Source organism: Rutilus rutilus (genome assembly GCF_951802725.1).
Source record: "Rutilus rutilus genome assembly, chromosome: 3".
In the NCBI taxonomy this organism is placed as follows: Eukaryota; Metazoa; Chordata; class Actinopteri; order Cypriniformes; family Leuciscidae; genus Rutilus; species Rutilus rutilus.
In genome coordinates this window covers 4,236,998-4,309,086 of record NC_140211.1, presented here as the reverse complement: position 1 = coordinate 4,309,086, position 72,089 = coordinate 4,236,998, and the positions used below count along the sequence as shown (strand labels likewise).

Sequence of the window (72,089 nt, the reverse complement as noted above, 5' to 3'; positions counted from 1 at the left end):
GCCCTTACGAGACCCTCCATCACTCCGCCTGCCCTTACGAGACTCTCCATCCCTCCATCTGTCCTTACGAGACCCTCCATCACTCCGCCTGCCCTTACGAGACCCTCCATCACTCCGCCTGCCCTTACGAGACCCTCCATCACTCCGCCTGCCCTTACGAGACCCTCCATCACTCCGCCTGCCCTTACGAGACCCTCCATCACTCCGCCTGCCCTTACGAGACCCTCCATCACTACACCAGCCCTTACGAGACCCTCCATCACTACACCAGCCCTTACGAGACCCTCCATCACTACACCAGCCCTTACGAGACCCTCCATCACTCCTCCTGCCCTTACGAGACCCTCCATCACTCCGCCTGCCCTTATTGCCTCAGATTGTGAAGCACAACACATCACGCAACAAGGTGAAAACCTTGTGAAAACCAGGTGAAAATAGTATATGACCGTTTCCTTTCTAAAGGTTACGATAATACGTATCTCGACTCAAGTTTGGATAGGGGACGTGGCATTGAACGAGAATCACTTTTTAAGAAAACAGCCATTACAGATAATCGAGATGTCTTACCTACGACATTTTCTCCTCTTTCAGGTAAGATTAAATCAATAGTGAATAAACATTGGCATATTTTATCTAGTGACACACAGATCGGCCAGTCTTTTTAAAACCCTCCGCTTTTTGCTTACAAGAGGTCACGTAATTTGAGAGATATGTTAGTTAGAGCTGATTCTTACACTCCACCTACCAATTGGCTTACAGCCCTTGTTCCGGGCAATTTCCCTTGTAGGAATTGCGTGAATTGTAATGCGATGACTATGGGGGTAATTCTTTTTCACATCCACGGACTGGCAAGCCATTCTCTGTGAGAGGGAGAATTACTTGGCGTACGTCCTTTGTTGTTTACTTACTCAAATGCCCATGTGGGCTTTGTTATGTTGGTAAAACAAAAAGAGAGTTAAGAATAAGATTACACGAACACAAAAGTAACATACGCAATCACGATATTAAGTCACCCGTGGCTAGACATTTTAATGAATTTGGGCATGATATTTGTACTTTGAAATTTCAGGGCATCGAGTTAGTTAAACCTCTTCAACGGGGTGGAGATAGGGAGCACTATCTTCTTCAACGAGAGGCTTTTTGGATTTATACACTTCAAATAGTATACCCCATGGTTTAAATGAAGAGTTGCCTTTAAATTGTTTTTTGTGAAACTATGTAATCTGAAATCAATTTAATCAATTTAATTTGTTGAAATTTATTTGATTTGTTATGTATATGTATGTGTATATATATATATATATATGTTAGGGGTGTAATGGTACGTGTATTCGTACCGGACCGTTTCGGTACAGGGCTTTCGGTTCGGTGCACGTGTGTACCGAATGACTGAATGCAATATTTTGTGTGCAGAACATAGGTACATTTTCGTGTTTCCACACGAACATATTAAGTGGCGTAAGTCTCCGCGTTCAGCACAAATCCCGCCCTGCAGCTGATTCTAAAGTTTTACCAGAGCCCGTAGTTATACCCGTCGTCACTGTAACCTAAACCAATGAAATCGACTGCAGGGCGAAAAAAAGGTTTTCCGCTCCGCCTCCGTGTGCGCCGCCGCACTCTCCGTTCCGTGTGTGTGTGTGTGTGTGTGTGTGTGTGTGTGTGTGTGTGTGTGTGTGTGTCTGCGCTCTGCGCTCTCTGCTCAATGTTCGAGTCCGTGTTTGCGCTGCGCATTCTGCTCTGTCGTTAACGGCCCAAACACTCCAATCATGTACCGATCACGCACTGGAAAAGCAAAGTCCCCTCAAATAAGGTGAAATTTCTCAGTAGTAGACTTCTGTTTGCTGAGCTGGTATAGTCATGCTGGCAACAACGGTAAAATGACCTGCTCTGATCACATGCTAATAATAGCTTTGTAGGAATATATTTTATTTTGATAATTAGTAAAAAAAAATGGGGAAATTTTTTTTAAATTGATTGTTGATTGATTATTGAAAAAGAATAATACATTGATATATATGTTTAATATTATTTTAATATAGGGCTATTTTCTGTTCCTTTTTTCCCCCGGTGTTTCATTTAATTAGGTGATTCTAAGTTTAATTATTGATGATTACAAGCTTGGAGGAATTGCAATTAATTACAGCAAATTGTGCAATTAAAGTTCATTTTTTTTCCCAGTCTTAATTTTTAAATATGAGCAAGCCTACAAGCTTGGATTGGTAATGCTGCACTGTAATCATAGTTATTTATTTATATTTTTCATTAAATTTATTATGTGATATTGGTTTGAGACTGAGAGTATTTTATTAAGTGGAGAACTTTGCAGCAGTATTTTATTTCTTATTCTTTTTTTTATTTTATATATATTTTATTATATTTTATTAAAAAGTGTTTAAAAAAAGTGTAAACAAATTGTTAAAAAAAGTTTATAGTAATAAACAACCTGCAGTTTAATGTTTGCATTTCTTTCCCTTACTGTACCGAAAATAAACCGAACCGTGACTTTAAAACCAAGGTACGTACCGAACCGTGATTTTTGTGTACCGTTACACCCCTAATATATATATATATATATATATATATATGTGTGTATGTATATATGTATGTATGTGTGTGTATATGTATATATATCATTTTTTCTTTCTTTCCTTTTTTTTTTGTTTGTAATTGTTCATAAGGGTCACATGTGAACATTATCTATGGCCTGTTGTGTTATTCCTTGTATTTCCACAATGTTGGTAACTTGATGCACCTGACGGTGCTGATGATTTGAGGAAGGAGGTTCACCTGTGATGTGTTTTTTTAAAAAACAGTCTTTTCGGTGTTTCACAGTACACACTGATGATGGCTTAGGCTGAAACGCGTCTGTGTGGACATGGTTACAATAAATCTATGAAATTATACTTTGAGAGTGCGGTTTTTCATCTTTATGTTTGATAAACTCTTTATTACTCGCACCCATAAATGATTTGGGAGTTGAGCGCGTGTTCTCAATAATATTTTCATCTCAGAAATGTTGGAGGCTGCAGGAATTGCAAAAATAAACATTTTCAAAACAGCTTACACATCTGTTTGAGTTCACAACGTTATATAACCTCAGTTCACTGAGGACTGAAGCGTGGTTCTATCATGCCAAGATCAAAAGATCTGTCTGAGCAAAATATGGCTCAAAAATTCATAATGTAATTTACTGACTGACATTTCATTACTGGAGGAAGATCCATGTTGTCATCACTGATGTCAGAGTCACTCTAAAGGCGATGCATTTTTACTGTCTATTAATACAGTCTCAATCAGAGATGTGCTGTCAGACTCTTCAAAACCTACAGAGAGAAGGGTGACACAGCTCAGGATGAGTGCAAATCTAAAATGGAGTAACTCAAATGGATTCACAATTCACAAACATGGTCTCTACCACTGAAATTTACAATGTTCTCAATGTTCAAATGATCATCAAAAAAGAATCACACACGTTTGATTTAACTGGCTGTGTGGCTTTATAGACATTGCTTGTTTCATTAAATATTAGATATTAATATTAGACAATAAATAAGGGGTGAGTGGGGACAGTTGCAACATGGCTGTAAGACTAAGTAGGGGAGAGTGGGGACAGTCTCACAGACATATTGCAACTGTCCCCACTCTCCCCTACTTAGTCTTACAGCCATGGTAAAATAGCAAGAGAGTTCAGATGTTAATTTCCTTAGTTTTCTCAGAGAGTTGACCTCTCTTCCAGTTTTTCCAGTCTTACAGCCATGTTGCAACTGTCCCCACTAACCCCTACTTATTGCCAACTCCACCATTTCTGAAGACAGCACCCAGGTTTTCACTCCCAGTTATTTACATTGTTTATGTAAGGAAAATCAAACTGAAAAGTACTATTCAGATGGGATAAATAATTTAATAGATTGTATGCAACTTTATGAATGAATAAATTAATGAGGCATTTAAATAGCACTTTCACATGTACTACTGTACACCCAAAGCGCTTTACAATCATATCAGGGGATCTCTCCTCAACTAACACCAGTGTGAGCATCCACTGGGATGATGCGACGGCATGCAGCCACAGAACAACGGCGCCAGTGCGCTCACCACACACACACACACACACACACACACCAGCTATAGTGGAGAGGAGAGAGAGTGATCGAGCCAATTCAGTGAATGGGGATTATTAGGAGGCCATGATTGGTAAGGGCCAATGGTGTGTGGCCATGACACCGGGGTTACACCCCTACTCTATACGAGAAATGCCATGGGATTTTTAATGACCACAGAGAGTCAGGACCTCGGTTTAATATCTCATCCAAAGGACGGTGCTCTTTAATGGTATAGTGTCCCCGTCACTACACTGGGGTGTTAGGACCCACACAGACAACAGGGTGAGCGCCCCCTGCTGGCCTCACCTCTTCCAGCAGCAACCTGGTTTCCAAGAGGTCTCCCATCCAGGTACTGACCTTAGCTTAGCTTCAGTGGGAGACCAGTCTTGGGCTACAGGGTGATATGGCTGCTGGCAATTTATGATACAAGAACGATTATGATCTCAAAATATAATTAATAAAATGGTTTCACCAAAGCTCTTTAAATGGTATTGCCTTTATTCCATTTATCACAATGCATCTGTCTAAGTATTTACCCTTGTATTTGTATGTTTTATATATTAAACATCACACTTTCAGATATGGGGAGCAATCAGTCAGCTCTAAAAGACAGTCGCTATACATTAGTGAGCGAACAGAAGCAGATGATCCTGGTGAAAAATGAAGGTGGTGATCAGTTTGTCATTAAAAGGATGAGAGCTAACCAGGTAAGTTTGATTATAATGATAATTGGGAGTTTAGGTTAAATGGAGAGGAAGAAATTCTGAGTCTGTCATGTCTGTTATGCTGTTTTTTCTTCATTCATCTGAAATCTTTGTATTTGCTGCTTTGCTGTTCATTGACCACCAGTTGACACTCGAGAGCAGGTAAGATGACCTCTGACCCCTGACATTTCTGCTCATTGGCTGTGTTCGAAACCGCATACTTACTTTAAAGCAGGCGAATAGTATGTCAGTAAGTGAGAAATCCCCGGATGATCTACTGCTTCCGCCCAGATTCTGAAGAGCTCATCCGATGGATACTTTTCTATCCCAGGAGGCCACGGGACAAGAGACGTCATCATCGAACATTGCAGTGATCAGCGACACGGCTGTTTTCAAATGTGAGTAAACACGATTCCTTTTGTTAAAATTGCATGTGTTGAACTACTGTAGAGTGTAGTTGGTAAAAATGTGGTGCTTCTAATCCTCCTAAGGATTTGGGTTTTTGTAAAGTGCTTAATTTTATCCGGGGTGGTTTATTTTTCCAGTAGAATCGGGTAATGATGGAGTCTAAAGATTTGAACCAATTGAGAGAAGGTTGGGTTGGGATCATTGAGAAAAAATAGTTTATTTTTGGAAGTACTGTCATTTTGATTATAGCTATTCTGCCCTGGATGGAGAGTGGTAAGTTATGCCAGCGGTGAAGGTCGTCTTCTAATGTTTTCAGTAGAGGAGTGAAGTTGAGTCCAGTCAGCTCTGACAGCCTGGAGGAAACCTTAACGCCTAAATAAGTTATGTGGCCTGTGCATAGAGGAATGGGTGATACCTGGGCTGCAACATCCCATTTAGTTTGATGTAGCGGAAGAATTGAAGATTTATTCCAATTTATTGCATAATCTGATATTGTAGAGTATAGATCAATGGTTTTAATTATTTCTTGCAGAGATGATTGAGGATTTTGCAAAAAGAGTAAAATGTCATCAGCATATAAACTAATCTTATGTTGTGTTTGGGGTGTGTGGATTCCTCTGATGAGTGGGTTCTGACGGATGGCTGCTGCTAAGGGTTCAATGAAGATGGTGAATAAAGAAGGAGAGAGTGGGCATCCTTGCCTAGTCCACCTGTGCAGTGTGAAGCTTTGTGATGTTAGTCCATTGGTTGTGACTGTGGCAGAAGGTGCTGTGTATAGAATTTTAATCCAATTAATAAACGACTCACCAAAGCCAAATTTTTGTAATGTGGTGAATAAAAAATTCCAATTGACTCTGTCAAAAGCTTTTTCTGCATCTAAAGTGACTATAATGGTATTTTCCTGTTGTAGTGATGAATAATGGATTAAATCGTATAATCTGCGTGTGTTGTTGGATGCCTGCCTACCTTTAATAAAACCAGTCTGATCCGGGTGGATTATGAGCGGGATAATTTTTTCAATTCTATGTGCAAGAACTTTACTGATTATTTTAATGTCTACGTTGATGAGAGATATAGGACGGTAGTTTGACGGAAGGGTTGGATCTTTATTGGGTTTAGGAATAAGTGAAATAGTGGCTGTGTTCATGTGCACTGGTAATCTTGAATTTTCTTTTATTTCCGTTATTGCTCTGATGAATAATGGAGATAAAATGGACCAGAAATGTTTATAGAACTCAGCAGGGAAGCCATCAGGTCCTGGTGCTTTATTGTTAGGCATTAGACTCAGGGCGATATGGAGTTCTTTTTCTATGATTGGATTATCCAGTGCGCTGATTTGTTCGGTGTTAAGTTTTGGGAGTTGAATATTATTGAAAAATGAGTTAATATCATCTTGTCTTGTGTTATTATCCGATGAATAAAGTTTGGCATAGAAGTTTCGAAATATTGTATTTATTTCTTGTGGAGAGTTGGTAGGCTTCCCTGCTGAGTCCTTAATAGTTGCAATTGTTACTTTTTCTCTGTTTCTTTTGATCTGATTGGCCAAATATTTACTGGATTTGTTGCTATGATGGTAGGTTTCTTGACGGAGTCTATGAATTAGAAATTGAGTTTTTTTATTTATGATTTCGTTTAGTAGGAATTTTTGTTTTCTTAATTCATTATATACTACTTCTGTTTGGTTATTTGCATGTAATATTTCAAGTTCTTTTATTTTATTTTCTAGTCTGATTTCTTCTTGTTTTTCTATTTTCTTTTTATGGACGGAAAATGAAATGACTTTACCTCGTAATACTGCTTTGCCTGTTTCCCAAAGTAATGAAGCTGATAACTTTGGTGAGTCGTTTATTTCTAGGAAGGATGTCCACTCTCTTTTAAGATAACTGTCGAACTCTGGGTCTTTAAGAAGTGATATGTTAAAGCGCCATCTACTGCTGTGTTTATGTAAATTAGTTGGATTCCATATGAATGATACTGGAGCATGGTCACTGATGCTGATGGAGTGGATTTTGTGCTCAGAGATATTTGGTATAATTGAATTGCTAGTTAAGAAAAAGTCTATGCGGGAGTAGCTATGATGGACTGACGAGTAAAATGTATATTCTTTGTCAGTTGGATGCTGTAGCCTCCAACCATCGCCAAGGCCAAAATCTCTCATGGACTGTATTATTGTGTCAGTGGATTGCCAGTGTCTTTAATTACTTGCGGATCTGTCAAGTGATGGGTCAATTACGGTGTTAAAATCGCCTCCTATAATTACCGGGCCGTTTGAAAAATTTGAAATGGAAGAAAAAAAAGTGTGGAAAAAGGCAGGGTTATCTAAATTTGGGCCGTAGATGCTGGCGATTGTTACCGGGTTATTGTTAATTGTTATGTTTATAATAATAAAGCGTCCTTCTGGGTCTGAAATAGTTGTATGATGAACAAATTGAATTTTTTTGCTTATCAGGATGCATACTCCTCTTTGTTTTGAATTATAAGTGGCTGAAAATGAGTGAGTGAATTGTGCTGATCTTAGGGTGTTTCGTTTTGAATCTGCAAGGTGTGTTTCTTGTAGTAAACATATATCTGCCTGTAGATTGTCCAAATAGTTGAGAACTGTATTTTTTTTTTTTTGAGAGCTAACGCCACGGATGTTCCAGGTTATGAATTTGATTTGCATATTGAACTAATATTCGTATACTGACATATATATGTAAATGAATTGTGCTAAAAAAAACAACAAAAAAAAAAAAAAAAAAAACAACAACAACAAAAAAACCGGTAGGACATGATAGCACTAGACAAACATAGGCATTTACAGCAAAGCACATAAAACAGAAAACACAAAGGTTGAAAAACAGAACATAGGTGATTGGGGTGCATACTTGTATAGTGCAGCGAGACATAGGTGCATTATTAGCCTGACGTCGTCATACTCAATTCTAGTCAGAATGTGAGTCTGATACTTCTCCATTGAGCTTTGATTATGGGGCGTGTTTCAACCGAACCAGGAAAAAAAATTCCTCTGCACTCAATTGGATAGACCTACAACCAATCAGAGCAACGGAGTAAGTGACGTATGTTTTTCATTCATGTTTCCGATCGCGGTTCTCTGTTCCTCTTTTAAAATTAATGCGCTGTCGATATCTTCTATAACAGACGCGATGGCGGAATCTACACATGATGTTTTATAAACAAATTTCAGGAGGAGCACATTCAAATAATCAATCCAATCAACCGTCTATCAGCATGAGAGGAAAGCATATATTTATTCACTCGGTCAACTCACCTAACATGACAGTTTTCAGCATCCCTGCACTCACTCTTGGCTTGTTCTTCCACAGCCAGGAATACGGGGGGAGTACTTTGAGTTCGGGCCGAATACCGAGCCCGAAGCCTCCCCTCAGACAGCACGCCAAATATGCATTTATTCTATCTGACTTATTTGTAAGCGTGAACTCGTGAAATCTCAATTCTTCAGCGGCAGTCATTTGAATTCAACCCAAGCGCTCGTTGATGACGTGGATGATGACGTTACCGTTGCTTATCTGTCCATCATCGTATAAAGCCCGCCCTGACAATTTGATTGGTCCGAACAATTTTTGTTCAGGCATAATAGCTCCTCAACGGAGCGAGTCCAGACCGAACTTCCCGACCAAAAAATATTGTGGGCGGGGTTCGGGCTGGCACCCAGGCTAGTGCATTATATTATAGATACAAGAAATGAGGAGGTAGGTGGGTGGGTATCATGGCTGGAATGATATTGTTGAGGGAAGGGTTCTAGTAGAGCCAGGGGGTGATGTCCTTGTCTTTGAATAACTGTCCATCAATGTATAATTTGTCCACTGTAAGTATTGCTCTTTTGCCTTCTTTCATCATTTGCTTGCGGATGGGGATTAACTGTTTACGTCTATGGATGATTTCTTGTGGAAACTGGTCGTTAAGTCCGAAGTGAGTGTCCTTTAACTGTTTGCCCTGCCTTTGAACCAATTCTTTTTGTTTAAAATGTTCGAATTTAACAATGATTGGGCGGGGTCGGGTGGCGTTACTGAGTTTTTTTCCTAAACGGTGAACACGGTGAAAAGTGATGTTGTTGACAGTTTCTGTTGAAAGTTTGAGCTGTTTAACCATAAAATTCTTGACTGCTTTCTCGGGTTCGTCAGTTGGTGATTCAGCGATGCCGGTGAAGATCAGGTTGTCCCTCATGCTGCGTGCTTGTAAGTCCAGAATAGTTTCTTTCATTGTTTTATTTTCGGAGGTGATGGAGGCAAGCTGAGTGGTAACAGTAGACAGTTGCGTTGTTGTGAGAGTTGTAACGGAATAGGGTATATGTCGAACGTCGCATTACGAAACCGGAAAACAGAACGCATCGCTTCCGATTCAGGTCTTTTGTATGTGCTTCTTGCATTTTTTTACTGTTTTACTCAAGATAACTTAAAAGGAGCGAGCAAAAATGATCATAACCAATGTCCCTCGCATGTGAAGATCGATATTTAAAAGTAAAAAAAAAAAAAATCTTCACACTAACGTTTAGATATTTAAATAGAATAAAACACCAATAACAAAGTGAGATAGGTAGGTTAGCTGATTACCTTAAAATTCCATAGATATCGGCGTCAGTTCATACGGCTGTTAACACTTTCTATGACAAGCGGATGCGATGAGACCAGGTTTCCGGTTTCGTCATGCGACGTTCGACATATACCCTATTCTGGAGCGAACTGTTTTCTTGCGTGAGCGTGTCGATTTGTTGTTGGCTGTATTCCAGACTGTGGCGGAGTTGTTGGAATTCTTTGTGCAGTACTTCTATTAATGCTACTCTGGCGTCCAGTCCGGATAGTTTATTGTCTATGGATGTAAGTATGTCGCTTACCTCGGGACAGCATGGGGGGTGCGGAAATGTGGGTGAGGAAGATGCATTGGGTGAAGCAGGTGAGCCCGATGTGCGTGGTTTTTTAGCTTTTTGAGAGCGTCCCATGATGCAGAGTCTATTGTAGTATTCGTCGATGTAGTCTTCTAGATGGTCCAGGTCCAAATTGTAATCCAGTTTATTGTATTTATGGGAAGTGTAGTGAACAAATAAATAAACAAACGGAGGGGAAAAAAAGAAGAAAACACGAAAAGTTTGCTGACTTCTAGCAGCAACGCGCTGCCATGTTCAATCACGCACCGTCTCGCGAGACCACTTGGCAAACCAACTTCAATGCATATATAAATGGACTCAACCCACTCAGTCAGACATGGCTACATGGCTAGACATAGAACAATCACTCTGCGAAAAACTGCACATATCAGACATCCCATTTCTTAGTCAGTCCATTAAACACCACCCATGTTTCAAATCATTGACAATAGCCTCTGCTCTGACAGCCTGGTGGAAATATCATCACATCACAAACTCCAATCAGGCCCCATCTGAACTCACCCCACTCTGGAATAACCCTGATTTCACAAGCAACAAAAAAACACTCAATTTCCAAAAATGGGCACAAAAGGGCATCTCACATTTAAAGCACATTTTTCAGTCTAACAACTTTGTTTCATTTTCTTACTTAGTCCAGGAGTACGGTATCGGGAGCAATCAATTCTTGAATTATCTGCAAATCAAATCAGCTGTATTATCCAAAATCAACAACAGAACTATCAACACTCACCTTCCTACCGCATTAGCAGATTTAATTAATATATCCTCCCCGAAAAAATTACTTTCCAAAATATACAAATTTATAGCTAATTCAAATAAAACCATAACTTTACCAACAATCAAATGGAAAGAAGACCTCTCGATTGCTCCTGATACCGACTTCTGGACTCAAATTTGTAAAAATATTTATTCCATGACTAAAAACGCCAACCTTCAGCTCATACAGTACAAGACTCTTCCCAGAACACACTACACTGGGGAAAGGCTGGCTAAAATGGGATTCACATCAGGAATTTGCTCACACTGCTCACAAAACTGTCCGGACACATATATCCATGCCACATGAAACTGCCCACCCATTAAACACTTTTGGAAAGACGTCACTGAATCCCTGTCACGCCTCCTGGGCTGCCGCATCCCATTATCCCCCTTACTCTGTCTACTAGGTGATCTATCAACTCTCAATCAGGAAATAACAAACAAAAGAATGCTCCTTGTAGCCTTAGCCATCGCCAAGAAAACTATCTTCTTGAACTGGAAATCCCGAAGCACTATTCACATAACACACTGGAAAAATTTGCTCATAGACTACATCTCCCTAGAATATTTTACACCTCATTACAACTGTATATCGGAACCTCAACACTCCAGATCAGACCTCATCCAACTATTACAAATCTGACACACTCATCCCGATTAATTATGTATTCATTTATTATTATACATTTATACAAGGTTTCAGTAATATTGTGAGTATTTTCATTATTATAATTATTATTGACATTATGGTTATTAATATTTTCAATATCATAGAAACATTTAACAGTGATGGAATGATGGCGATGTGATGATACTTTGCTTGATATAAGGACGGTAATGGTATAACGTATATATTAAATGATTAAAGTGAATGGATGAATAAATAAATGGATAAATTAAATGTTGATGATAATAATGATATAGATATATAAAATATAAAAATATAACCAAATCAAGTCAACATCTAACACATACCACACATGATTTTAATGCACCAAATGCTGATTTTAATGCACTTCACCTTCTTTTAATGCACCACCTTAGTTTAGGCATACATACAAATAGTAACTGTACAGTGAATGAGAAGAAAGGGAAAGAAAAGGAGAAAAAAAAAAAAAGGGGGGGGGGAGGAGAGGTGTGGTATGTGGTGGGTGTGTGTCACACGTGTGTGTATTGTTGTTATTGTTATTATTATTATTATTATTATCATTATTACTAGAATAATTATTATTGATATCACTGTCGCTGTCAACGCAAAGTGTTATCATAATTGCCATCTTTAGCATTACTATTTTATTTATTTATTTATTTATTTATTTATTTTTTTTTATTATTACTATTGTTGTTATTATTATTATTACTATTGTTGTTATTATATTATTATTGATATAACTATTGCAATTGTACTTTCAATACAAAATATCATCATCGCCATATTTAGTATTACTATTATTACTGTTATTACTGTTGCTATTATTATTGATATAAATGTTGTTGTTATTATTATTATTGTTATTATTGATTTCATCAATATCAATATCATCACTTTTTTTGTGTTAGTATGAGTACCAATACTGTTATTGTTATTATCACTATTATCAATGTTATATATTATTATTATTATTAATATTACTATTGCCGTCAAAACAACTTATCACCATCCGTAGTATCATTATTGTATTACTGTCATTGTTAAAACTGTTATACTGTCACCACAAAATATTATTATCATTATTAGTATATATGCTATTACTATTTATATACTATTTAATACTTCTACATATTACTATCATTATTTGTCGTTGCTGTTTTGTTGTTGTTGTTGTTGTTGTTGTTGTTGTTGTTGTTTTTTCATTGATGTTATTACTGCTGTTTTATTGTTGTTTTTTGTGTCCTGTTGTTGTGTTATGTGTTTACCTTATGTATAATAAAAAGAAAAAAAAAAAGAAAAAAAGTGTAGTTGTGATTGTATTATGTGTAGCTAACAGGGGAGCTCCATAAGCACACGTACGTCTTCAAAGTGGACAAACAAACCATATACATCTTAAAGACACTTACATTAAATGTCTATTTACATCTGACAGGGAAATCTTTGATAACTATTGCAGATGAGCACATCACAAGATGAAATAGACATCTGAGTGATGAATGTGTGTTATTATATAGAATCCACTGTTGTCAACACGGTTTACATTTGTCATATATATATAATTTATATCAATTTATAAGCAAATTCAATTAATATATATATTAAACATGCTGTTAGGAATGAATAAATAATTTAATTTAAAATAAGAAATTAGTTAAAACTCCACACAGTACATGTTGACTGGTAGAAAATAAACAAGCTATACTTGAAGGTAAAATTTTGAAATTTAAAAATTCTAAGTTGCAAAAGTGTATACATATTAAATACCCAAATCATTTCTAGAGATTGCATATTATTTACTACATGTGGAACCATTCGTCTTGGGGAGTTTAGAGTGATTCATAAACAGTAGTGTTTGTTTCTTTGATTCAAAACATGACTTGTGTCTTCAAATGACTTGAGATATATTGCTAAGCAAAATAATGTATTTAGAAATAACAATGCAGTATCATGTAAACATTGCAATGATTCATTAGTTAATCAGTTTGGGAAAATCTTAAGACATTAACCCCTGGTTTCACAGACAAGACTTAAGCTAGTCCCAGACTAAAATGCATGTTTGAGCTGTTTTAACTGAAAGCAACTTGCACTGATTTATCTTAAAATATCTCAGTGCCATTGATTTGTCTCAAGATGCACACCAGCAATGAGTTTTTCTAAGGCACGTTTAGAAATGCTACATAAATCCCCTAATTGAACTAAGGCCTAACCCTGGCTTAATCTAAGCCCCGTCTGTGAAACCGGGCACATGATCTTAAGAATTTGTTTCATATTAAAAAAAAAAAAAACTGGCAAAAATTGGCATGGTTTTATTTCAGTTAGCCTAAAAGCTAGTTTGATTTGCATTGAGAGATGATCTTATGGAAAGTACCCCATGCCAATCTCTAGGTATGGTGAAGGCTATGCGATGATGTGGGGCTATTTTAATTCCAAAGGCCAAGGGAACTTTATCAGGATGTATAGTATCCTAAAAAAAATAAAAATCTGCCTGCCTCTATGGGAATTTAACATAGGGGTGTCCAAACTCATGCACCATGTATTTTAAGGAAGAACATTTATTTATTTACGATACATTATTCATTCACAAAGAAAATTGGTGTCCTTAAAGGTTGGATTTTTCCTAATTTTTTTAATTAAGGCATTAAGTTCAATTTCCAAAATATGATTTTTTATTCCTCTTTTTAGTCAACTTTAGCATGGGTGTCTAAACTTATGCATTGCACTGTATATATATATATATACAATGAAAGAATGTTTCTCTATATATATTTTTATTTTTATTTTAGAGATATAGATTTTTTACAGAATTTTTTTTTTTTAGCTGGCTTGCTATCCAAGACTTTATTTTTTTGTAAGGAAACATTTATTTATTATGTGCTTTATTTATTTATCTGGTCGGATGGGAAATATGGCAATGCAATATGTACCAGATGTTTTCAGTGTGTTTTTTAGCACCACCTGGTGGATATTTCATCTGAAAATGAATTGGGACTTTCCCAAATGGTATGTTTTTATGTATATTCTAAACAGGTATATTCTATTATCATAGATCTATACATTGATTATTGTAGTAATAAAGTATCTCCATGTAGGTTATCAGTGAAGTTACGTTTGCTAGTAATACGTAGCAAACCAGCAAAGTAACTAGCTAGCTAGTGATAGCTTAGTGACAGCAATAAAACGTGCAATATTTGAAGATGCACAATAATAAGTAAATATCAAACGAAATAAATTGACTTAGTATTGTGCATTATATTATATTTTATATTTTTATAATAATAACAACATAAAATTGTCTGTTGTATTATAACATAAGATCATTGACGAATCTCATAAAACAGCACAAACAAAATAAGAACATTTGATGGATATGGATAAAATAAAGAGTACTAATTTGTTATTGCATTTTTGCTTGACATTGTGTACCCCTATTAAGGCATTAACATCAATTTTGCATGTACATTTGCCTTTAGGGGAAGGAACAACAAACACAACATGCTCTGCTACTACACTGCTAATTCTGCCCTTCATGACAACTGTGAGGGGGTGATTTTTTTTATAACTCATCCGTTTAAATTATATTAAGCCTTATAGGTGCTCTAAGCGATGCCACACGTTTTTTAGGCCAAAACATTTTTTGTCACATACAGCAAACATCTCCTCACCATCCGCTAGCTGCCTGTCCCCTGAACACACTGTAAAAAATGCGGTCTCTGTAGACAGCCCAGGCTCCACAAACGGCAAGAAAAACAAACTGGGCTCAGCCACACCACGAAACATAACAAACTGCTCCAGCCAATAACCAACACGAAGGATTTGGGGGGTTAGTGCGCGGATGAGGAGGAGGGAGGGTCGAGCTAGCCTCCGTTTTGTTTGACAATACTTTAAACGTCAACTAGAAGTGACGTCACCCAACATCACTTAGCACCTTTAAAGTTCTGCATAATTAAGGCTGTGTCCACTTTTGAGTGACAGGTGGATTCCCGCTTCTGTGGTCATCAGTCATCATTAGCCGTTTGTCTGCTGTCTGTTAGCTGTCACGTTACCTCAGCTCATTGTCTGACTGTAAAAATAAATCAATTCGGAAGTGACGTCACGGAAACTACGTCCATATTTTTTTATAGTCTATGATGTGGACACTGTCCTAAAGCAGAAGAGGCTGAGAAAAACCAAAAGACAGTTCTCTTATGAATACCCTGATGAGCCAGAGGGAGATACGCTAAAGAATTTTTTTTTTTTTTTATGTCATTGTTGATGTGTCAGTTACATCACTGCAAGAACGCTTCAAGCTCTTGGGTGATGTTGACTTTGGAGTGTTGGTGAACTTTCCTAATTTGCCAGAAGAACCTGCAAAGGAGTGCATAACCCTCAGCCACACTCTGAGCCACGGTGACCATAAAGATGTTGACGAGAGGGAACTGGCACTTAAGTTGAAAAATGTCCCAGTGTTGCCAAAAGCTAGCATGATGACAATGGAAATTCTGATTTACTTGAAGGAGAATAAACTTGAAAAAGTTTTTCCAAATATGTGGGTGGCCCTAAGAATTGCTGTCACACTACCTGTGACAGTAGCTTCTGCTGAAAGAAGCTTCTCTAAATTAAAATTACTTAAGACCTACCTGAGGTCAACGACGAGTCGGGAACACCTCAATGGGCTTGCACTGATGAGCATCAACCAAGAGGTCTCAAGTAAAATATCATTTGATGATACCATCAACAAATTTGCTACTAGGAAGTCCAGAAGAGTCAAATTTTAATGCTGTGTCAATTTTTAAGGTGAATAGAAATGCCAGAAACAACTGGTTATCTTTTATTATTTGAGATAGGGATAGAACTACAATTTTGTAGTGTTACGTAGGGGAGAGTGGGTAAGTGGTCTCATGGCACAACTTGCCCCTGGTGCGGGGGAAGTTGTGCCTTTGGGGGAATACATTGGGGGTAAATTGTGCCAGTGATTTCTGAAGTAAAACAGAACATTTTAATGTTATGAACCGTAATGCTATATGAAAGCAAGATAAATTCAATACAAAATTACTCATTTAAGGTTTATTTAGATATTGTCACCCTGGAATACCATAGCATGCGTTTTCCTACTATGGTCAATTGCATAGGGATATTGTGTTGAACATAACTCTGGATCACAGTGTCATAGAGACAAGGGGGGGGGGGGGGGCTCATTTTACTCAGACGACCAATCAGTCTCTCAGGATCATTGTGAAGCTATCAAGCTACGCCCTAGCAACCATTTAGGGCACCATAGCAACACAATATATGATATTTGTGAATCATTTCAGGCAAAAAGGCTTTGTCAATAGATGTTTGTTGACATAGCGCTGTCTGTCAATTATGTAACATATTTATATCTAATTTATAAACATCCTATTGTGACATAGGCCACTTAAAAACGGAATAAAACTTCTCTTTAATAACATAGTGCAAACTCAAAACTGAAATCAGTGTTAGCTAAATTAAACAAATAGCAGGCAGGCCTAAGTCAAACAATGATGAGGCATGCCCATCTCCTCACTTCTCAAGATTATCCCCTGTGAGTATGTAGGTCTAGGTGGTCTGGATCTGGCACAACTTAACCCAGGCCCTTTGGCACAAATCACCCCAGACCCACAAGTTTGAAAAACTAGCATGATCCAGCAGTTAAGAGCTAACATCATGCTAACTGTATAGACTCATTGTGTAGCCTACTAAAGCACTAAAACATGTGTGAAATGTTTTCAAACTTGTCTATAATTGTCCAGACACTACAATCAAAAAACCTTAATCATAGAAATTTTACTTTGAAAGGGAAAAAAACTGTTTTTTGCACTAAAATATGCTTAAAGTCCACATGAAATCAAAATTGACCATACTTACTTTGTTTGCCTAAATTGATCGTTTTGTGGTGAACAATTCATCCATGCAAGTCAATCCACACAAAAAAAATGTTTTGGCTTCGTAATCTTTAATCAAAATCTGAAAATGCCCCTCCCCTCTGCATTGGAGGACCTTCCCTGATGGCGTAGGTTTGAGGACTTGGGTTGGGAAATGCTTAACCACTCCCCTCAAACCGTTAGTCTGTTATGAGCATAGATGGAGAGGAGGAGCACTAGAGTAAAACCCTGCCCTCTGTTCAATATTCCGTTTCACTGGGAAACACGTCACAACACTGGAGAAAAGTCGTTTGCAACTTCCGGTTCACGCGGACTTTAACTCTCATGCCATGTGTCTCTCTTCTTTGGAGGACGAGTAAAAGTGATTGCTTTTTAAAATTATGTGGTCACATGACCAATTTCTTCTATGGTTTTCATGAAACAAGGGTGGAACAACTTCCCCCCCTGGCACAGATCACCCCACTCTCCCCTACAGTATCCATAATAGCACTTTTGTTTGTTGAGGGTATAGTTAATCCAGTTTATAGGTCATAATTTACTTAAGTATCCTTACAAGTGCCTAAGAGTGTTTTTGCACTCTATACAGAGTTAATCCAATTCGGTAAATATCCTAGAAAATTCTTTGTAGATACCAGAGGGTTTAGACCGCTTCATTTTTGCTAAACGCGTCAGCGGCTGAGCACTTCCCTAATGTAACATAACGTAACGCAGATAATTAGTTGGAAGCAATTTGTTAAATCAATATTTATTTGTCAGTTTCCAAATTTTTTCAAAATATGTCTCATAAAAAAAAAAAAAAAAAAAAAAAAAAAAACTCATAAAAAAAAAAAAAAAAAAAAAAACCTTTCCCTTAAAATCCCACTTATCATGCTTATGCTACTCTGAATAATGCCTGAACTTCGGATTCTGAACACTTCTTGCGTTGTTGTCTTTTGCCTCTTCATGATGACTCGCTTAATTTAGTCCTGATTTGTAAGTCGCTTTGGATAAAAGCGTCTGCTAAATGACTAAATGTAAATGTAAATGTAAATATGTATTTTTTACAATACACTGTAATCACATACATTTTGTTTGTACTACAAAAAATACGTCTTTGTATTTATGGAACATGCATTCTATAGTACATATAATACATATATTACAAATACAAAGTATAGTACATACTATAGTACATTTACAAAATAACTTTGATAAATTATGCATAGAAAAAGGAACGTGAACATAAACTCTCTGCATGTCAAATATATACATTTTCTTTAGTGAAAAAAAAAAAAACTCTAAATGACACGCCATCTAAATGTTAGTCACTAGCCAGGCTGTTGTCCTCTGTCGGCTGGATCGGGTAACGGCTTGTGTCTCAGCTGTTCATATTGTTTTGTCAGGTTGTAACTTGTATCCTAATAAATGACTATTTTGTCTTTTGTTTTCTCAAGTTTATCAAGGGTGTTCTGTAGCTGAGTCATTAATTTCCTCATTTCAACAATGAGTTTCCCAGCCATTGATGTCATCTCACTTTCATCTATTTGTTCATGTACAGCGGTTTCTGCAAGTTTGTTCATGTCATTGAGCACACTGCTATTTTTACAAACTGAGAACATGTCAAGCACAAGACTAAACCAGCCAACAACTGCTGTTACTGATGCAATCAAATGTATAGTTTCAGACATCTGCCTAGTCAATTCAGCAATGTCTTCTATCTGTATGGCATCTTGCTCTTTCAGTATTTTCTCAGTACGCTTCTGAATGTCTGTCATCTTTTCAGCCATTGGGGTGATTTTATCCTGAAATTCATCCAGTTCTGCTTTAACATCTTGTGTTAATTGTGTCATCTGCTGCTTTTTCTCAGAGCTGCAGGTTAAACTAAAATATCCAGCACTCGCTAGATTTGTTGCTCCTATGACAGTAACAATCCCAGCGATAGCGAGAGCAAGAAAATTACCTAGAGTAAACAGAGCCAGTAATCCTACAACCATGGCAGCACCAGCAGCTATTCCACACCATCCTGCATCTCTGGATCCTTCAGTAGCACGTCTGTAACCCTTCTCAAATGTCTCAGTAATACTCTGCAGTCTCTCTGTGCACTGCTGGAGTTGGGGATTATCTCTCTCATAGAGTTCGATAAAATCATCTTTGAGACGAATAACTCCAGCTCTAGAGAAAATAAATATCAAGAGTTTATAAGTATAGTACAATTTCGAATACAGATGTTTTTCTTAATGGTAACCACTTTATTTAATATGCAGAAAATGTTATTGATAATTTATGGCGCTTTATTCTACATATATGAAATAATTTCAGTAGGTATATTTTATTAATATTGCATCATCATATTTTTTTGGTTAAAACACCCAATTATGGCAATCTTCTGAATCATAACAATGTTTTCTCACATTATTTCAGGAGGTTCATCCAAGCTCTTGCGCCGGTGGTGATGAGTGGACGATGCCATTACTGCTGCAATCAAAAACACAAGTGAATACATTATCTCTTTGCATCAGATTGTTTCAAAACGTAACTATAGAAAGAGTTTCCCTTTCAGTTGGTCACATGCCCTTTCAGTTAGACGCCATCCTTCTTATGATGTAACAAATACATCAGGATTTATGGGAAGTGTTCCCGGTTCCGGCGGACCTTATCTATGCAGCTAAATGTAGAATTGAAAATAATCCAAGATATTTGAAACGAACAAAGATATTTGCTTGACTACATAAATAAATGGGACTTGACCTGTATAAATGATAATACTGTGTCAGTTTCGGTGTCTTTTTTTTTTTGTTGCATTTTTAAAATTCCTAATAGGGATTCCTTATTGTCAGTGCCGTACTATGGGGTTTCAGTAACAATCTCCACTACCCCCACCCCACACACCGATTCATACAAAATATAATCATGCACTGTATGCACTACTGTGTAACACCAATGACGAGAGAGTTGATCTTCAACCAACAGCGCACACGCACACCACTGTGCAGTATAACAGCTATAGGCATAATTTGCTGGTGGGACATGGCCACACCACTTTTTGAAACATCTTGTGGCACGGATGTACCTAATACAAATAAATAAAACATCTCCGGTTAACTAGCAGGGCATTAATTTAGTTTGTTAAATAAGAGGTGTTCTAGCGCTGAAACGTCATTAACATGGGAGGGGGGGAGTTGCTATACAATGCTAAATCATACCAAATTGATTATTTAAAAAGTTCAAATTAGAATTATCATATAATCAGTAATTTCATAACGGTAATTTTGTTATTGAATTATCATTTATGAAATTTTTACCAGTCACACAATTGTCTAATTGCATCCTTTTTTTTCCAGTGAAATCCACCACATGACGTAAAGCCCCCTTGTTTTTCTTCTCTTCTCCAGCTTTCTTCAGATCCTCCAGCTTCTTCATCCATTCATCTTTTCCCTCCTCCTTCAGTCTGGGAATCAAGAAATCCAGATGTTGAAGAGTGAAAGCGTTGTCTGCTTTTAATGTGATCTTAGACAAACACATGATGATGGTATAAGCTTCATGCAGCAGAAGGGACTTTTCATTTTTAATCTTTTCAAGATCTCTGTTCAATTTTTCTTCTATTTTTCTGTTATTCTCAGATTCGTTAATTTTTCTGTCATGGTCCTTTTTAATATGTTCAAATATTTTTTTGTCAAAGCTAGTTTTAGGCTTTTCACCAGTGCGTTGATATTCCTTGAGCTCATCAAATGTCACAATGACTGTCTTTGGCTTTGTTACATATTTTTTGTTCTCTCTGACATGTACGCTGTAATGACACTTCCCAGTACACACGGTGCAGTGATTGTTTTTCATGACTGAACACGATGAAGGTTTTTCATCCATCCAGCAGCTCTCATGACAGTTTTCCTCACAATCTGAGCAGCAGGTTGCGTTTCTCTTCCACCACCATTCATTTACAGTGGAGACTTTTTCTTTGACAGCTGTTTTGACTGTAAACTGAAAGTTTTCGCATTTTTGAATCTTGTCTCTGTTCTCTATGATAGCTTCTTGAATTTCAGTAAGTTCTTTCATTTTTGACTCTTCCTCAGAGATTTGTTGCCTCAGATTAGAGACACAGGCCTCAAGTCGTCTTCGCTCTTTCAGAACATCTAATGTCATCTGAACACTTTTTCTGTTCTGTTTCTGTTCCAGGAGTTTGAAGAAGTCATTCATGCTTTGCTCTCCCATTTCCCATGATAATCTGAGTATGTCCTCATATTTTTTGTCTCTTATTTCTTTTTGCTGGTTATTGAATAAGAAGTGAACAGTTAGTTTTTTCACATCTCTTCTGCATGGAATCTGTGCTTTTTTAATGAGTTTTAGAGCATCTGTTGGAGGTCGTCCATCTGAATGTGTGAGTAGAAACACTATGTTGTTCTCTATATCTCTACCAAACAGAGACAGAACTGAGTGAAATATGTAAAGCTCTTTGTCAGAGATTCGATTATTCAGTGCCTTCATCACAAAACACACTGCATCAATATAATGAATCCCATCCTTATCTGAAAATAATCTGGTCAGATACTCAGAAATCTCTTCATCTTTCTCATATCCTCCAGTGTGTCCGTATCCTGGAGTGTCAATGATGGTCAGAGATGTTGGGTTTTCTTCAACAAACGCCTCATAAACAGTGATCTCAGACGTCTGGGATTGTGTTTCATCTATATCTTCTTCATCTTCATCTGTGATTTCATACCACTCTTCATCCTCAAACTTCACTCCCAGTAAGTAGTTGATCATGGTGTTGATGATGGTGGTTTTCCCAGCGCCGGTTTCTCCCACCATCAGTATGACTTTGTTCTGCTTGTTTCTGTCTTTTTTTCCATATGTCCATCGTCTGACCTTTTTATTAGTCCCATGAATATATTGTCTTTCAGTTTTTAGTTGGTAAAGCGCTGGAGGACCTGGGTTCATCAGTGTGGCATCATGACGTGATCTGAAAATAGATAAAATTAACATGGCATCAACATGTGATAGTCTCAGTATGTTATTTATTTACATTGCTTGTGGAGGGACTGATGATCTGCAGTGACAGGATTGTGTATGACTGGCAGTGGTGTTTTAGTCCTGAACAAATACATTTGTATAAATGATTATTTTAAGCAAAGATAAAATTTGAGTTTATTTCTCTGTGACGAGGCGGTTGAGTTGCTCTTCAAAGAGGAACTTCGATGCTGCACTATGGCGTTGACTCCATGGGAACACTTCTGCATGAACCAGTGTCTGAAGCATGTGTCTAAACACACCAATTAAATTAGCCGAACACATGGACGTTGTGATGTAGTGTGGAACATTACAGAGACCATAAATAGATGCCTGAAATGCATGTCATCAGCTTCCTTGTCTTCAGACCCTGCATGTTTGTTGAGTGTGTGTGTTGTGTGTGTGAAATCATTAGAAAGGAATCAGTCTGTGAAAAATGTCAGGAAATAAGTAGGAAATGTGTGAATCTGTGCCCCCGCTTCATTACCGTGGACCATTAGCACAAATAAGTAATGTGTATGGAAGAGGAGCATGCAAGGATTGTCCTTGAGGGGCTGATTGTGCTCATTGCCCAGTCAGGCTAGTATCAAGCATCTGGGACTCAGGTTAAACCTCAAGAATAGAGTGTTTTCTCCCAAACAGACAACCACTTTTCTAGGTCGTAGTGTGGGACTTGACCAAGATGCAGGCACATATGTGTCCTGCACGTGCAGATTCGATGCTAACCACTGTGAGAGACATCGAGCTAGAACAGGAGCTGAATTAAAAATTCAGTCAAGTCAAGTCAAGTCATTTTCATTTATATAGCGCTTTTAACAATGTAGATTGTTCCAAAGCGACTTTACAGTGATTATAGGAAATTAAAGTAACAGAAATTGTTTTGGCTTTATAGCAGCTCTAGAATAAAGTTATTGTACAGCTAAAGTTAGTTTAGATTGATTCACTTCCGTCGCAACGATCATTAGTTATTAACTTAGGGGCCGCTAACACGACACCATTTTAACAGAAAACTCTTAAGTTCTTTCTGTGTAAACTTCAAAAACGTGAACCTGTGAGAACATTGATGGCGTGCACATGCGTATTATGTGTTCAGTCCATAGCGATGCGTAATTTGAATATATGTGCGCAGGCGTGTAGTCCTTCCCTACAAAAACCTCGGGATAAACAGAGAGACTAATATTAGCGTAGACGCCATTTTTCTTATGATGTAACGATTCCATCAGGATTTATGGGAAGTGTTCAGAGACTTTCAGGTCTCATGGCAGCAGTGGCCAACGTTATACCATTGACCCTACTGCACATGAGACTGTTTCAGCTCTGGCTCAAGAGCAGGGGTTTTCATCCTCTGAATCGTCCTTCCAGGGTCATAAGAGTCACTCATCGTGGGATACATGTACTTCAGCTCTGGAAGAGGCCAGGTTTCCTCAACAGGGGCTTGGCACAAGGAGCATGTTGCGGTCACAAGTCTCTCACAATGAACGCATCTCTAATGGGGTGGTGTGCAGATCTTGATGGCTGACTAGCTTGTGATTCCAAGGTGAGGATGAAGGCAGTGTTTCTAGCTCTCTCTGAAACACTTCCCCTCACAGCTGAGGTGCTATCATGTGCTGGTCCTTACAGACAACACTACGGTAGTCTCTTACATCAATCACCAGGGTGGACTATGTTCACGCCCCTTTTTCAGGCAGGTACAGCCAATCCATATTCTGGAGTTCTGCCGAGGGTTTGCCAGGAATGAGTCCTCATTCTGGTGGATTCATTCTGGCCGGCCCGAGATGTATTGTCTCACCTGGATGGCCTCCCCTGGGAGATCCCAGTCCAGAGAAATCTTCTGATTGGCAACTTTTTATATCGTTGTCTTAATGACATACATTTTTGTCATTCCTACCTCTTTAACCGACCTGTTATTCCAGTGCTGGAGTTCCTTCAAGAGTGTCTCTCAGCAGGGCTGGCTCCTGCTACCTTAAAGGTTCATTTGGCCGCTATTTCTACTACCAACATACCCTTAGACAGAGCTTCTGTTGGGGGGCACCCCCTGGTGTCTCGTTTCTTGCATGGTGGCAGACGGTTGAGGCCTATCTGCCAGTTGTGAGTTCCCTCCTGTGACCTATCATTGGTCCTAGAAGCTTGAACAGAAGCCCTATGTGAGCCCTCGGTCTCAGAAAAAAATGCTGACTCTCAAAGTGACTTTAGCATTGGTTTCACTCAGGTCCTGTGAGTAGCCTCATCTTGTTTAGACTTTGCTCCAGGTGATGTCAGAGTTATTTTGCACCGAAACATGATGTATGTGTTTACAGTGGAAGGTTGTTCTTCTCTGCACACATTTATCAGTTTCTACAGTTTGGACGTGGATTGGGTTGTCCCAAAGCCCAGTCTGTGCTCAGCAATTGCTCAACAATTGTCTGTGCTTTTACATAGCTTTGTTGGGCAGGTTTCAGACACTGGCTCACACAGAAGCATTTCCACAGCGTCAATGCCATGACGCAGCATCTCGTTCCCCTCTCGAGGAACCGGGTTACATACATAACCTGAGACTATTTCTCTTTTGGTTTTCTCCTGCCATCAAAGACTGACTAGTCAACACCAATATAGTGAAAAATCACATTTTTATTTAAGTGAGTAAATGAATAAGATCAATTTCTTACCCCATAGTGAGAGGTACATCCATGCTGTTTCGCCGGTGGGGGTGCATTAATGATGACATTGTTGCTGTGAGAAAACACAAGTGAATAAATTAGATGTTTGTATATACCTGTTTATCACATTAAACAACTATTTGCAAAATATTTGAATTCTGAGTTTTGTGAGACTGTGTTTATTAACAATTACAGCCCTGGATTTAGAGATTACTATCAGTCTTGTCTGCCAGGTCTACAACAACTTTAAAACTGAAAAACTCTGTAGTGAAGTCATTTGTTTGCCGTTATTTTCTATTCTGAATTGTTCTTTTGTGTTGTGAGCAATTTTTATTATTTGAACAGCTAAAGGGTTCAGTTCGGCTGATTAGCATGATTAAATACCTCAACACCATTCTGTGTCATAACAGCACTTGACTAAAGATTTTTCTAGTCGACTAGTAGTCGTTAATTTAAAGTCCCCCTGTGGTGAAAATCCAGCTTTTAATATTGTTAATATGTCTATGTCGTGTTTTTAATATGCTTTAAGACAAACCATGTACAAATTCATAAGTCAACATCATTGCTGAGTATTTGCTGAGTAAACTGCAGTGAACCAAAGACACGGTTTGAAATCGCTGGTATTTCTGACGTCAAACTACCTTCTAACCCAGTGTTCTTCAATCCTGCTCCTGAAGGACCCCCAACACTGCACGTTTTCTTTGTCTCCCTAATCAAACACACCTGATTCAACTCATCAGCTCATTAACCCATGTGATAATGAGCTGATGAATTGAATCGGGTGTGTTTGATTAGGGAGACAAAGAAAACGTGCAGTGTTGGGGGTCCTTCAGGAGCACACTGTTAAATGTCGCTGTAGATTTAGCAGCACAGTACTGTAATAACCTACAGTACAATACTGCATTTCTATATTACAGTAAAGTACCGTAATTTGCATTGTATTGTGGGTAATTTTGTTTGAGCGGGAACATTTTACAGCAAATTTTAGTGTTGCTGTAACCTAGCTGTAACCTGGCTGTAATATGCCTAGCAATAATACAGGGTTGCTGTAAACAGAGAGCGCGCGCGCCGCCCGACTGACGTCAGAGCACAACTGCAGGCAGATCGCAGCAGATCACTCACTGGATGTATGGATCTCACTCTGCGGATATCTGGAAATTTGGTAAGTTAATTTTGAATTTTATAATAAGGTTTTAGGATTTTACACTATAGTGTACAAATGACAGTGGAAGTTTAGCCAGCGACGGTTGCAAAAACACCGTTAGTTAGATCTGCTCTTTCACCCCGTTGCTTGTCTCGACATTTTCAAATCTAACTCGAGATTTGAACATTGAATTAACATTACCTTACGGTTTATTTCCACCAAAACAGACTTGGTGATTGTTGGAACGGTGGAAGGACAAATCGAGGTGGTTAATTAACGTTAAATGTGTTATACAATCGTCTGCGAGATAAAATTACTGCATTTGACATGTTAACGTTACGTTTGAAGGATCTTATGATAACAAAAATGTCTAACTGTTATCTGTAAGGATCCTTTCCATAACATCCGAGCCCGTCAGTGGTAAAAACAAGCACTTATTATAGACATAACGTACGTTATTTTGCTCAAAATGCTATATTTGCAGTCCGTTTCTCGGATGGCGAACTTGATGGTTTTATGATTTTACGAACTTTTATGATAAATACTGGACCAAATTTATTAAGTCGTTTAGACACAAAAACACGGGTTAAAAATACTGCACTTTCCTTTGCAACGCAAAATGGGTGATTTGGTCTAAGAGAGATTGGCTATTGGTACCAGTTTAGCCATTTATTTCATTTCTATTTAGGCGGGAGACCCAGTTCTGTAGCATTGTGATTTGTAATGACAAATAATGATTACTATAATAATTAAAAATATAAATAAAGGTGTAAATTGTTCAAAAAAAAAAACTATCAGAGTTAATAATGATCTATTAGGCAACAAAGACAAGTAAAATGCATGCCAAAAAAGCCAGTTAGAATATTAAGAGAGGTCAAGTGAAGCTTAAAGTGAAGCTTATTTTTGTTAACCTAGATGTATTGTAAGCAGATATATATGTCCTCAACAAGAAACATAACAGTTAACTGAATAATATGTATTTTGATTTCTTACAGCTCTACAGTGTGGGACAATTTTATTTGCAGCCTGTGAAGGAGTTTTCTGTAAGTATTAGCCATGTTAATACAATGTTTTAAACTTAAAGTTTCAAAATCTAAAGGTTACATTTTTATTATTATTTTTCTTAATTGGCTGTTTTTTTTTATTTTTTTTATTTCTACAAAATGTTCTTTTACAATTGATCTCTTACACTGTCTGCTCATTTTTATTGGTGCTGTGGATAACAGGATTTGTCATACGTGTTTTTGTGTGTCATGTCTTTTTCAGTTTTGGTCACCGCCAGGTTCCAGTACCACCTCAAAGTCCCAACCAAATTTTAAAGAATGTCCAGCTACAGCTGCAAGTCATGCAGTTTCTCAACCTCTCACGCCGACTTTTTGGAACTTCAGCTTATTCACCGTATCCCCCAGAGTTAGATAAGTGAAGTCCATACATACCCTTTTCATCTCCGTGCGTCCTGTAACTCTGTCTGACGCACCCACCACTAGCCTAGCTTAGCACAAAGACTGGAGGTAAACGGCTCCAGCTAGCGTACTGCTCCCAATAAGTGACAAAATAACTCCAACATTTTCCTATTTACATGTTGTGATTTGTATAGTCGTCACAGCGTGTACAAATAACAAGGTCACATGAGACACAACCATCTTCTAACCGTACACATACTGGGAACTATATTCTCATGGGCGAATGACTACTACTTGGGCGGAGTGATTAGCGCAACACTCTGAGCGAACTCTCTGCTCCTCACCACAGGTGCTGCCAGTAAATCACTCCGCAGAAGTAGCAGTGCTTTGCCTTCTGAGAATATTAGAAGTATATTACCAGTATGTGTACAGTTAGAAGATGGTTGTGTCTCATGTGTCCTTGTTATTTGTACACGCTGTGACTTTACAAATCACAATATGTAAATAGGAAAATGTTGGCGTTATTTTGTCACTTATTGCGAGCAGTATGCTAGCTGGACCCGTTTACTTCCGTGGCCGAGAAGAGTCACAACACATACAAACGCCACAACAACTACATATTCAGAAAACACCTCCAAATTCAGAAAACACATACAAACGCCACAACAACTACATATTCAGAAAACAACTTCGTCGATTTCACATCACGTACGCTGCAAATATTCACAGCACGAGCAAATAGGGAAACGAACTGCAAACTGCAAAGACAACGGAAATGTTTCCAGGGGGGCCTTAATCAGTGACGGACCCGCATCCATCTGGTTGTCTTCTCGCTATCTGAATGTGCGCTTTTGTTGTCTACAAGTCTGTCATAATAAAATAGAACACTTACCTCTTGCTCTTGTAGCCATAGACAACAAAAGCGCACATTCAGATAGCGAGAAGACAACCGGATGGATGCGGGTCCGTCACTGATTATGGCCCCCCTGGAAACATTTCCGTTGTGTCTTTGCAGTTTGCAGTTTGTTTCCCTATTTGCTCGTGCTGTGAATATTTGCAGCGTAGGTGATGTGAAATCGACAAAGTTGTTTTCTGAATATGTAGTTGTTGTGGCGTTTGTGTATGTGTTTTCTGAATTTGGAGGCGTTTTCTGAATATGAAGTTGTTGTGGCGTTTGTATGTGTTGTGACCCTTCTCGGCCACCGTAGTTTACCAGTCTTTGTGCTAAGGTAGGCTAGCGGTGGGAGCGTCAAACAGAGTTACAGCACGCACAGAGATGAGAAGGGTGTGTGTGGACTCATCTAACTCTGGGGGATACAGTGAATAACCTGAAGTCCCAAAAAGTCGGATTGTTCCTTTAACTATCCCTTTAAAAACTGTTTACCTGTAAAGTGTTGGTGTAATGGACATGTAGTGTTCCTAAATGAAATGTTTTTTTCACAAATACACAAGTGTAATTGATTAATAAAAAATATTTTTGACAATAACATTGTTTGGATTGATTGATTTGCAGTTATTCTGAAGTTGCAGTATAATATTATTACCTGTAAATGTATATACTATAATAACTCAATATTATATAAATATAATATTATCATTATTAGTAATTTGAAAATTATAAAATTTAGCAATAATGTATCAATATAGATATTACAGTACAATACTGTATAATTAATTACAGCAGAAACAGAAACATTACAAAAATACAGTAAAAATACAGTAAAGTACTGTTTTGTAATTTACAGTACTGATCTTGTGTACTGTAAAGTAAATTACAGTAAAGTTGCTGTAAATCAAAATACTTGCTGGCAACCTTGCTGCCAGTACTGTACTGTAAAAATACAAGAAAATCGTTAACAGTGCAGATCTAACCAATCCGATCAATTTGTAATCGTCAACGAGTCGATCTCTGAGCTGAGCGAGTGAGTGGAGGCGGGGCTCATTTGCATATTCATAGAACCGCATTGACTAAATGAGACAAGAGTGTTGATTTACTTTCAAACTATTTTAAGACATGAAGAAAAAAAACTTTTCAAGAAAAAAACTTTTAAATATGTGATTTTGGTGATCAACGATGAGTTTTAAGGGATATAATTATTGACTACAGGGGGACATTAAGCGATTAGTCAACTAATCGCGCGTTTATATTAATAAGCCATAAATCATAATAATGAGCCTTTAGCTTAATATCAATAAGTTATTCAAATAGCATTTGAATAACTTGTTGATAATGTTTTCTGCTGTGAGCGGACTTGTAAAGTTACTACTTACATGTTTCAAGTGATAAGCCATATTTGAGGTTTATGGATGATGGGCGAATGTTTGGATTTCCTGCCGTTAAAGATCCGTCCTTTACAGCCTGCGTGATTTAACCAACTAATACATTTTTGTTTGACCAAGCCTCTTCTACTCGACTGGCGTTGACATAAAACAAAAAAGATCAGTTTTTTAATGAATGATGGTTAAAAAAAAAAAAAAAAGATGTATTAAATTATGAATACGGTTTTAGTGTAATCTTAATTGTATTTTTTTTTTTTTTTTTGCCCTGCAGATTTACTTTGCAGCTAATAGAGATATTCACGTTTTTTTCCACAATAAAGCACATTCCACAAACATTGCAGTCTATACCTTTACTAGCGACATAACAGCAAATATAGAGCATTTATTCACAAGAACAACAGCTAACAATCCACAAGAAACTGATTAACATAAGCTGTAACTGACTGTCATAAAACTATGAACTGCGTGCACTGACATCACTGCCCTTACACGATAGGCTGAGGTGCGTCACATGATCCAAGTTAGCCATTGCTTTCTCCAATGGTAAGACATACAGACCCTCTCATCTCCCTAATATTAGACCATCTCTGGCGAGGCTTCGTGGAACACTGAAACAGTTGAAGCAAATGTGCCGTATTGTGTTGAGGCTTTGAAACAATCCGACACACGTCTAGTGATGGGAGAAATGAAGCTTTTTGAAACTTTGGATCAATTGAACCAGTTGCTTTGAAAAATGATTCACTGATTTGAAGCCCTTAAAACGGCACAGGCTAGCGACCCCTGCTGGCCAGAACAGTGTAAATACAGCGACAAATCAGTCCAGACATAAATACAATTTTTGCTATGCTGCTATTTTTATCATTTCTATAATAAATATGATTGTACAGCACACTGGTCAACGCTCTGCTGCTTTAATTGTGCTTTATAAATAAACAAACAGAAACATTCATCAGGAAACAAACCCATGACTTTCTTAAACTGAAAGGAAACTGATTTCCTTTAACTATTTAGAAATGCACTTCAGGGCTGGAACTGAGTTGGGTCTAACAGTAACACACACTGTCATGTTTTCAAAGCTATTATGAATTAAATACAGTATTTGCTTAGTTATAAATGAAGCTATTTCATAATGTAATTTGTTCTCGTTCATTTAATCCCGCTGCTCATAATGGTTTATACCTTTTGTATTGATGTATAATGAGCAAGCTTTGGAGGCAGTTACAAATATTAACGTGCACTTATTTTTTTAAGTGTATATTTGCAACGCCTTTTATTTTCACAGATGTGTTATCAAATTGTAATAAAGATTGTTAATGTTGAATTCAGATGTTCATGCATTTGCAGCCACTACATATGTGTGGTTCAGACAGCGTTGTGTGACTTACATGTTACAACAACGGTTTACTTGTACAATTTTGACCCTAAATATTAATAGAAGTACTGTACATTTTAATTGTATAAATAAAATGGCTGACTCACAGCAGGCTGCTATATTAACATCAAATGTAATGTAGTTTAGGATAATACTGTAATCCCAGTACACCATGAAGAAAAGCATTAACCCTGCCATTTTAATAATATACAAGGATACAAGAAAAGGCCAAAAACTGAAACAATCGTGACTATGCATTCATGTTCTGACGTTCATTTAGAAGGTTGTCTTGTATTAATGGTCTTATGTATTTTTTTTTTTTTTTTTTTTACTGTAATGTCAGTAAATTAAACAAGAAAACGGCAGCTTTAACCCAAAGCCGCATGTTAATAAGCAGCTCTTCACAGGTGAGAAGTGAAAGAGTGGTCCTTTTTTACATTGTATAATATCCATGATAAGATCCTATCTTTCTTTCTTTTTTTTATTGTTTTAAACATAAATTGCACATAAAGGTCAGAAACTGCTATTACACTTGAACTTCTTCCCCTTCACTCCTGAAATGTTGACCACGCCCCCTGTATGCGTGTCACTTACACTTACTTACACTTACACTCCATTTGAGAAAAGACTGTACATTAGCACACACACAAGCAAACACACACACATTCTCACCGCTAACACTAGACCAACCTTGCAGTCCTGATGGAAGCTCTTGTGTGTTTTGCGTCCTAATAAACTTCCATGATGAAACTGGAGAAGCTCGATACACCAGCTCGAACTCCACGGGTCGACACAGAGAAACTCTGTGCTTTAGAGTGACATGATGAAGACTAAATTACATTTAACACGTACAGAAATAATCTATCCAGGTTAGTTTTAAAGCATTTACAGAACACAAGGCCGTAACAAAAGATAAACAAGGCCTATAGCGTTTAAAGTGAGCTAATGACGTTAGCAAAACAGCAGCACATTTTCAGTGCTCCTCCATTATTTCTCTTCCTCTTCCTCTCTCTCTCTCTCTCTCTCTCTCTCTCTCTCTCTCTCTCTCTCTCTCTCTCTCTCTCTCTCTCTCTCTCTCTCTCTCTCTCTCGCCCAGAACAGGCTGAACCGGTAAACCTGTACAATAACAGAGTAGAATCAAATGAACATGACAATATGATTTCAGAGTAAATCAAATATGTAATTTATAAAATGTCTGCAAATACAGAGAAACAAAACTGAGATGAGGAGAAAAAGAAAACGTTAGAAACAGCTGAAGCTCGATTATATTTAACTGTAATGTTATTATTGACATCAGCGATATTACAGTATCTTGGCCTTGATGAATTGCATGTCTTCAAATATTTTTACAGAGGTTTTTAAAATAAAATAAAGAAAATCAAAAAAAAAAAACTTTATGCATGTTACACCTTGATCAGAATGGTTCTTCGAAAGGCAATATGCAGTTAAACATACACATGTGTAACACTGATACCTAAAACAGATAGAGATTTACTGGGTCCGGCTAATTTTAGGTCATTAATTCTTTAATGTGGACTCACAAAATGGCAAGTTACCAAACCTAAAAACAAAAGTAATGATAAAACAACCTTATTAATTATGCATGCCCCAGTGCATGATGGGAACACTATTAGAAAAGTTGAGTAGGTTTTACTTAATTTTATATCGTTGATATGTATGCTTTAATTTCTACAACTTGAGTACAAATATAGGATTTACTTCGATGTTTTGAATTCTTGCCTGAACTAACTTTATTATGTAGAAATTACATTCTTTTTTTTCTGTAGCATTTACTTCACCACAGAATCATAAACCCGAAATTTGACGGCCAAAAAGCCCCACTCCACCCTGTCGAATTTCGGGTCTGGTCATATTTTTAGGTCCTGGGTTAGTTTATTATATAGAAATCTTTGAGCGGCAGTGATGAATGACACGTTTTCCTCATTTTTTACAGTATTAAGAGGAACTCATCAACATTAACTCTAACCCTAGACCCAAACATAATGGGACTACCTTGGATTACCTGATGTGAGGTGTATAATATCTCTTTAGGCCAAACTGGATAAACTTTGGGACGAGATTCTGAGTCGGACTGGATAAAGAACAGAAACTGGCCTCACCATTTCATCCCATTAGCATTATTTAACAATCCTCTGGAGCTAAAATCCAGTCAAATCCAGTGACAATACATTCAAGACATGTTTGGAGAAAAATTCATAAAGTGTGCATCACATTATAGACAGTCATATGCATCATGGAATAACCCTGAAATATGTACAGGTAAAGCAGGGTGTTTTGGAAACAATGGCAGACTAAAGGGGAAACTGTATGTATACTATATGTATACTAAACTATATGTTTTATGTTTATGTTTATGTCATATGTTAAAAAGTATGTTTTATGTTTATGTCATATGTCACTTTGAATTGGTGAAAAATATAATATGTGGGTTCAAGGAAACTTTTGGAAGTATCTGCAGATTAGACACTGTGTCAAGAACAAAGTGAATGCATGTGATAACCCTGCTTATGCCCATCTTCAGTTACCATGTGATGCTCAGACTGCTTTATGTGTTACAGATCAATGCTTAGTGTGACTGCAGATACACGTAATAACCTGAAAACAATATGGCAGAAGGATATGGGGATTAATATCCATGATAATGACTGTCTATGTATTTATTATGTCTCTGGGATTTTTTTATTTATTATTATTGCAAGAAAAGAAACAGCACTGCATTGAATACATTGACATAAAATGTAAAAAGGAAAATACAAATACAGAGAAATAACAAATGGCAACTCAACCAGTAAGACAAATATTATCATAATTCTTAAGAAACTTGTTGTTCTTGTTGTTATCAATGAGTTTTGCAGATTGTATAATAAGTTCTCAACGATAAAGACATCAAATCTAGGCAAAGTATTGAAAAATTTGTTTTTGTGAATAAAAAAAATGTACAATGCAGCAGAAAGAAATTAACATTAAGATCAATAGCATAGTCAGTCCAAGAAAAAATAAATAAAAATAAATATATATATATTTCAATAAAAAGTTTCATATTTTATATTATATTTTATAAAAGGAGAAAGATAACAATTCAAGTTCTCCCAAAGAGATTTAACCTGCTTTTAATAGTAGAATAAATGAAGCAAAGTTTCTACCTCAACTTTGCAAAATACACATAATGCTCGAAAGATCAACAAAAGTAGAGTTTGTTGGATAGACATTATAAAGATGTCTCTGGGAATAACCACATCAGTGTCCAGAAACGGAGCAGTGCATTCTGGTGTTTGACTGCAGTAAATGTTCCCTTCATCAAGATGGCAGTGTTTTCACTTTCACACAATCTGAGGCTTCGAATCTTTTCCTGAAAGGGATACTCCACTTTTTTCGGAAATATGCTCATTTTACAACTCCCCCAGAGTTAAACAGTTGAGTTTTACCGTTTTAGAATCCATTCAGCCGAACTCCGGGTCTGACGGAGTCTCACTTTTAGCATAGCTTAGCATAGATCATTGATTCTGATGAGCGGCAGGCGCTGCGTCATATCATTACGCCTGCTGTACCCTGTTTAACTCTGGGGGAGTTGTAAAATGAGCATATTTCCGAAAAAAGTGGAGTATCCCTTGAAAGAATCAGAGAAAAGCTTCAAAGATTTAAGAGGCTTCAGTTCTCCATCCCCAATCAATAGTTTAGGCCTTTTTGCAAATGTTTCAATCAAGTTTACATTTTTAGAGAGCGTTTACTCTTGTTTTTGTAATTATTTTTATTTAAAAATAGTTTTCAATATTATTATTTTATAATCTAGTTTAAATCTAGTTTATCTTAGACTATGGGTTTGTATTGGTGTTTTATTGTAATCAGTAAAATCAGTGTCCTTCAGTGAACCTGCAATGAAGTCAGTAAGTCTGTTCATTTTGAGCCTGGTTTTAAACATTAACTGTCTCTGTAATGTCATTTTTCGTGTGCGGAAAAGGGATATACATCTTGAAACATAATTTTCATATTTTGTTCTGCGAGCTGTTTGATCTGTTCTTCCTCTTTTGAGGCGGGACTCAGAGAATAAAGAAAGAAGAAGAAGGGCGGAGCATTGAAAGTTTTCTGTTGCTCATTTTGGATGATTTTCAACGATTTATACTTTGTTTATCTTTTATTTGTGTTACGAAAATGGTTTAAAACTAAATAGAATATATCAGTTCCGTATATTGAGTATAATTTAGTTTCCAGCGTCGTGCTTTAAAACTCAAAGAGTTTCTCCGTTTCAACTCGTGGACTTCAAGCTCGAGCTTCGTAAATTCTTATTTATCATAAGGACGCAAAATACAGAAGAGCTTCGATCAAGACTGCAACCAGGTTAGTCTAGTGTGATGAGTTACTAGTGTACAGTTTGCAATAACTGTGTATTTGAGATTGAATTTGCGAGGATTAAGTAGGCCTAATGACGCACCGAAAACCTGACCAAAACGAAACCGAAACCATGTAGACTACTCTAATATATTATACTTTGTTTGTAATAGAAATAAGTGTGAGCTCGTGATTAGGCTGTGATTAGAGTCTACAGTAGCCTATATATCATTTTTACTCAAAATGAGCCCTTTGTAGAGAAACTTGACAATAGGCTACTTTTTTTTTTTTTGTTTTTTTTTTGCGTGTGCCTGTTTTGTGTTATATTATACTTTCTAAAATCAGTCACAAAGGATATGCCATTTTTTATCATGAAATTCAAACAATAAATGTTGTTTTGATGTGATTTAATGTGGCGCGTGACCGATCGCAGTATCTTCCTGTTTATTGCTGAATCCAGATCTCAGACTTTACTAGTAGCCTACCTTATAGCATAAATAAACAAAAATGAACATTAGTCGAGCGTTCAACTCTTTGGAGTAGAAACATACTTTCTATCATTATGAAGCCCAGACTTTGATTTGGTAAGAAACTTGTTTGGTTTCGGTGATTGTTAATATTACAATCTGTTATTGGCCCATTATACGACTGAGCCGTTTCAGAGATGACGTGTGATTGGTATGTTGAGGAAGTGTGTCTTTAAATGGCCATGTGAAATAGGATTATTTTTATCCCTTTAATAACGTAAATTTTCAAGAAACAAATGAAAATATAAATGGACAAAAAGGTCTTATTGAACCCGGAAAAAAATAAACCGCAGGGAAAATTCACGTCACACGTGTTTCGTGTCACATGTGATGTGTCTGTAGTAGTGGTGCGACGCATGAAGTGATGACTGCCAAAAAACACCCTTTAATCTTTAAGGTTTTAAAAATGTATATATACATATATATACATATATATATATATATATATATATATATATATATATATATATATATATATATATATATATTAGGGTGGTCCTTATCAAGTCCATTTTTTTTTGTGCAAAATGTTAGTGTCTTAACCTCTTAAACTGTTCCTTTTAACTTCAAAATTGGAAATATGCAAAAATGTTGATAAAAAAAAAAAAAGATATTTAGAGGTAGCTTGATCATGTGGAAGATTGCCTATGTTAAGCTGTGCAGCGTTATTGTGATATGCAAGTAATATTAAAAGTTGCTGCAAATGAACTACATTTTATTGAAATCAGAGCAACACTGACATGACAACAATGACAACAATCTCAAAAAAAGCACAAAGTTTTCAACAATCCCTCATTTCTGATGCTCAGCAGCCAGTGTTGACTTTTTGCAGTCTGGATAGATCCGTCGGTGATCTTCCACCACATGAAGGAGAAACTGCAATTGTTCTTCAGAGTGTGTGAGATAGCCATTGTATTCTTGAATCAGAGCCACTCCTCTCTCTGGGTGATCATTGACTACTGTCATTGCATGTATAATTGCCTGTGCCTCCTGATAATCTGCTTGATTCGGCCAAAGTTCCGGGTCAATTTCAAGGAACGTAATGTAATTTTTTAAACCAAAAAATGTGCTCTAAACCCAAACAATAACCAAGGTGATCATCAATAGAAATATGTACTGATTCCACCAGGAAAGGTAAATCTGCTAAACCGGGTCATGGATGGATTAATTTGGATTTAGTTTCTACAATAAGTAAACTGAGATATGCATCTAAAATACATATTTAGGAATATATGGAGCATATGGAATATGTGGAGATTTTTTGGGAATTTTACTAGCAGGTACAATACCAATTCAAATGATCGTTTTTTACGAAAATCATCAAAATCTCAGAAAGTTTAAAGCTATTGAGCTACCAGTAATTATTATGTTACTGCCTTACAAATTGGCATGCTGTATTTTCTTATATAAAGGAACAATTTGAAGGGTTAAGAGCATGACAATTTGAGACTTTAAAAATAAGGACCACCCTAATATATATATATTTATATTTATATATATAAAATAATATATATATTTTAATGTATTTATTGTTTTATTTATTTTAGAGCTTTTTATAGGATACCACTTCAAATATATTTTTTTTCATAAACACAAACTGCTCTCCACGCAGTGCTATTCTATCCAGTTTCATTTGAACACACAATGTGTTAAAAAATCTACACAACGTGTTAAAATACCATCAACACACTCTGTGTGCTCTTTTTACAGTGTATATACATATGTAATTATATTATATATCCAATTGTTTACATACAAATATTGAAATAATTTGTTTTTATTTTTAGTAATGAGTGTTTATTTGTAATGAATTATTTTGTGTTTAGCAGATAACTGAAGAGTTGTGGAGGTCTTCTGTGAGGAGGAAACATGATGGAAGAAAACCCTGTGAGTTAAAACTTATGTTCATGAAACTTATATGAAGACGTGAAACTATTAACCTGCAATAATTTAACTTTAATGCATTTGATGTATAATGATTTGATTTGATAGATTTTTTTTATCGAATTTGTAATAAATTGTAAGTTCTGTAACAAGTATGGCACCATATAATGGAAATATAATGACAATATAATGCCAAATGGAAATACTATTTTAAATACTATATAAAATTAAAAACGTTTACAGATGAGAATATAACCCTTAAATGTAAAAGTAAAACACATCTTAAAGGGTTAGTTCAACCAAAAATGAAAATTGCCCCATAATTTACTCACCCTCAAGCCATCTTAGATGTATATGAGTTTCTTTTTTTAGCCGAACACAATCAGAGTTATATTAAAAAATATCCTGCTCTTCCAAGCTTTATTATGGCAGTGAATGGTACCCTAGATTTTGAAGCCCAAAAAAGCGCATCCATCATCATAAAAGTAATCCATATGACTCCAATAAAGCGAATGTAATGTTACGTGACAGTGTTTACAAGCTGTTTTATTTCCGCGGATGAAACACTGATTGAGCGATTACACCAGATAGTTTTCAGTAAGTTTTTCTAAATCTTTAAACATACCTTCTGATGTTCATCCATGTTTATCCTGTAAATGATAGTGAAGAGGAAGAGATGATAGCATTATATCACGCTTGATTCACTGATCTCAGTGTTTAATAACTTATCAAAAGTGTTACATTATTAACAGACTTAAATTTTACATTACCACCACTGTGAAACTACAGCAAGAGTTCCAACAACACTCCGTTATAATGATGGATATTTAAACATGTCATGCACAAAAAAAAATTTAACAGCATCCTTTAGAGTCACACACAAACATCAAAAATCAGCATTTCAATCTCAACAATGGTGGCAAAAAAAAAAAAGAAAAAAAAAAGATAAACTCTAAACATCACAAAACAGGCTACAGAAAAGTCCAAGCAAAAATACAAGCAAATAAAAGAGCATTTTGCAAAAAGTGCACTTGCAAACTGAGAGTAAAGCGTATAATGTGCTTGTAGTTTTGAAGACTTAGTCTAAAGATTCGGTGCATGAGTGAATGCTTTCACTGAGTGAGCCTCAAGCTCCACTTTTACTGTGCAAGGAAAAAAACAGTAATGTGTCATGCTCAGAAATCCAATAACAAGTTACCACAGAATTAAGATTCATAATGACTATTTAGTTTTATTATATGCTGAACACTAAAGGGGCTTATTTAAAAAAAAATGTATATGTGAATTTCATAGATGCATATTAAGAGTACGTACTTTTTCCACCCTAAAGATACGTCACTATGACCAACTCTCTGATGCCAGTGCTGACAGTGCTTACAGTGATGCCAGTGCTGACAGTGCTGACAGTGATGACAGTGATGACAGTGGATCCTCAAATAAGAGCATCGGAATACCTCCTTCATTCAGTAAGTACAATTTCATGGTGAATTTGAGCAACATCAGTTTTGTGTTAGCAGCTTTAAACATCATATCACCCTCAGAAAATGACAATTTGTGTTTGCACTAAATTTATTTGAAACCAATTATGTTTAAAGGGAAATTAATATTAAATTTAGTCCTGTGTATGTGTATATAATATCGACTGATCCATACAATTCAAGTGCTAAAATTATTTAATGTATCGCGATTCTCTCTTCTGAGCTTAATTTTTTTCTTCAAAATGATTTATGATTTGTTGGAATCCGACAAAAAATGGCAGTGCTACACATATTTGAAGTTCAAAGAGTCAAATCAGCAAAGTCAATTTTACGAAAAAAAATATACCTTAAAATCCCTGGTAATTAGGGCTGGGTATCATAAAAAAAATACAAATAATAATCAATATCATTTGTATGCAATCCGGTTTAACAAGTTTACATTACATATTACCTAAAAAATATTTTTTTTCAGTTTGTTGACTTTTTTTACAGTCTAAAAGACTCATATAGTCCACTGGGAGGCAGAATATAAGCCACATAAAGCTTGCCTCAAAGCACTGGCAAAAGTAGCCTAATGATTATTAATGTGTCGGGAAAAAATAACAAGGAGACATTTTAATAGTCTTTTAATAAACAAGTGTTCTGAGTCAGTGTTGGCTGCGAAGATAAGGTTGACATTGCTGACTCTTCATCTATAGAGAGAAATGCACCTTTTATTTGGATTCCATAATTATAGAGAATTTGTTTTCGATTTGAATTGGTTTGTTTAAAAGTAGACATTTCATGCTTTTTCATAAGCCTATTTATAATTTTTTGTGAGGCGAGTAGTCTATACGCTGAGTTTCGGTTCGTTTGTGACGCTCTCCAGTTCTGCTTGCAGTCGAAGATGGAGCAACTTTCTGCTCTTAAGTTTAAGTTATTCCGCTATTCCTTCATCAGATTTATTGTGTTGCCGGTCTTGGCAGCAATTATCTTAAATATTGCATCTCGCACTGTTGGCACAAAGCCTGGTGAAATGGAGCCACACTTTTGTTCTTCTCCACATCTTTTCCATCTATGGGGGTAACTTGGGACACTTATACAGTACAGCCTCACGTGTGAGCCACGTCTCTGAGCGTAACCGGTGTAAACTAGTGTTTCTCCTTGATGGCTCGCCACAGCCAATCATTGCTGCATGCTTATCGGCTCACTGACGTTTACGAGATTAATTATCGAAATTTTATACAGAACGACAAGAGATTTTTTTATATACATATAAAAGTATCAAACTCGATACCCAGCCTTAGTAATACCACCAAATTTGGCACACACCAAGTCAAAACCCACACTGTAAATCAAGTCAAGTCACCTTTATTTATACAGTATAGCGCTTTTTATAATAGGCTACAGAGTGTTTCAAAGCAGCTTTACTGAGATAACGTTTGTTTCCAGAAGAAAATAGTGTCACAGTCCAGCTTAAGTAAGTTCTGTAAAAAAAGTTATTAATTTAGTTGATTTATATATACAGCCGCTCTGGAGAAAACCGTGATGAAATCGTCCAGCTCAGTTCAGTTCTCATATAATGGTGTCAATGCAGGCTGATCAATATTATTGTTGAATATTAAATGACACTTAACAAATAATAAAAACACTTATACAACATAAATCAACATTACAAAATAAACCAACAACACAGTCTGCTAAAAGTGAACCAAACATAAGTTCAGCAGCACAGATGAAACCAATAATCTACAGCATAATCTATTCATGCCGCACTGCATGCTGGGTATCTTCATAGTACATATGCACTGTAGAAATACAGCATGATGTTTGTTTACAAATAGTTTTTCCCAATAATGTAAACTCACAGTAAAACCACTTCTTTAGTGCAGTTAGATACAAGAAAGGTCATACTGTGAAAGTAATGCAATTATTAACCTGGAATATACTGTAATTTCACACTAAATGTTTAAAAGTGCATATCTATTAGAAAAATATATATTCAACTTTTTTCCATGATATCACAATTGTTTGATTAACATTAATGAGACAGAATAGTGATTTATGGTCTTAAAAATGTATATTAATATTTAGTATTAATATGGTAACATGTCATATGGTAATGTCACAATACCTAAAATAACAGCTTAATTTTTAATTTACATATATTATTTGTAATTTTATAAAGTTTTGAGTACAATGCAAAATGAAAGAAAATGAACGTCAAAAAATCACAGTTATTTTCTGTAAAATAAGGAACTTCAATTCAGAACTGCTGTGATGCGTACAAACTCCATCGTAATAAAACGTTGCTATATTCACGGTCATCTGTTCAGGAACAAACTAAACACGCTTTTAGGATTGGATTTCATAGGATATGTTAAGGCACGACTCAGAAAAGCCTACTTTAGACATAAGCTGTGTTTCCATTACAGATTTATGCAAAACTTTTGAGATATTTTCTAAATGTCGATAAAAAACGATTGCGAAATGACAGCGTTTCTATTAACCGATGTTATGTGACTAAAACGTATTTTTTTCCATCGCGATAAGTCATTGCAAAAATCATGGTGATGAAAGTTAGTAGGTTTACACATATATCGTTAATAAAAAATAGGTAATGAATAGTTTAATAAGAACGGTCTCATCTTCTGTCCAAACTTACCACATCATATTTAAAGAATGATCGACTGTTACGTACACCAGGTGACTGTAAATGCCAAAAAAAATAAAAAATCAAAGCAAAATTTAGCAAAATAGGCTACTAATTTTTTTTATTCCTTGAAAAACCACCTTATGCGAGCGTAAAAACTTTTTTTGCTATATACTGTATATATACAGGAATTTTTTTTTTCATTGGGCGTAATTTCAATTTCAATTTCAGTTGGCGCAATTTGAAGGGTAATGGAAATGCAGATATGCTGTTTATATTTATACATTTGGCAGACGCTTTTATCCAAAGTGACTTACATTGCATTTCAAGGTATACACAATAATATGAAATGATGTTTAATAATAAAATGATGTTTACATCTACATTAATTGCATACCGATGTTATGAGGACAATTTGTTTTAGAACAATTAAAATATTTTAATTATTTTAATTGAGTAATATCAAGTCAAGTCTATGTTATTGTAACATAAGCCACTGCCTATGTTAAACACAGGCTACTCATCACAGACGAAGCACACAAAATAGTACTTTAAAAAAAAAATCATAACATGATATAAAATAGTAATTAATTGCAATTGAAAATATAGACACATTTAAAAGTGACTTAAATTGCCCATTATTTATTATCATGATCTTTGGTAATGCTGGTGATGGAAATCAACCAGAAGAATACAGTTTTCCACAGTGAGCTTGTCTTGCTCTAAGATTTGATTGAATCAGTTTATTGATGTTATTAGAAGTACAGCAATATTTCTAAGTTACATCATGGAAAACATTTAGTGGTTAAACACTTGTAAAAGTTATAGTAATTAGTCATATAATGTATGTTAACAGAATATGTTATCTTTTTGAGGCCAATACAACTAAAAAGCACTCAAAACTAATTTCATATACTCTAATCCTGATAAAACATTTAATATATTTCAGGAAACTTGGACCTTGAATTGAAAGGAAGTATTGAAGAACTGAAGTCAGAATTTGACAGAAATCATCAAACTCTTGATAATAAAATAAAGGAGCTGGACGACGCCGCTGATGAACTTGAGTCCATGCACAGGAACACTACAGTGGGCAGTTTGGTCGGATCATCAGTTGGAGCCGCTGGAGGAATCGCAGCCATAGCAGGAGCGTGTTTAGCCCCGTTCACATTAGGTGCTTCTTTAGCTCTTACTGGTGTAGGTGTTGTTGCTGGAGTAGCTGGAGGAGTAACAGGTGGAGCATCAAACATCACTAACACTGTCAAGCAGAAAACCCTGCGTGAGAAGATTGAGAAGATCATCAATGATTTACAGAACACAATCAAGCCAATGGGAAAGCATCTAAATAAAATTCATAAAATCACAGAGGCATTAAATAAGCTTGACATTCAGAGAGCAGCAAGAGGTGCTGCAGACGTATTAAAGATTGCAGCAGTAGCTAATTTGGCTATACTTGGAAAAACGTGTGCAGAGTCTGCCAAAGAAATCCGTGTGTTTGTGAAGGCTGTCAAAGCTGCGCGTGGGGCTGCAGCGGCTGCCAGAGCTGTGCGTGCGTCTGCAGAGGCGGTCAAAGAAGTCCGTGCGACAGCAGTGTTCACTGGTGCATTCGCCGCTGCATTTCTTGCTCTTGATGTTTACTATATTGTTCAAGATTCAAAAGAGATCTCTGAAATGAATCAACCAGCAGGAAAGAGAAAAGAAGAAGAAATCTCATCAGAAACACTGAAATTTATTCTTCAGATAAAAGAAGTAGTTGAACAGTTTAAGAAGATTGTGAAAACAATTGAAGATGATATAATAAAGAAAAAACATTTTTATTTAGCACAATGCTGTGAAACAACACTTCATCTCAAGCCTGGCAAAGACACAGAGAAGATGATCAAAAATGTGAATAAAGATGGAAACCGTGCTTATTATTTTCACATTATGTGATCAGTCTTGTTCTTGTGTTTCTGATTGTTTTCCATGTGAAATTTTGATCAAAAAAAATGTCAACCAAAATTAAATAATTATATGTGTGTGTACACATATAATTATTTTATTTTGATTGACATTTTATATATAATTTGAGTTAACAGTTAGTATGGGTTTTTATTTTGTCTGTCGTTGAAGTCTATATGTTTATATGTTATTAATAACAATGATAATAATATTAATAATAATAATAAAGAAAATATATATAAAAAAAACAGATTCCATACAGATATTACTGATTGGTTCTTAATATTCCATATTCTTTAACCTATTATTTAATTGGATTATTCACTGCTAATTGATAAGTGTTTTTTTTTTTGTTTTTTTTTTCTGTTTTATTTGTAATTAATTTGTAATTTGTGTTTCTTTTAAATTTGTAATTATTTACTTTATATTGTATCATTTAGACCTGTCACCATTCTGTTAGTTTTGTTCATGGACTTTCAGTTTGTTTTCATTTGTCATGTGTTTCCTTGTTCTGACTCCCGCCACTCGCTGTCTCCATAGTAACCGTCATTATTAGTTCATTGGTTTCAGCTGTTCTGTTAATTTTGTGTTTGCTATATAAGTTCATCCCTCACATTTATTTTCTGTTGCAGTTCCTGTCTGATTATTATTTTGTATCATCATCAAACGTTGTATGAGAGCTAGTGGTGGGCAGAGAAAAAAAACTTTGTGAAACAATGAAACAGTTGAAGCAAATGTGCCATATTGAGTTGATGAGGCTTTGAAACAACCCGACACCCGTCTCAACGGTGACACCTAGTGGTCACTTGCAGGTGTTGATCTGAAACAACCTTGACAACGAGCCATTAAAAAATGTTTTGCTTTTTTATTATTGTATTTTTCTAATATGGGAAGCTTGTAACCTGTAGGCTCCTCACTGTGCATAATGTTATTTTGGTCATGAAAAATGAATAATAAAAGAAATCAAGCCACAATGTCTCACTTTTTTATAGATTTTTATTAAAACATATCAATTTCTCTGCTGTGGAAGGACTTAGACTTCTTTTTTTACAGATAATTTCTCCAGCTTTTGACAAACTCCTCTCATAAAAACCCACGAGGTCAAGATGTGTTTACTTTTATACATACAGACGGTTGGTCTGGGAACGGCCCCGGGAACGCCCCGTAACGTGATGTGAATTTAGCCCGTGGGGGGAAACCAGAGCCATAGAGAGAAAGAGTTGCGACACTCCCATAGACCTCCGTTGTAAAAAATGGCGGCGCTTTTAACCGCCTACTTCCGGGATTTGAAGATCGGATTAGTTCCAAACACTGTCATTTGGGCGTTGGACACCATTCACTTACATTGTTGCGCGTCGAGTTGTTCCAGAGGTAAGTTGCTGAAATATCGACCTCTTTTGATTTGTCAACTGTCTATATTGTATCAGAGGCCTTTTGCGATGCTTATACTGGTCTTCATTTGTATATGCACGGCGTAATTATTTATATTTTATGTTGGTTGTTTCAACCAATTTTCAAGCACTGCCTGCTAGCTAGTGCGACTTCGTCAGCTGTGACAGTAAGAGTTCGGTAATGAATCGCTGCCACCTTTATAGCGACTTTTATTTAATTTAATTTTTTTGGGATATACTAACTTTTCATTATGTTTTATTGTCTTGAGTGAAGCGGCTTGTGAGAACAATGCTGGACCTCTAGGATTGTTATGGCCATCACCAGTCCTGTCTGTTTCATGGATCACCTGCCCCTGGTTTTTGTTTTTCTTGTTCACACACACACCCACACTAGCACACATTTTTGTTGTCTGTCATTGTTTAATAAAAAATATTTAAGCGAACTCTGAACGGACCGCCAAGGCAGACCTCTTTGCGTGATCACGAAGGTAGGCTAATGGCTGAATCAAAATTTATAAGCAAAATCACGGGAATCAATAGCCTAATACAGCCCAGTTGTGCTGAAATAAATATCATGAGACGTCCATCATCAGATGAATGATATGGAAAAGTTAAGTTAGAGCCGCTAAAGCCAGTGCTACTACCCATGCGAACATGAACACTAAGCTTTTCCCTCCAAAAATATAGCCTAAAACTTATCTCCAAATGCAAAACTGATATTAACAAAATGCAATAACAGCTGAAAAAGTACTTGGGTGTGTTTTATTTTATATTTACCGTTCAATAATGCAATCGCTGCTGTCTGTCCCATAGAAGAACATGACAGCCAGCGTATGTTTTGGAACTATTGGGGCTTACATGAACCACGTGACACTTTTTTTGAGGAAAAAGTACATACTTTTGAGTGTGTAGCAAAAGAATATGCACGTTCTGGGACATACTTCGATGACGTCACGCAACGAGAACGTGGTTGCCTAGTTACACACACCGCGACTGTTAACAAAACATTTACATTTCATTCATTCTTATATGTCCAATATAATTTTATTTACTATTCCCATCTTTTTTTCCACAATACATTTACAATGTGTTTTACCAAATTGAGGAGTGAAGCGGGCGTCAACCTATGAGATCAACCAAACGCAGGTCGTGGCCGGCTGGTTCTGACGTTCATGTGCAATGTGTAACGAAAGCTACTTATTTTCTGAGTTAAAATATTCAAAGTTTATAGTATAACTATTGTTTAACTATTGTTTAATTTTATACTTATGTATAATACTCAAAAATACCCCGATGAAAATGAACCATGCTTTTACTATAGTAAAAGTGTAGTAACCATGTTTCTTTGGTTGGACTGATAAAGTTAAAGGAGTGATGAACTGAGAAATCAAAATTTCCTTGAGCTTTTGACATATAAGAGATCATCATAGCCTACTATAATAATATCCTGTAAGTTTCAGAACTGAAAACTACCTTGTTAGTCCAATAAAAGCTTTTATAGACATCAGGCTCAGCAAACGACTCGTTTTTCAAAGTGGGGAACTATGCAACTATGAGGTCAAAGAGGATAAAACACCGCCTCCACAAAAGAAGATCAACGCCTACTTCAACACGGCCTGTTTAGCCCCGCCCACAGATTCGCCCAAACATGCTAAATAACATAGGATGACATGATAATTGCTAAACCAGGGGCTCGTTCTTCGTACGTTGCTTATTACATCCGAGATCAAATGACACATCCAAGATGATTTCATCGTGCTAATCATAATCCGGCTAATTGAGTTCTTCGAACACACTTGCCGGATAGGATTAGTATCGCTGGATTGAGTTATCTGAGATAACTGCGCGTTCACGCGCTGGCTTAAAAGGGGATATGTATCGATAGTGGAAACATTGATCAGCAACGCTGCCATTGGCTGCTCAGCGTGGCCAAAGAGCGCGCACAGTTTTTCTCATATTATATCTATGTTTTTTCTCCTCAGCAGAGCAAGAACTAATAGTCGAAGTTTATTCGGAATTTTAATGTTTTAATCAAAACGCCAGGGAACACCTCAAAGTCTGCAAAAGCCAGGAGAGAGGGCTGGCAAAAAGCAGCAGACAATTAAAATCCGTTAGAAGTGGCCATGTTAGATGTTTTTATCACTTATTAGCCTATATTTGTGTATTTTAATAATTGCATAATTACTTTGTTCATTGTAATGTCAGAGTCACCACACTAGAATATGGGAACAAATAAAAGTGAAGTACAAAAATATTCTAATGGTAATTTTTAGTTATATTATAGTCTCTTTTATGAAAGGCACTGTTAAATAAATGGTTGTCTGTTTATAAAAGCAATCAAGAAAAAGGCTAAAAAAAAAAAAAAAGATCTTAGTAGCCTACACTGTATTTTTGCTGCATTAAATTAAGGCCATATAGTCATTTCAGCTGTTAAATCTTGAGCAATGATGAATTGCTTTGACTTGTGGAAGTAAAAACTGATAAACTTATGTTAATGTAAAAATATGTATTGAAGAAGAGTTCAAAAAGAGTTATTGATCACATTTTTCCCAAGTGTAGTTCATTGTAATGACATTGTGTTTTCCTCTTTTGTGCACTTTTACATAATACACCAACACTTGTATCTGTTCCAGAAGAAAGTGGAGCTGAAATATGTGCAGTAAGTGGACATTTTCTAACTTTCCAAAGGAAAGAAAGTATAAGACTTTGTAATGTCCATTTGTTTCCATTGCACTGGACAGTGAATAAAGCCTCTCAGATAACTGTCATATGGAGGAACTAGCCTACCTGCAAGTGCATAAATAACTTTACTTAATATATACTTGTATGCTTTATGGCTGCAATATAAGTTGCAGGATTCCACATCTACAGAAAGGCCTACAGAAGAGTCTGCGCAGACAGAGGACACATAGGCCTACAGGTGGGCAGTGGATAGCCAACTTTTCCTTTTATTTGTTGCATGAGGCATGTGTCTAATATCTCTTGTTGCAGGCACTTGACCACTGGCTTTTCTTTACAAAGAACAATTGAAATAAAACTCAAGGAACTAAGCATATTTGTCTTTTATTAAACATTTAATGAAAAGTGTTTTTTTTTTTTTTTGGCAGTGTTGTGTAATATGCACATGCAAATGCAACAATGTCACAGACCCAGTCAGGTGTGCAACCCTCAGACTTTTCAGACACTGAAATCTTCCCTTTAGCCAAAGTTCATTTCATTGTGTGCCCTTGTCCTGGCTAGAGCTGCATTGTAACTGGTTTGGGTCAGGGAATGGGGTCATAAAACACCTGTCTGCAGGAACATGTCATAATCACCTATGACAAAATGCAGTTCTGTTAGGATCAGCATAAGTGTGTGTAATACAGTGAGCTTGATATTTAATTGTGGAAATGTCCTTACCACTTTCAAATAATGTGCATAAATGTGAATCTCTGAAAATGCTTAAGTCATGCACAGATCCTGGACAATTTGCTTTCACATTTGTGATATGGAAGATTCTTTAACATGGCATGTAATACTTAGTTGATATATTTTAACAGTAGACATTCAATATAAAATGTTAATGTAATTCAGAAAAGGAGTTAATAAAATATCTTTTGAACAACTGTGAAGTCTACATGGTAGGTCACTGTATCACAGCAAAAAAGGGCAATTTAACTGTTTAACTGAAAAAGTATACCCAGCCAACAAGAAGAAGAATTATAATGCACAACAAATGCTAATCTTTATTTTTAGCATTAATGTTTTAGTCAGCCCCCTTTGACTTTGAGAGCAAAAAAAAAAAAAAAAAGTGATGTACAGAAACACATACACTTCACCTCTGCTAAAAAGATTTAAGGAAATTAGAAGTAGTGCAAAATATTGTAAGCCAGGACAAGTGACTTGCAGCTTTCCCAAAAAACAATTAAATAAATAGATTTCTACATGAATGAACACAAATTAGACTAGGAAACTAGGAAAAAAATTGTTGAAAAAAACTAATCAGTGAGCTATTTATTTATGCAAACAGCAACTAAAACTTACCAGTAACTTCTGATAGCCGTATCTTCATCTCTTCGAGTCTGATTCGACTTCGACTTGAAAAGCTTGGCTCTGATTGGTCAAATTGAATGTAGTTGAACTGAAAAAGACGTGCTGTTACACCGAGTCAAAAATATGACTGGCAAAGACAACGTAAATGTAATACAAATCTTACCTAACATAATGAGGTTCCAAATGTCACACGTCATGCAAACTTGAAGATGGGGAAAAAATAAAAACAACTCTAACAGTTACGTTTTCTATTAACATTAGCTAAAAAAATTTTTTTTAAATCTAAATGCTGTCATGATCACTCAACCTTAAGTAGTTGCAAAACATTTAAGAATTCCGTTAATCTTCGAAAGAAAAACTGAGATATCGTAGGCCAATGAAACCTGAGAGATTTATGAACGATTCACCAAAACTGTTCACGTTTGAAAAAGTTAATCGCAAAAAACATCACCAAATCCATATGAATCGCGTGGTTTCCTCCAAGTCCTCTAAAGAAACACGATTGCTCCAGTTTAAATTTAGATTTCTAATCTAAATTATTAGAAATCTAATCACATTCAAGGAACGCACAGCAAGCTCTGAGTGAGGTGTGAGCTCATTATTATCACAAGAACCAATCACAGCCGTTCAACGGCTCTGGAACCAATCAGGATTAGTCACGTGTGAGATCACGTGACGCTTTCATGAGCCAAGACGCACTTTAGTCTAGCTCCGCTTATGTAGCCCGTTTTTTACAGTTGTTTGACTGCTTTTCATATAGTGGGGGTAGTTTTTTGTTGGCCATCCTTTTGTAGATGTCACACAGTCGAAAACTCGCTTATCCTTCACCATCATCCTCGCCAATTAAGAAGAAAACTAAACCAACAGCCGCGGCAGGCCGAGCGGACATGGAGGACAACATGGCGATTACCATAAAGCGATTTGAGGACATTCTGAAAACTGAATTAGCAGCAATGCGCACCGAATTCGCCTCTCACATGACTTCAATTCAAAATGTGTGCTCTAAAATTGACTTTTTAACTGGGGAACAGCGAGACCAGAAAAAACTGATTAACGAACACACTAGGCGTCTGGATGCTCTCGAGCAACAAGTGACCGATCTACAAGACCGCAGCAGACGCAGTAATCTCCGGCTATTAGGACTACCTGAAGGGGCCGAGAAAGATGACCCAATTGGCTTTCTGAAACGGTCATTGCCGACCTGGATCCCATCACTTGCCGGCAAAGATATCGAGATCGAACGAGCGCATCGAGTTTACTCCAGAGCTTCAACTAATTATTCCAAACCGCGAGTGTTTCTCTTCAAGCTGTTACGCTACAACGACAGGAATTTGATTTTAAATGAAGTAAGACGCCACGCTCCTGTAAAATCAATCGACGGCGCGATGTTGTCTTTCTTCCCCGACTTCTCTCCCACGACGGCAAAGAAGAGGAGCTCCTTCAGTGCGATACGGAAGGAATTGAAAGAGGCAGGTCTACAGACCTTTCTTCAGTATCCAGCTACGCTGAAGATCGTCTTGAAACACGGCGAGACTAAACTAATGCAATCCCCGGACGAAGCGCGTCAATTCCTAAACTCTCTTCCCGGTTCTCATTCTCCTAGGATGGACGTGGTATAAGGGTTTGATAATACTGAATGACTCGACTTCGGATTTTTGCTGATTTAGAAGTTCATGTGTCAGTCGTTTACTGAAAGTTTTCTTCATGGAAGCTAGGAGATTGTATTACCAATGTTCTGTTTTCAATGTATATAATATAATTATTTATGTTTGTTTCCCCTTTATAGAGAGTATACACACACCTTTGTGTGTGTGTTTTTTTTTTTTTTTTTTTTTTTTTTTTTTTTTTAAACCTCACTTTATTACTCCTGTGAATTCGAAGTTTATCTGTTCTCTTAAAATAGGGCTAATAGCGGTGTTCTAGAGTGTTGTACAGGCTGTCATGTTACGGTCACTGACTAAGTTTAGGGAGGGCGGCAGCCTGGGGTTCCTTTCTACCCCAGTCTGTAAATGTTCTATGGGGTGGGTTGTGTTTGTGTTAAAGGGTTTTTTTGTAAGGGAGGGACGGTTTAATGGTAGACTTGAGATATCTAATTTGCAGTGGTATTACTTTGTCTCATTTGTTCAGTCCACTTATTTGTTTGATAGTCATGACTGAATTTAATATACTAAGTTGTAATATCAATGGTTTAAATGGCCCCCATAAACGTACAAGTTATTTAGAATTATTAAGACGAAAAAAGATTGACCTTGCTTTAATCCAGGAAGCTCATTTGCGGAAGGATGATGTTCGTAGATGCAATAATAAATTCTATGAGGTAGTCTCTTTCGCGGCAACTGACAATAAAACTAAAGGTGTATTGATAATTGTTAGAAGGAAATTTAATATCTCCATTTTAGACAGTTACAGTGACAATGCTGGCAGAATAACTTGTATAAAGACTATGGTTGGGAATAGGAAGATAGCATTTCTTTCAGTTTACGCACCATGTAGTCCAGATCCTACTTTTTTTTCTGAATTATCTTCCTATCTCACTGATCTTACAGACTTTGAGATAGTAATAGGAACAGATATGAATGCTGTAATGTCTAATGATCTTGATAGATCTGGTGACAGCTCTTCTTACTCTCAGACTGTTTCTACTGAGCAGCTTAACCAATGCATAGCCTCTTTTTCACTAGTAGATGCATGGCGTTTATTCAACCCTTCCCAAAAATCATACACATTCTTCTCAGCTAGACACAAAACATATTCACGGATTGACTACATCTTTGTTTCCCCTTCCTTGGCCTCAATGCTACTTGAAGTCGACATCTTTCCCCTCTCTCTTTCAGATCATAGCAGTAATTTTTTAAAGCTATCAATGACCCAGCGACCTTCACGAGCCCCTAGATGGCGCTTTAATACTAATTTATTAAAGGATGAGTGTTTTTGTGACCAATTCAGAACTAAACTACGTGAATTTATTGATATCAATAAAGGCTCGGTAGATGACCCACGGATATTGTGGGAGGCGACAAAGGGCTTCATAAGGAATTTTTCAATTTCATATGCTTCCTTTCGCCAGAAAATTCACCGTAAAAAAATTTCTGATATGGAATCCAATCTCCGATCATTAGAACAGGCAAATCAACACACTTTTTCTGATTATACGGTAGCTAAAATTGAAACTGTTAGAAAAGAACTTAATTCATTATATAGATACAGGGCTGAATTTCTCATTCAAAGATCTAGACAAAATTATTATTTTCAAGGTAGCAGACCTAGCCATTTACTGGCTCTAAGACTACGTAATAACGAGAAATTTGCTAATATTTCAGCGGTGAAATCTCAAACCGGTGAGGTTCTGACTGACCAGAAGAGTATAAATGACACTTTTCGTTCCTTCTTTTATGAACTATATAGCTCCAATTCTATATGTGAACCCACATCTTATACTTCCTTTTTATCTACTCTTAATCTTCCACATTTGTCAGAATCAGACTCTGAGTCTTTGGCCAAACCCATATCTCTAATTGAATTAGAATCATCAGTCAAAGTTATGAGCAAGGGGAAGTCTCCAGGCCTAGATGGCATACCAGTTGAATTCTACTTGACCTTCTGGTCCGATTTAGGGCCGCTTATGCTAGATATGATTCAATATTCAATTGATCAAGGGTCTTTTCCACAAAATACGAACATAGCCATTATATCTCTTCTATTAAAAAAAGACAAAGACTCTACTCTATGTTCCAGTTATCGCCCACTCTCTTTAATTGGTACAGATGTTAAAATTTATGCAAAAGTTTTAGCCTGCCGACTAGAAGGCTTCATGACTAAGCTTGTCAATCATGATCAAACAGGGTTTATTAAATCTCGCTCTCCTTCAGATAATCTACGAAGACTTCTTCACATAATTTCTTCATCTGAACAATTGACTTCTCCCTCTGCTATACTCTCTTTAGATGCAATGAAAGCATTTGACCATTTAGAGTGGAACTATCTGTGGGCAGTACTAGATCACCTAGGTTTTAGCTCTAACTTTATAAATATGATAAAAATCCTCTATGCTAATCCCTCAGCTACCATTCTCACTGGCCAGATAAGTTCACAATCATTTCCAATTGGAAGAGGCACCCGCCAGGGTTGTCCTCTTTCACCTTTACTTTTTGCTTTGTCTTTAGAACCTCTTGCTCAAGCTGTACGTCAATCCGAACTTATACTTCCTATATCGGTTAGGAACACTTTACATCACATATCTTTATTTGCAGATGACATATTGCTTTTCTTAGACAATCCAGTTCTTTCAGTTCCCCACGTTTTAAACTTGTTCAATCAGTTTGGTACCCTATCAGGGTACAAAATTAATTGGACAAAGTCATATCTGCTCCCACTCAATTTCTGTGTTGGGTCTGCGACACTCTCTGGTTTTATTCCGGTGGTGCATTCCTTCAAATACTTAGGTGTAGATATCTATCCATCCCTGCAGGATACTGCCTCAAAAAATTTTAAAAACAGTCTGGCTAGAGTCACCTTAGATCTTGCAAATTGGATGCATCTTCCTACTTCTTTCCATGCAAGAATATCTGTTGTTAAAATGAACATCCTTCCCCGTGTTAATTTTTATTCCGCTATGATTCCTTTACCCCCACCTGCTGGTTATTGGAAAAAACTTAATTTAGTAATATCTCATTATATTTGGAATGGTAAACGCCCACGAATTAAATTATCTACTTTACAGCGTAGCAGATCAGATGGGGGCTGGTCCTTTCCAAATTTTAAGTTATATGCTGACTCCTTCACTCTTCGTGCTCTGTCAACCTGGTTTAAACCAAATGTGTCAACCTCATGGTGGGCTATTGAAGAATGTCTTGTTTCTCCTCACAATATAAAGCATGTGGTTTTTGCTGGTGTCTCACTCAAACAATGTAAACTTCATTTTGGCCCTATTATAACACATTTTATTTCTACTTGGAGATCAGTGACCAGAAAGATAGAGCCAAATTTGAGGTGGCATTGTCATTCACCTCTGTTCCATAATAACAATTTTCTGTCAGACAAATCCCCATTTTACTGTCCACAATGGATTAAATGTAATGTAAATTCCTTTGGTGACATCTATGATGATAAAGGCCTAAAATCTTTTCAAGATATTAAGGCTCTTTTCAATTTACCAGGAACCTCCTTTTTTATGTATCTTCGCATTAGGTCAGCTCTTCGCGCATATGGAGTCCCCTGGGATGTACAACTGCCTGTACATCCCTTGCGGAAAGTTATTCTTCCCACTGATAACTCTGTTATTTCTGCTTCAGGTATTTACTCTTTTCTCCTCAAAAACTCATACAAACCATTATCAATAACAACTGTCTGGTCTAAGGATATTACTGGTGACATACAAACTTTATTCTCTGATAAAATTTGGGAGACAATTACATCATCCTCAAAAAACCCAAATCATCAGATGATCCACTGGAAATTACTACACAGACTCTATCTATCCCCTTTAAAACGCTTTTATATGCATGTGTCACCTTCCCCAAAGTGCAATCTATGTCCGCAGAGGGCCCTTGGCACATATTTACATTTTTTTTGGGAATGCTCTGCACTTTCTCGTTTCTGGTCTCAGCTTGCTCATGACATATCATTCTTATTAGAGAAAGATGTGGTTTTGACTCCAGAGCTTTTCTTCTTAAACAATTTTTCTGGATTGGCTCTGTCACCACAACAGAGAAACTTACTCTTAGCTGCTCTCACTGCTGCAAAGAAAATGTTAGTCAGTCGATGGATTCCTCCGCATTTAATGTCTAGACGTATATGGGGCTTATCTTTGCTCGACATTGTCTCTTTGGAATTATCAACAGCTCGCATTCATGGAGCAAAAACAAAAACTTTGAAGACCTGGAGTGCTACTTTTGATATTGTTAAATCTTTTGTTACTTCTCTTTGATTTACAGTTTATTTTGTATTTATTTATAGTTTTTATTTTTCTTGTGATTAACTATTACACTCTGTACCATTTTACACTGCAATATCTTGTATTTTCCTCATCACTAAATAAGTCTACCTGGTGGGTGGGTTGGTGGGTTGGTGGGTTGGTGGGCGGGGGGGGTACGGCTACAGTCTAAAATAATATGTTGTACTTTGTACCATTCTGAAATGACAATAAAAATAATTGTTAACAAAAAAAAGGATTAGTCACGTGTGTTATACGTATTTTCAAATTTAAACAAGTACAACCATAGATATCATATAAAGGCTAGATGTCTTAAGGCGGAGTCACTTCCGGCATCACCGGCGGCCATCTTAGGACAGGGCTCTGTGAATTAAGGTGAGTGAGCAGCACGCACACAAATCCTCTTATCTCGCTGAAATCTGGACGGATTTACAAACGGTTTGGTTTCTTACAAACGTTATTAACGTGGCTATAATTCTGAATGCTTAAACATTTTGAACATAATTATTCATATGTATGCAGTATAATAGCTACATCTCTGACGTTTATAACAAACCAAACCGTTTGAAAATCGGTAGAAAATTGAGCAAGTTATGGTTATTTAAAAGTACATGCACCATGTTATGAGTGAGCGAGCACCCTGTCTTAAGATGGCCGCCGTGTGCGGATGTCGAGCTCCATTGGCCAGCAGCGCGGACGAGACATCTAGCCTTTATATGATATCTATGAATACAACCAGAGAATGTCTAATAGGAAGAGAATTGGCACTCTCAGCTTACTTCCGGTTTCTGGACTGGCTGCAGTAACACGTCTCTGTCCATGCGGGGGCGCTCGCAGGCGAGTGCAGAATGAATGGAGGTCTATGGCGAAAAACCCTCAAAATCCACTTTTCTCAGGATATAATTTTTTGTCTAGTAATTTGAATGTTGTATTCGAAAGGAGATGCAAAGAAATTACACATTGCTGGGTGTTAGATTTTTTAGAGTCTCTTATTTGCTTTAAAAAGTCTTTTAAAATGTCAATGACGTCAGAATGCTGACGTCATTAGCAGAATGCTAGCGTGTTATGGGCAACAACAACTCAACCTGTAAGAAATCGAAAGGACATAAGTACTCGTTCATTCAACTTTCGACCTAAAATCCATGTTGAACTTGCAAAATCTACAATAAAATCTGAGATTTCTCAACGGCAATCGGGTGAAAGAGACAAATTTAGCTGTCTAGCCCCATTGACTCCCATTCATTCTGCACTCGCCCGCGATCACCTCCAGTGGAATTCTAATGGAACTGCAACCAAGATCGATACAATGGGGCTAATAGGAAGTGCCAAGGCTCTCCGTAGACGGGCTCTGGTACAACATATTTTTGGACAACATTTAAACGTCATTGGAAAATGTATCTATGAAGCATTTAAAATAATATGATGTCGATATCCTTGTGGGAATTTCAGTAGTAAAAACATATCATGTAATGGACAACAGCCCTTTACAAGTATAGCCTACAAACAAGTAAAAGTGAACAACATTAATTTTAAGTGCTTATTGCAATGCTTAATAATAGTTGACAAATGTTTATAATACATTAGAAGTTGGTACATTATACAAAAATCTAAAATATTAAAATCATAAATATTACAAATATATTGCAGGCCTAAGTGTTAAAGTACTTCATTTTGCTATGTTCTTACACAAGTGACACAAATGTACTTTAAGTAAGTATGTTTTCTTTAAATACACTAATACTTCACACAAATGGTATGACTGTGTTTAGCATATCTCTTAAAAATTTAACTAAGCATATATTTATTACCAATGTACTTATTGTGCACTTTTTAGAAATATATTAAAAGTATGCTTGTATTCAGCATATTTATTTAAAGTATAATTAAGCATATATTTATTACCAATGTACCTTTAGTGCATTTGTTAGAAATATATTAAAATTATGCTTGTGTTTAGCATATTTCTTAGAAGTATAATTAAGCATATATTTATTACCAATGTACTTCTAGTATACTTTTTAGAAATATATTAAAATGCAATTCAATGTATTTTTAATGCACTTCAAATAAGCATGTTGGTAATACAAATGTATTATAAACATACTATTTGTATTTCAAGTATATTTTTAATACATTTAATACTACGTCTTTTTCACCTGAAGTCATGAGTTGGACATACTGCGGGATATCTGTACAGGGCGTGAAGTTAACACAATTCAGGATGTTGTGTCCATTCTCCAAACCACGCAACCACAGACCCGTTCCATGCTGTCAGAGGTGGAAAAGCTCATCAAACTATGCCTGTGCCTGCTCATATCTGTCGCTGCATCAGAGCGCTCCTTCTCGGCTTTGCGGTTGAAAACCTGGCTGCGTAACACCATGCCACAGGAGAGACTAACGCACTTGGCCATTATGAATGCCCACAGTGATCTCCTGGATGAAATTGATGTCTCGACTCTGATAAAAAAAATGTTTAAGTCGAACAACTGAAAGAAGATCCACCTTTGGAAATGCATGCATTTATTTTTTTTGGTTTAATGCACTTTTTGAGTAGCGTATGTGTCTACTAGCATGTTCATAGCTTTAAATGGTTTGACTGTCAATGCTATTTCAATAGGGCTTTATATGTTCGTTCAGTGGCTTGATATTATGAATTTTCATGTTCCAAACAATATGAAATGAAACACAAAATAAAACACAGCTCTCCCTCGTTCATTTCAGGGGTTCTATTTAATTACCATTTGTGCATTTCATTCATTGCGCCTTGACACCAGTTCAAAACTGAGTCCCAAAAGTCTGCGTAAGAAGCATAACACGTACAGACTCCATGTAGGCCTATGATTCGCTCTTTTGTTGTTCTGTTTTCTTTCAGGATCAAAAATACAACAAATGAAAGCGTTTATCTGTATTCCCGACTGATGAGAACTATGCATATACATTCATAAATCAGTCAATTTTGTATTTTATTATGAGATATTTTATTCTAATGTGATCAGTGACTGATCATTTCGACATTTGCAGTAAAAACTTGAAATATAAATTCTCAGAAAATGCATTTAATACCAATATATTTAAACGTCTGTTTATATACTCCATTAATAAAGGAGTCCAGACATTGGAAAAATATCAGTCCACATGCGTTTTATATTTAATATGAAAGAAATAGACATGCATGCATGCGTGACACAAAAAATCTTTAACTTTAGGTAGCAAAATATTTTTTTGTAATTCTGTTAATTACACTAAGGTTAGATTTCATTGAAGGAAGTGAACGAGACAGAGGCTGTCCGGTACTGTCTGAAATGGTTAACTCTGTGGCGATGCATGTGCAAAACAGATTTAACTAATCATAAAGTCAATCAGGATACATAACACAGCCTACTATAGGCCTACGCTAAACCCCCCACCCCCCAAGAATCCCGCCCCCCCCTCTCACAATATAGTTCCCACGTCCCTGAGTGTGTGCCAGATGTTGGTAAGTAAATATGCTGTACTAGTAATAATGTTTGATATAATGTATGTTCTGTTTGTCGATATTAATCAGATTAGCTCATGTTCAGTCACTGCATTATATCTGTCATCTCCACGGAGGTTTTGCATTTCATTGCTTTCTAATTCAAAACAGGGTGATTAAACACTGTCTGTCACGTGACGTGCTATAGGCCTAGACCTTCAATCAGTTAATCATATTCATATCAGGTTTAAAGTACTACAATTAGTTCCAAATTGGTATTAGAAGCACAGTAAAAACAAAACGTACTATGCTTTTACCTCAGTATTGGTAGTTTTAAAGTGATATTTGTTGTAAATGCATATTAAAATCCAATATTTGTAAGGTAAATCAGTAATTTTACCCCTAAATAATACTATATATTTTACATAATTATATTTTCTTTTCTCTTTTTTCAGCTGAAAAGACCAAAAAGGCCTTTCGGACTCAGTCAGCCCATTATTGTTTGAGGAGAAGTAAACGGAGAAGACGGACATCTATGACATATACATCTCTGACAGCATACTTCACATTGTTGACTGTTACTTCAGACACACGTTGGATAGCTTTCTCTGTTAAATCTCCATCACAGAGGTTGGATTGACCATCAGGGCTCTCTGCAGCTCCACAGGTACAGATAAAAATGGAGTGGTCACACTTTTTACCGGGACATTTCCACAACAGGAAAACATGCCAATGTTTACCATCAGGTGGCACACGGTGGGCCATTACAAAAGGCAAAAGCCTGAAAAGGCACCACTTTTGAGAAGCAGATCCAGTAATACCAACATGCTGCAGTCTTTCTGATAACTGTACTGGTTTGTTTACCTTGTCATTTTGACCAATGCACAGTTTTTGTAGTTCTTCATTTATTTCTCTTATAGTTATATGTTTCTCTGTATGAGCTTTGCCAATAACTAGCTTCATAACAGTGGAATTACACCCTCTGACATATCGTGCATTATGTCTGGTGGTAAAGCTTTTGTCACATCAAAATATTGCAACTCTTCAAAAGGTGAAGGACCATTCACACCATGATAAGTCACTTTGTCATCAGGATTTTGTTGGATGCGGGCAAGATGACACTGATGAACCTCAGATGTTCTTAAAACAAAGCTGTCTTCCTCAAACATGTGTTTTATATCTCCATAAGATGCCATGCAATAACGACAAATTCTACCAGAGTTAAATGACATGGTAAATCCACTGATCATGTGAGCTGACAAGTTATCACCAGATAAAGGTGCAAGAGCAGCACGAAGTGTGTGTTCAGTTTCATCAACAGTTACTGTAAAACCATCAGTTGCCAGTTTTTTAAGATCATTTAGCAAAGGTTTTAAGATGACATCCAAACCACACTGTTTAACATATGAATAACGCATCAACAACGCTAAATGAATATGTCTCAGTTGGGTGATCTTTAAAAAACGTGTTGTTTGAAAATTTCTCCATCACAGTAGTCTGTTAAAAATATATCTCTGGATTATTCTCATTCAGAATTTGATCCCAAATGTCCTCATGAGAACAGTAATTTTTCAGCACTTTATCAATGGGTACATATGAATAGGAGCCCACTGAGTGTCAGAGTCCCTTAACTTAAAATGGACAGGTTCTGTCATGTTAAGCTTGGATTTACAATGGTCTTTTATCATGTATGGAGATCGAATAGCTTTTGAGGCCACATCAACAAAATCATTAGACTGTATAACCCTTTTCAGTTCTGGACTTTGTGACATGTCAAAACCACTTTTCTGCAGGTGGCAAGCTATAAAAGCATCCCAGTTCTCCTTAAAAAAACACAGTAAGAAATTAACATCATCAACAATTTCTTCTTGAACTGACATTGGTAGGAGATTTTTCTCTCTACATTTCAGAATGAATTTGAAAAGATTTTCTTTGAAATTATTTAACAGCTCATCCATACATGGAGGATTTTCAGTAACAGCAGTATTTCCATACAATACCTCAGTATTTCCATCATCATCATCATCATCATCATCATCATCATCATTGTCAGGACGTAAAACACTGTCTGTGTGTTTTCGATATACATGTCGCCTAAAAGACTCATATTTTGTAAATGTTGACTGGCAGTCATTAAGTCCACATGTAATAGTGAAACTGGCTTCATGGGCTTGAAAGAGTCTTATGTGCTGAATTAGTTTCATCAAGCTGAATGTGCTCCTGGAGCATGTGGAGCGCTGGTATGGACGAGGCCTGGTGGAGTCAGTAGAGGAGATTTATTTGCCTAGTGACAGTTATTGGCAGAGGCTGGTCACCATCCACAACTATTCTGGCAATGTACCTTTGGAGAAACATCAGAGAGTTCTTCAGATGTCTTGGATATGCAAGATTGAACACGAAGTATGTGCAGAAGGCTGAGATGATTCCCGAGATGCGAAACACCTCGATGTGGTCCACTTTTAGAATGTTTGGTCAGAAGACCATTTTCCAGTCTCGGTCGGTCAACTGAATAGTTGGGTACGGGCTGTCAAGATCAGTCTATTCAAAGCCAAAAGGAAAAAAGCAAATTAACCTGACATTCTTACCATTTGGTGAAAAATATTAATACCTCACAAATTCTGGTAACGAACGAAAAGTTAATCCATTCTGACATATTGCACTTGAATGTGAGGCTGTTGTGATGCTGTTCATTGATAGGGTTGTTAAAATAGCAATAATTAGCATTGTGTTATTGGGTAGATACACTTGATTACTAAGCACATGCATCATCTACATTCTTTCTTTACACATTATATGCTCAAATAGTAGAATGTGACTATATTCTGATGGGGTGTGCAGACTCAGCTAGTAAATTAGATTTTGTTTTGGGTGTTCATGCTACACAATTAGAGAAAAAAAAAAAAATTGTCATTGTGCACAAATATTGTGCTTATATGTACTCAAACTTCTGCCTTTTCCTTTCACACAAGAACAGATATGCATTGCTGTTAAAACTAGTTTGACTGGATTTAAGCAAGAACTGATTAATCTAAAGTAATTTAACAATGGTGGAAGACAAAAAGCAATAGGACTGTCACCGGGTGAAAACCTGGCAAATCCAAAAAGATTCCTCATTGGTTCTAATTCTGGCTCTGTTGAGTGTTGGCCATAAACGAGCGCCAGCTGAATCAAATCAGCTGCGCTTCATTGAAGCATGTGCTCAGGAATAGGAGCATAAAAACAGAGTGTTTGAGCAGTGTGGGGCACGGGCAGGCAGCAGTGTGTGTTCTGACAACGGTGGTGAAATAAGAAGGCTGAAGGTTTAATGCCGGATCGGAGTTCTACTGTGAGATTCCCCGAGGCATGCTCATTTAGTGAGTTTTCTGAAGAAACCACAGACAGCAACGCAATGAAGTAAGTGAGAGAGAAAACCACTGCAGGATGTTGAGTGACTCACCGAGGAAAAGTTAAGTGCACCCTTTCATTTATTACCCGTTGAGAACCACATTTGAAGATTGACCATCACCAGTGTGCAACTAACCTTTGGTTGCGGGCAGTGTATGTGATCTTGTTGACAGAACGAAGCGTAGTAACTGGAACAGCTGGGAGGATCGCTGATGTGTTCATGATGATCTTCTGAAAACATTATTCCTCGAGTCATCCACCCTACAGAGAGAAGAGAAATGAGTCGATTAATCACTGTGGAGATGAAGTGAGTTTGCAGTGTCTGAAAGAGTGAAGCGCACACGTGTGAAGATTTATAAGAGTGATTTATGCACAAGTGTGGTGAGATCAAACGACTGCGTTTCCTCTGAAACTTTGATGGATGAATATTGACTTATGACTGTGAAGATTCTTTCAAATTGATCTGCCTAAAGCTGTGTCCAGGTTCCCACTTGAGTGTATGGTGGGAGGAAAGAGCTCAACGCACCCCGAGTACCACACTCCACGAGCACTGTCTCTCACGTCCACGAAAGTCCAGTCTCACGAACTCTCCCAACGACGCCGCTCTGCTACGCACGGAACGAGAGTAAAGGCGGGTAAATTACCACAGTCCTGTCTCACTTGTTATTGCCTGATCCACCGTTACTGTCTGTCCCTCAGAAGAGGTGAGGAAGCTGCTGTCACTCGATCGGCTGTTCCATGAACACGTCCCCAAGCCGAGTCTGAGCACCGTCACTGTCTGTCCCTCCGAAGAGGTGAGGAAGCTGCTGTCATTCGATCGGCTGTTCCTTGAACACGTCCCCAAGCCGAGTCTGAGCATCGTCACTGTCTGTCCCTCCGAAGAGGTGAGGAAGCTGCTGTCATTCGATCGGCTGTTCCATGAACACGTCCCCAAGCCGAGGCTGAGCACCGTCACTGTCTGTCCCTCAGAAGAGGTGAGGAAGCTGCTGTTATTCGATCGGCTGTCCTAAGAACATCTTCACGAGCCGAATACTTACCTGCTCTGTCCGTGGGGAAAGCTGAAGGCGAGAAGCCTCGGTCCGTCCTACAGGTACATTTCGACGAGTCAAGGAAACGAGAAGAAATTTCTGTCTGTCCCATAAGCACCTTTCTGACGAGTCGAAAAGACGAGAGGAAGCCATTGTCCCACCCACGAGCCAGTAGAGAAGAGGAATATTTCCCCCCCAGTTCCTCTTCCCCAACCGGGTTCCAGCCACGAATATTCTCAGCACTGTTTTTATTCTTTTAAATTAATAAAAGACCTACCTTTAAAAGTCATCCTGTTGTCTGCCTCTGGTGTCTGCTCCTCCGGAGTGTGGTAATTGTCCCTCGGCCCTAACATCGGTTACAGGACCATCCAAGCAAGTCTTCAGCGTAGCAACAATGATGAGGTGATCAGCCTCATTACCACTTTACATACCACTTAAAAGTAACTTCCCCAACCGGGTTCCAGCCACGAATATTCTCAGCACTGTTTTTATTCTTTTAAATTAATAAAAGACCTACCTTTAAAAGTCATCCTGTTGTCTGCCTCTGGTGTCTGCTCCTCCGGAGTGTGGTAATTGTCCCTCGGCCCTAACATCGGTTACAGGACCATCCAAGCAAGTCTTCAGCGTAGCAACAATGATGAGGTGATCAGCCTCATTACCACTTTACATACCACTTAAAAGTAATGAAATATTTAAAAGTGGATTAAGTATTCCTTTAAGTGGAGATATGTGTGGTGTTAACAATGTGATTTTCTTTCTATCAGTACGTTTGTCAAGTGTATTTGATGTTATGGAGGTGAACAAAAGAGATTTTAGCAAGCAAGACATACCTCTCCAAGTGTAATAAAGCGATCAATGTTCTCCTTGAAGATGTAAGGCAGAAAGATGAGGGCTGCCCTAAAAAAAAGAAATCATCATGCAGCTTATACTAATATAAGAAGCAGTACTTCATGGCATATGGAAGATATGTGACATTTGTGTGTAGACTACATGTTAGTTTTCATACTATAAAACCATTAAAATTCACACATTTTTAATGATGATTAATAACATTTCAGTTACATAGTGTTTTTTGCTTGTTTATTAGAGTACAATACATTCACCAAGTTTGACCCAATAACTTCTTCCCTGTAATGAAAGCTTCACCAGGAATGTACTGCTCCAAAATGAATGATAAATAATATGCTATAGCTCACCACAGGTATAATATTTATTCCAGTCGGACAAAACAGCGGTTTCATATTTGTGAGTTGTTTGCATTCATTAAATCCTTGTGCAAGAAAAATGGCCTACATTGGTCTCTAATTTGTTAATGCTACTATCTCATCAATAATCAGAGCTATTCATGCAGGAGGAGTTCAACATTTGAAAGTTTACTGTAGCAAGTCAAACTTTTGTTATGTCCCGCCCCATCCAGGCTGTGATTGGCCAGTTGACGAAAAGTAAAACTGACGAGCACATCGATTTTATGAAAAGTTTAAACAAAAGGCACCTGATATAGCTAAATATAGCCAGCTAGCAAAACTCAAAACCTCCTTATCTTCTCCCTGCTGTCTTCTGTCTCGCCGCTCCAGCTGCTGACATCTCTGTCTTTGTTTTTGTGATGAGCTGCTCAAGCGGCCACCGAGCGACCCACACACTGGGATCTCTCCCGGTGCTCCGGTGACTAGCTGGCTTTTTTCCTGCCAGAGTTTCAACAACTTTCATATGATTGACACCAGCTTTGTGTCGCGTCCTGCCCGCTACTCGAAGCGGGGTGTTTTGAATGATTAGCGGCAAGGTGCACCGCAGCGGCGGGGTGGGGGGATTATGGTAGGTTGTAGTTACTCGCACATTGTGCTCGTAAATCATTTTTCCGGTTGGCACTTATCGATTTTTAGGGGCATATGCGAGCAAAATGGTCGCACTGTAGAGCCCTGTATCTGTATGTACGGCATTTTGGAGCAGTACACTCCTGGTGAAGTTCTCATTTTCATGACAGGGAATCAAACTTGGTGCATGTATTACACTCACACGGACCAGCAAATAAGAATATACCGTTACGAATTCTAACAATGACCATAGGATATATTTTTACTTACCCTGGTGGGTGTCCTTAAGAAAGGGTACTTCTTAACTGTGTCCTCTACAGTCATGCCATCAGCAATCTCCTTTTGCCGCCATGCAAACATCTGCTGCATTCGGTCCCGTACAATCCTGAAGTCAGGTTGCATCTTCTGGTACTGGCTATGCAAGACATTCACATGAGCCTCAATGGAGGATGGATCCTCACCCAGAACACTTGGTGCCTTTATGGGAATTGAGATAGAGAGAGATACACTTACAAACACATCTGACATAAAACTAAACACTAAATTGTCTTGTGTAGTTCCATTGAGTGAACCAATCTTCTATCAATCTGATTGAACTTACTTCACCAACCTTATAATTGATAACTACAAAACTGTGAAAAAGAATACGACAGACACATTAACCAACTAACTACAACTTAACTCAGCCTCCTTTATTTGCAGTTCACCAAGCTTGGCGTCACTGTCCTTGGACACATTTATCTGCCTGGTCCTCGCTTTGATTTTGTGTGGCCAAACTTCTCCTTACTACCTCTCACTTCACTGTTGTCAACCAGAGGTGCACGCTCCCACTTGAATTTACGCCTCAGAGACATGTGCCATGTGTGCTAATTGAAACAGAAATATCAAGTATACGGCAGCAAAAAATCCAATCCAATCAACTTTATATATATATATAGCACATTTAAAAAAATTAATTGAATTAATTTCTTTGTGGCAGAGAATACATCTCACATGACCCTTCTTATTAATTTTCTTGACAACATCTGCTATAAGCTCTTCTCCTTTAACCTTAATCTTATATTTCAGTTTTAGCCATGACCAGTTCCAGGTGCACTTCAGGCCTGCATCACTCTCTCCTAAATAGTTCACTCTAAAATCAAGCCATAAAACAGTTTTTAAGGTTACACATTATGATTAACTATACTTTTGTATGGCATGGTTTACCTTGTACCATAATAGCGCACATACAAATCAGGTGTGTGTGCTTAATACGAGCGCACAGAACCGTATTACTGTATCTGCACACTACAGTATCTGGAGGTCATTTCTGCTCGGTGTGCACACGGCAGTGATGAGTGCCATTTCAGACATATTATGAGGGGAAAAAACTTTTGCAGGTATTCTGATTAATTATTTTGTCATTTTGCCTCCACTTCCCCCCGATTGCCTGCGAGCTTCTCCTCCTGTCCATACGGTAATCTCTCTACTGTACGACAGAGAGTCGCGTGGTTATGACGCAATCGTTAGCCTATTTTTACAAAAACTGTTTCTACGGGGCCATAATGTAACCTAGAAGGTAATGGAGCCTTTTATACATTTTCGTGTTTCTTTAGAAATAAATAATGGACAAATGGCCTCAGATGTAAAATTATTTGCTGTCAAAGTGACGCCAAAATGAATGGGAGTCAATGGAATGCTATAACAGCAGGTGATGGTCTGCTAATCAATGGCAGCGCCCGGGGAAGCTTCGGTTTCCGGCTGATGGTTGTCCCCCTTGGTTGTTAGTCTGAAATAACTGACAAGAGGCATTACCAAGATGGCTGCCAAGTGGTGGGACTGGCCTATGACACCACCAACTGGCGAGCTTACAAGCCCCGGTCATAGTTCAACATTCTGAAAAGTCCTCTGCAATTCTAATATTTTATAATATTAATGTAAAAAAACATGGCCTGACCAGACAAGGAAACATTCGGTAACATTCCACGTTTCATCCACTTTATAATCCACTAGCAGAGGACATATACAATTTGGCGGGGGTAACATTAGCCCGTTAGCATTAGCTACCACAAATATTTTGTCAACTAAAATGGCATTTAAATAAAAACTTACCTCTGAATCTCTGGGCTTCGATGTCGGTTACTTCTATGCCTGCTTCTGATAGTTTTTGAAGGACCTCCTCGGTTGAAAGCCCTGTGAGAACCACGAGTAACCATGCTATGACTTCTTCTCCACCGATGGCCAAAAGAAAGACAGACCGCGAACTGAGATTCAAGCACCAATCAGGGCTGGCTTTACATATTTAACACATCTTTCCACCAATCAAAAGTAGTGAGCTGGCAGTCTCCGTTCCCGCTCTCCAGTAAGATAGGGATAATGTACTCAGGCTATGCAATGCAAAAATTGTCACGTGCAAGGAGAGAGGACCCAAAAGCAGAAGGCGAATTGACAATATTTAATAGTTAAAAAACAGTTCAGGCAAAAGAACACAGGTGGCCGCAAGGCATGTAAATCCAACAGAAAGTCTCTCAGTAAATAATCCAACAGAAGATAATCTCAGCCAAAGGGAACAGAAAGTCTCTCAGCAATAATGCAACAGAAATACACGGTCAGGGCCGGCAATGGGAAATCCCGGAGGTAGAGAGAGAGAGGCTGGGTCCGTAGAGAGCACGGGAACGCCAAACCGTGGACCACTCACGTAGCTGGAGGTTGGACAAAGCAGAGGCGAGGTAATAATGCAGTCAGTCTAGAACACGCACCAGACAGGACACGACAAGACGGGCTGGAACAACAGGCAAATAGGTACATAACATTCGGCAATAATCTGACAAAGAACAAAAGAAAGGAAAGCCTAGAAATAGAGAGTCTAATCAGAGAAGGTGGGAAACAGGTGGGGAGAGAGAGTGAAGAGACAAGGTGATGAGAAACAGCTGAGGATGAATGAGATAATGAATGAGGATGTGTGTGCGTGGAAGGATGTAATAATGAGTGCGACCAGAAGAGGGAGGAAGAGTGTAAGAGAAGGATACCAGGATCATGACAAAAATGTTTTTCATTTACATAATCAATATAATATCATAATTTCATCAGCTGGATAATTGTATTATAATGATTTAATATCAGCAAATTGACTTACAAAACATTTATTTCCTTTATTTCAAGGCTACTCAAATATAGTGATAAGTAAAAATCTACCTTAAATAATTAAGGTATCATTCAAACCTTTAAACAAAAAAAAATGTATATTGATATTTGTACCTTAACCTTTAAAAGAAACAGTACATATATGTACCTTTTAATGCTGGGGAACATATATGTACCTTGAGGTCCAACAATAAGCCCTATGGGGTACATTAGTGTAGACTGTACCTTGGGGGACAGAAATGGACTATTTCTGAGTGAGTGTAGAATCAAGTATTGTGATGTGTGGAGGGCTCCTCCTGCCTTAAATAAGGAGGTGGCGTAGTCAGCTTATATTTCTGCACTACAATAGCTAATCACTCTAACACTAAACCTCACAGAAAAGTTTTTGTAATTTTTGATGTAGGCCTACTAATCAATGTTTTAGATCATGTTTATTAATGTGTTTTTAGACAGTGGCTGATATCAGTTTTTACTATAAAATAGATGTTTTGGAAAATGCCTATTTTTTTTTCATGCTCAACCGAATGGTTCAATGATATTTACAGTAAAGGTACACACATTAAGATATGACAGATACTACAATGTATTCATATATAAAACAATCCCGTTCAAATGGATACCAGTGATCTTTCAGACTATACCTTTAAAAATAAAGTGATTTAGTTGTTCTTCAAAAGAGAAAGAAAAGTGAGGACATTAAAGGGATAAAGATAATTACTATATGCATTTTTTTTATTCAAATAGAGTTTTGTGTGTACATTTTATTGCATGTTTTGTAATGAAAGTCATACATATGAAGTGCATAATATATACAAAATGACAACATGCAGTTCTTTTGATCAATAACGCGAGCACAAACAGTCTTACTCCTGCATCTCTGCATTTAACAATCGTTTTCTTTATCAAAAATAAAAATGTTTTTTTAACCATGTTAACATTAGTCGTTGTAGGACAATGAAATGTTGAAATTATTCATTGATATATAAATCAATGAATATAGTGATATTGTTTGCTAGTTGTGTTCTCTTTCAGGTGGATCCAGTTACAGTAATATTGATAATAAGATACAGTAAGTTGTGTCTCAGCAGTTTTTTTAGTTTTTCAGGTTGAATTGAAAAGATTCTAATATTTGGTTGAGTTCTTTCACTGATTTTTTCAACTGGATAATTCCTTTCTGCATATCATTAATGAATTGTTCTGTTTTCTCCTTAAACGGTTCATGTGTGTGTTTTGCAGGTTTGTCCTTCAGCCTCTTGTTGTCTTCTATAATCTCTTTGAGGATGTCAGGCACAGAACTAACCTTGGCGATCATTTCTGAAAGGTTTCCAGAAAAAAGCCCAAATTTAGACATCCGGTCTCCCACTTTACTGTCATGTTCCTGAAAGAGCTGTGTTTTTATGAAGCAGGAGGCGAGATGTTCACTCAAAACCTGGGCTTTGTGCTCTGACAGCGAAAGGTCTCGGAGTATTTCCTCAGTACGTTGACAGTTTTTTTCCAGCATGTCAATAATAAGGTTCATTTTATCCTGAAATCCCTTGCGTTCCTCTTCAATGGTTCGTTTAAAGTTCTTCTCCTGCTGTGTTTTCTTGGTTATCCCGAAAGAAACACATAATGCAGCAACTACAGACACAGCTGCTCCTGATCCAACAAACATGTCAGAAACTTCTTCATTATCTAAAATGAAAGATAATGCTGAAAACACCACCCCAATCCCTCCAGCTATCATCGCTCCTCGAAGGACAAAAACAGCAAGTCTGTAACCATTTTCAAACTCATTGATGAGATCACTAATTTTCTCAAAATGCTTGTTGAATTCTGGGAAAATGTCCTTATGGAGTTTCTTGAATTCCTCTTGGAGATGAATAACATCAGATCTAAAAGAAAAAACAAAGCAGAAACATCAGGGATTTTTATAAAGTATATTCTGTACATCTCGTAATACAAGTTAGTGCCTTTATGGTTATTGTGTATATTAGCTTATATGTATCAATGAAAAATTTCTTTAGTTTGAGACTACACAGGCTTTTATTATTATGATTTTTTTAAACATTGCCTCATTATCAAAATTATGTTAAACACTCAGATAATTATTCTGGTCCTTCATATCAAATGAAAACCCATAGATATCATGACATGAACGTAACATATTAAAACAATAAGAGCAATCTCTCACAGCATGTTAGGCGGGTACTCCATGCTGTCGCGCCGGCGCCGGCGTCTGGGTGAAGGCATTGTTTCTGTGATTAAAGAACACATCATGTATGTACATCAGTTGTGTATCATGACAGGACTAGCTAAGTCCACACTGCAGATTTAAGCGACTAGTAAGATCATCGTACAGTCAATCCAGTCGCCTATTGCTGGATGCTGCTATACTGCTGGTTTAAGAAGCAATCGTATAAAACAACAAAATTATTGATGAAATATCTTTCCTTAAACATAGATATATGACGTGTGTTTATGAGAGAGCCACGACTCGTGTTGTGTTGATGTGAGAGTAGACAATCTTATTGACAATCTTATATTCATTAAATGCTCACTTGTGCACCATTTTACACAAATAAGCCAAAATATAAAGCCAAATCAGCCAAAATGTAACAAATAAAGCTTGCATATAATATCATGTTTCCTCTGCTGTAAACAGATGTACTCTTGCGTTAACAGCATGTATGTGACGTTTCATTTTTAATTAGCTTTTCGACTCACAAACCCTCTGTAGTTCTTTATCAAACCCCAGTTTGTGAAACTCTGGCATAATGTGGTTTTTATAGTGCATGACAAAGAATGGGATGAATAGGGTTATGTTTTGTCTTATTTCTATAATGTTAATAACTATGAGCTTACCCGGATAGTGTGTAGAAGTTGAGCTGAACTCATCAGTGGAGTGTCAATGAGGCTTAGATTTGGCATCGGAGTTTCAGCTTCGTAAAGCCTGGCAAGAAATTTCAGAAGAGACATTTGACATTAAACGGATATATTTATACTATCAGAGAGTTTATGTCTGAATAACAGTCAACACTAAACAGAAATCGTAGTATCTAATATCTTAATAATCAAATGGACCTTTTAAATGGTCTATCTATTTTTGGTCAAGTTTTTCTAATAATAATAATCTAAATTTAAACACATCAATTATGTATTAGTATTTGTGTATATCTGTAATCTGGATATTCAGAATAGGATATATTCATTTCCAGATAACATCTTTCGTAAATAGATTTTTCAAATCTATTTATTTTATTTTATTTTTAATGATAACCAGTATGGGTCCTATCATACACTAATGTTCCTTCATACTTTACTAAGTAGTAAAATCAGCAGGAATACAGCGATCTGCCACAAGCCACATTAATAACCTCACTGCAACATTTATTGTTTGAATTTCATGTTAAAATGTTTTGAAAGCGGTGACTTTGATTCATTATGTAGGGTCAAAAAACTGATGATTTGTTTATAGTTTATAGTCAAGTTTCTCCACAAAGGGCTCAAAACAAGTATATAACTAATCACGAGCTTTTGCATTTTGTACACGTATTTTGCTCAAATTGTGTATATACAATTATCAATTCCAGGTAAACAATATTGTCTGAGCATGTGCAGACATCGCAAACCCTCTTTCTGCATCACCATAAAAAATATAAAATATTATATTCATATAATTAATATAATAATAATAATTAATATAGCAATATATTAAGTCATTTAGTTATTGCAAGCACTTGACAACATGTCGAGAATATGTATTGGAGTTGCAGTGACTGTAGGCAGAAAATCTGTCCATCCTTTTTTTAAACAGACTAAAAAGTCTTGTTATGCAATTTGATTATGGAAACAGAAAAAAAAAGATGGGGAAAGATGCTGCCTTAAGAACAATGTGCATTTTCTTGTAAATT

General features: G+C 37.0%; 3 protein-coding genes and 1 long non-coding RNA gene across 7 annotated transcripts in view; 2 read left to right on the top strand and 2 right to left on the bottom strand.

The window, feature by feature from the left end:
- Window positions 1–18,684: 18,684 nt before the first annotated feature.
- On the bottom strand, window positions 18,685–32,310 carry LOC311287685 (uncharacterized protein). 2 transcript variants are annotated; one of them, XM_084404692.1, is made up of 5 exons: window positions 31,923–32,310; window positions 25,043–25,106; window positions 20,696–22,350; window positions 19,805–19,868; window positions 18,685–19,565 (listed from the first exon to the last, which is right to left on the bottom strand). In XM_084404692.1, the coding sequence occupies exons 2-5, from the start codon at window positions 25,099–25,101 to the stop codon at window positions 18,812–18,814; spliced, it is 2,532 nt and encodes an 843-aa protein (XP_084260818.1). In that variant the 5' UTR covers window positions 25,102–25,106; window positions 31,923–32,310; the 3' UTR covers window positions 18,685–18,811. The 2 variants fall into 2 exon arrangements, with proteins under 2 accessions (XP_084260818.1, XP_084260819.1); XM_084404693.1 differs by having other exon boundaries at window positions 19,805–19,865.
- On the top strand, window positions 26,001–27,669 carry LOC311288316. Its single transcript, XR_014626920.1, has 3 exons — window positions 26,001–26,195; window positions 27,173–27,220; window positions 27,444–27,669. It is a non-coding gene; the product is annotated as an uncharacterized lncRNA (long non-coding RNA).
- Window positions 32,311–35,292: 2,982 nt separating the features above from the next.
- On the top strand, window positions 35,293–45,033 carry LOC311287896 (uncharacterized protein). 2 transcript variants are annotated; one of them, XM_084405012.1, is made up of 4 exons: window positions 35,293–35,588; window positions 37,936–37,993; window positions 39,321–39,456; window positions 43,050–45,033. In XM_084405012.1, exons 2-4 carry the CDS (start codon window positions 37,976–37,978, stop codon window positions 44,030–44,032), a joined length of 1,137 nt encoding a protein of 378 aa, XP_084261138.1. In that variant the 5' UTR covers window positions 35,293–35,588; window positions 37,936–37,975; the 3' UTR covers window positions 44,033–45,033. The 2 variants fall into 2 exon arrangements, with proteins under 2 accessions (XP_084261138.1, XP_084261139.1); XM_084405013.1 differs by having other exon boundaries at window positions 37,933–37,993.
- A 23,880-nt stretch (window positions 45,034–68,913) lies between these two features.
- LOC311288480 (uncharacterized protein) overlaps window positions 68,914–72,089 on the bottom strand; it is a 4,771-nt gene continuing 1,595 nt past the window's right edge. The window contains exons 2-4 of one of the 2 annotated variants that reach the window (XM_084405898.1): window positions 71,041–71,128; window positions 70,370–70,433; window positions 68,914–70,070 (exon numbers count right to left, since the gene is read on the bottom strand). In XM_084405898.1, the coding sequence (XP_084262024.1) occupies window positions 69,290–70,070; window positions 70,370–70,428 (840 nt within the window). In that variant the 5' untranslated portion in view covers window positions 70,429–70,433; window positions 71,041–71,128 and the 3' untranslated portion in view covers window positions 68,914–69,289. The remainder of the gene's footprint in view (window positions 70,071–70,369; window positions 70,434–71,040; window positions 71,129–72,089) is intronic. The other variant, XM_084405899.1, reaches the window with a different exon arrangement.

Excerpts from the sequence above, each read along its gene's own strand:
- LOC311287685 (XM_084404692.1), bottom strand. The coding sequence starts at position 25,101 with ATGTCATCATTAATGCACCCCCACCGGCGAAACAGCATGGATGTACCT. Across the intron at positions 19,869-20,695 it reads ATTAGACAATTGTGTGACTG|CAGTAATGGCATCGTCCACT; the intron begins GTAAAAATTTCA and ends TTTTGATTGCAG. Across the intron at positions 19,566-19,804 it reads GATGAACCTCCTGAAATAAT|AGCTGGAGTTATTCGTCTCA; the intron begins GTGAGAAAACAT and ends TATTTTCTCTAG.
- LOC311287896 (XM_084405012.1), top strand. Across the intron at positions 39,457-43,049 it reads CGGAATACCTCCTTCATTCA|GAAACTTGGACCTTGAATTG; the intron begins GTAAGTACAATT and ends AATATATTTCAG.